A 72089-nucleotide genomic window follows, 5' to 3' on the forward strand; every position below is an offset into this window, starting at 1 on the left:
AACCAGACCAGTCTAGGACAATTCTTTGGACACTCTAGATCAATAATTATCAAAAAAAAGTTGAACTTTTGCATGTAGATGGCTGTAATAGGGTCATTTAGAAAAGGGGCGTGGCAAAAAAACACTAAAAAGCCTATAAATCCTAAATGAAAACTCAGAACTTCACAAAAATTGGTGAGCATATGTGACATAACATCATTAACAAGCATGCCAATTTTTATGGAGATCAGACGATAGGTGGCGCTATAACTGCTAAAAACCTTTAAAACCATATATTTCCTATGGTATTTCCTGTAAATGGTCTTTTCCATCTATTATGTCAGTAGTTACATGCTTGCTAAATAAAACTTAATCACTTTTGATGCTTTTGTGCTTAAAGGCCTTAACTGCTTGAACCCCGATAAATGCTGCTTGCAGCTTTAATTATTATTATTATTCTCCCCTAAAACGCATCGTGCAGCCCAAACCGTAAATGCTGGAACCTAGAAACTTGGCCAAATTGTAGTACTCAATTTGGGGAGAACCTATCAAAGTATGACCCCGATTGGCCCATAGGTGGCGCTATAGCAACCAAAAGCGCGAAACTGCTCATAACTCCTAGACGGTATGTCGTAGACTCAAGTGTCTTATATCATTGGGAAGCTGGACTCCTGAAGGTCAAAACGTTTATCTCCGATTTCATTTTTGATATGCAAATTTTTCCGCCATTTTGAATTTTGTCAAAAACCTACTTTTGCGAACTAGTCCCTGGTTTTTTGCCCGATCGGATCCAAACCAATGCAGAAATGTTCTCTGGAGTTTGAATATCAATAATTATCGAAAAAAAGTAGAAATTTCGATTCCTGGTCGCTAGGGGGTGATAAATTAATGTTGTGGGAGGAGCCTATTTTACTAAAATGGCTATAACTCGAAAAGGAAATGAGATATCTTCACCAAACCTGGTGCACATGTGTATGAGTTCAATCTGGGGTCACAGTAAAAAAATCCTGACGATTGATCACTAGGTGGCGCTATAACATGAAAAAAACATGAAAAGGGCTATGACCACCTGACCGTTAGTCCGATTGACTTGAAAATTGGTATGCAGTGTCTTGGTCCAAGGTGGCATGTATGTCTATGAGGACATTGGCTTATCTTGAAAAACATGGCCGCCATCGACCAATGAAATTTGAGCACCTATTAGACAAAGTTAATGGAGGCTGATCGGAACGAAACTCGATGGGCATGTTCGACTCATGGTCTTAGAGGTCTGTAAGAGTTTTGAAAGAAATCGGCCACTAGTTGGCGCTAACGAGTTTTATGGCTCTGTAATCACGTGGTGTTACACTTATCGTCACAAAATGCATATCATCTGATAGACCTGCTCAAGTTGAACAACTTTGCCTCAAGAACTATTGCTGTCAATTAAACTGTTTATTAAATATTTGTAATTATGTTAAAAACCTACTTTTGCGAACTAGTCCTAGGTTTTTCGCCCAATCGAAACCAGACCAGTCTAGGACAATTCTTTGGACACTCTAGATCAATAATTATCAAAAAAAAAGTTGAACTTTTGCATGTAGATGGCTGTAATAGGGTCATTTAGAAAAGGGGCGTGGCAAAAAAACACTAAAAAGCCTATAAATCCTAAATGAAAACTCAGAACTTCACAAAAATTGGTGAGCATATGTGACATACCATCATTAACAAGCATGCCAATTTTTATGGAGATCGGACGATAGGTGGCGCTATAACTGCTAAAAACCTTTAAAACCATATATTTCCTATGGTATTTCCTGTAAATGGTCTTTTCCATCTATTATGTCAGTGCTAAATAAAACTTAATCACTTTTGATGCTTTTGTGCTTAAAGGCCTTAACTGCTTGAACCCCGATAAATGCTGCTTGCAGCTTTAATTAGGGGTTCAAGCACGAAGTGCTGAAACCCTATTGTAATTGTACTGATTTTTAGGGGTTCAAGCACGAAGTGCTGAAACCCTATTGTTATTGTAAGGATTTTTATTAGGGGTTCAAGCACGAAGTGCTGAAACCCTATTGTAATTGTGCTGATTTTTATTATTATTTTTCTTCTGCCGTAAAACGCATCGTGCAGCCCAAACCGTAAGACCTGGAACCTTGAAACTTTGCCAAATGGTAGTACAAAAATCGAGGAGAGGGTATCAAATTATGACCTCGATTGGCCCATAGGTGGCGCTATAGCGTCCAAAAGCGAGAAACTGCTCATAACTCCTAGACCGTATGTCGTAGACTCAAGTGTCTTATATCATTGGAAAGCTGGAACCCTGAAGAACAAAACGTATATCTCCGATTTCATTTCCGGTATGCAAATTTTTCCGCCATTTTGAATCTTGTCAAAAACCTACTTTTGCGAACTAGTCCTAGGTTTTTCGTCCGATCGAAACCAAACCAGTGCAGAAATGTTCGCTGGAGTCTGAATATCAATAATTATTGGAAAAAAGTTGAAATTTCGATTCACGGTCGCTAGGGGGCGCAAAAATGTTGTGGGAGGAGCCTATTTTACTAAAAGGGCTATAACTCAAGATGTAAATGAGGTATCTTCACCAAACTCGGTCCACATGTGTAGGAGTTCAATCTTGGGTCACAGTAAAAAAATCGCGACGATTGAACACTAGGTGGCGCTATAACATGAAAAAAACATGAAAAGGGCTATGACGACCTGACCGTTAGTCCGATTGACTTGAAAATTGGTATGCAGTGTCTTGGTCCAAGGTGCCATGTATATCTATGAGGACATTGGTGTATCTCAAAAAACATGGCCGCCATTGGCCAATAAAGTTGAGCACCTATTAGACAAGGTTAACGGAGGCCGATCGGAACGAAACTCGATGGGCATGTTCGACTCATGGCCCTGGAGGTCTGTAAGAATTTTAAAAGAAATCGGCCACTAGTTGGCGCTAACGAGTTTTATGGCTCTGTAATCACGTGGTGTTACACATATCATCACAAAATGCATATCATTTGATAGATCTGCTCATGCTGAACAACTTTGCCTCTAGAACCACTAATGTCAATCAAACCATTCATTAAATATTTACGAATATGTTAAAAACCTACTTTTGCAAACTAGTCCTAGGTTTTTCGCCCGATCGGAACCAAACCAGTCTAGGACAATTCTCTGGACTCTCTAGATCAATAATTATATAAAAAAAGTTGAACTTTTGCATTTGGATGGCTGTAATAGGATCATTTATAAAATTGTTGTGGCAAAATACATTAAAAAGCCTATAAATCCTAAATAAAAACCCAGAACTTCACAAAAATTGGTGAACTTATGTGACATAACATCATTAACAAGCATGCAAAATTTCATGGAGATCGGACCATAGTTGGCGCTATAACTGTTAAAAGGCTTTAAAACTATATATTTCCTATGGTAAACTGCCTGTATTGGCTGTAAATGGTCTTTTCCATCTCTGATCATATAATTTTCATATCATAATGTTAAAAACTAGTGCAATACAATTCTCTGGACTCACTAGAACAATAATTGTCAGAAAAAGTTGAACTACTTCATTTGGATTGCTATAATAGGTTCACTTCAAAATGTGGCCTTTACCAATTGTCCCCGAAAGCCTATATCTCTTTAAAGAATGTTCAAACCTTCTTAAAAACAAGTCAGAACATGTGAAATATCACTCTGAACATGCATGAAAATTTTCAGATAGATCGGACAAAATTTGCCTTCATAACAGTTAAAAAGGTGAAAATGATATGAATATAATGGCATATTAAGCCAATAAGTGTTTTTTTACTGCCCCCTGCTGTTTAAAATAGTCATGTTGTCATATTGTTCTATAATTCATATTTAGACTTTATAAAATCACTATTTTAACATTTACAATTACATTTAGTCAAAATCCATCTGTTAAAGTATTAGTATTGACAGTTTGATCAAATCATATATTTCAAATGTCTGTATCTACAACATAATGTGTGTGTGTGTAGTCTTAAGTTTCTGAATAAATTCTGAATCATCTGATTAATAGCTTACAAAGACTTTGTGAAATGTTTATAGACCATTCAAATATATTTTCATAATGACATATCCCAATAGCACTGAAAAAACAACATTGTGTGTGTGTGTGTGTGTGTGTGTGTGTGTGTGTGTGTGTGTGTGTGTGTGTGTGTGTGTGTGTGTGTGTGTGTGTGTGTGTGTGTGTAAATATGCATTATGGAGTTAAAATGGAAAAACTGGTTTGCTTTAGTGCAGAACAATGGTGAAAATCAAAAAGTTTAAAATGAAAGTGAGCCAATAAGTGGTCTTCTACTGCCCTCTGCTGGCCATTTTATTTATTAATGAAGTCTACTCACATATGTTTTGGCATTCATTAGACACTAAAAATCACTTATATAACAATTACTATTGTAGCACAATCATGCTAGAATCATAGTAAATAATACTAGAATGTGCTAAATTGTTGTGGGAGGAGCCTATTTTACTAAAATGGCTATAAATCAAGAAGTAAATGAGATATCTTCACCAAACTCAGTACACATGTGTATGGGTTCAATTTGAGGTCACAGTAAACAATTTTATGGAGATCGGACCATAGGTGGCGCTATAACTGTTAAAAAGCTTTAAAACCATATATTTCCTATGGTACATTGCCTGTGTTGGCTGTAAATGGTCTTTTCCATCTCTGATCATATCATTTTCATATCATAATGTTCAAAACTAGTGCAATACAATTCTCTGGACTCAAAAAGTTCAAAGTTCAAAAAGTTGAACTACTTCATTTGGATAGCTATAATAGGTTCACTTCAAAATGTGGCCTTTACCAAGTGTTCCCGAAAGCCTATTTCTCTTTAATCAATGCTCAGACTTTCTTAAAAACAAGTCAGAACATGTGAAATATCACTCTGAACATGCATGAAAATTTTCAGACAGATCGGACAAAATTTGCCTCTATAACAGGTGAAAATTATATGAATATAGTGGCATATTAAGCCAATAAGTGGTATTTTACTGCCCCCTGCTGTTTAAAATAGTCATGTAGTCATATTGTTCTATAATTTATATTTAGACTTTATAAAATCACTATTTTAACATTTACAATTACATTTAGTCAAAAATCCATCTGCTTAAGTATTAGTATTGACAGTTTGATCACATCATATATTTCAAATTTCTGTATCTACAACATAATGTGTGTGTGTAGTCTTAGGTTTCTGAATAAATTCTGAATGATCTGATTAATAGCTTACAAAGACTTTGTGAAATGTTTATAGACCATTCAAATATATTTTCATAATGACATATCCCAATAGCATTGAAAAAACAACATTTGTCTTGTGTGTGTGTGTGTGTGTGTGTGTGTGTGTGTGTGTGTGTGTGTGTGTGTGTGTGTGCGTGTGTGTGTGTGTGTGTGTGTGTTAACATGCATTATGGAGTTAAAATGGAAAAACTGGTTTGCTTTAGTGCAGAAAAATGGTGAAAATCAAGAAGTTTAAATTGAAAGTGAGCCAATATGTGGTCTTCTACTTCCCTCTGCTGGCCATTCTACTTATTAATGAAGTCTACTCACATATGCTTTTGCATTCATTAGACACTAAAAATCACTTATATAACAATAAAACACTAAAAAATCACTTATATAACAATTACTATTGTAGCACAATCATATTTTGTCAGAGTTTATCACTTCATTTTTACTGATACTTCACATAATTGCTAGCAATGTGGTAAATCATGGTTAAATCACACTAAAAACATGATAAATCAATAAATGATACTAGAATGTGGTGTATCAAGGTAAATCATACTACAATCCTGGTACATCATTCTAGAACATGGCATATCATGGTACATCATGCTAGAACATGGTAAATCATGGTAAACTATGCTAGAACAGGGTAAATCATGGTAAGCCATGATAAATCATAATAAACTATGGTAAATCATGTTAGAATGTGGTATATCATGGTAAACTATGCTAGAACAGGGTAAATCATGGTAAACTATGATAAATCATGGTAAACTATGATAAATCATGATAAACTATGGTAATCCATGCTAGAATCACAGTAAACAATGGTAAATCATACTAGAATGTAGTATATCATGGTAAATTATGCTAGAGTATGGCAAATCATGCTAGAATCATAGTAAATAATACTAGAATGTGCTAAATTGTTGTGGGAGGAGCCTATTTTACTAAAATGGCTATAAGTCAAGAAGTAAATGAGATATCTTCACCAAACTCAGTACACATGTGTATGGGTTCAATTTGAGGTCACAGTAAACAATTCTATGGAGATCGGACCATAGGTGGCGCTATAACTGTTAAAAAGCTTTAAAACCATATATATCACATGGTAAATTGCCTGTATTGGCTGTAAATGGTCTTTTCCATCTATTATGTCAGTGGTTACATGCTTATTAAAGAAATCTTAATAACTTTTGATGCTTTTGTGCTTAAATGCCTTAAAGGCCTTAACTGCTTGAACCCCGATAAATGCTGCTTGCAGCTTTAATTATTATTATTATTCTGCCGTAAAACGCATCGTGCAGCCCAAACCGTAAGGGCTAGAGCTTTGAAACTTTGCCAGATGGTAGTACAAAAATCGAGGAGAAGTTATCAAATTATGACCCCGATTGGTCCATAGGTGGCGCTATAGCAACCAAAAGCGCAAAACTGCTCATAACTCCTAGACCGTAAGTCATAGACTCAAGTGTCTTATATCATTGGAAAGCTGGACGCCTGACGAACAAAACGTATATCTCCGATTTCCGCCATGATAGATTTTCCGCCATTTTGAATTTTGTCGAAAATCTACTTTTGCGAACTAGTCCCTGGTTTTTCGCCCGATCGGAACCAAACCAGTGCAGAATTGTTCTCTGGAGTCTGAAGATCAATAATTATCGAAAAAAAGTTGAAATTTCGATTCACGGTCGCTAGGAGGTGCAAAATTAACGTTGTGGGAGGAGCCTATTTTACTAAAATGGCTATAACTCAAGAAGTAATTCAGTAAACTTCACCAAACTTGGTACACATGTGTAGGAGGTCAATCTGAGGTCACAGTAAAAAAATCGCGGCGATCGGCCACATGGTGGCGCTATAACATGAAAAAAACATAAAACAGGCTATAACTACCTGACCGTTAGTCCGATTGACTTGAAAATTGGCATGCAGTGTCTTGGTCCAAGGTGCCATGTATGTCTATGAGGACATTGGTGTATCTCAAAAAACATGGCCGCCATTGGCCAATAAAGTTGAGCACCTATTAGACAAGGTTAACGGAGGCCGATCGGAACGAAACTCGATGGGCATGTTCGACTCATGGCCCTGGAGGTCTGTAAGAATTTTAAAAGAAATCGGCCACTAGTTGGCGCTAACGAGTTTTATGGCTCTGTAATCACGTGGTGTTACACATATCATCACAAAATGCATATCATTTGATAGATCTGCTCATGCTGAACAACTTTGCCTCTAGAACCACTAATGTCAATCAAACCATTCATTAAATATTTACGAATATGTTAAAAACCTACTTTTGCAAACTAGTCCTAGGTTTTTCGCCCGATCGGAACAAAACCAGTCTAGGACAATTCTCTGGACTCTCTAGATCAATAATTATCAAAAAAAGTTGAACTTTTGCATTTGGATGGCTGTAATAGGATCATTTATAAAATGGGCGTGGCAAAATACATTAAAAAGCCTATAAATCCTAAATAAAAACCCAGAACTTCACAAAAATTGGTGAACTTATGTGACATAACATCATTAACAAGCATGCAAAATTTCATGGAGATCGGACCATAGTTGGCGCTATAACTGTTAAAAGGCTTTAAAACTATATATTTCCTATGGTAAACTGCCTGTATTGGCTGTAAATGGTCTTTTCCACCTCTGATCATATAATTTTCATATCATAATGTTAAAAACTAGTGCAATACAATTCTCTGGACTCACTAGAACAATTATTGTCAGAAAAAGTTGAACTACTTCATTTGGATTGCTATAATAGGTTCACTTCAAAATGTGGCCTTTACCAAGTGTCCCCGAAAGCCTATATCTCTTTAATGAATGTTCAAACCTTCTTAAAAACAAGTCAGAACATGTGAAATATCACTCTGAACATGCATGAAAATTTTCAGACAGATAAGACAAAATTTGCCTCTATAACAGTTAGGGCTGCAACAAACGATTATTTTGATAATCGATTAATCTAACGATTATTAGAACGATTAATCGACTAATCGTCGATTATTTCGCCGACTAATCATTAAGTTTGGAACGATTATTCAGCTTTTTCAATTAGTTAAAACACTGAGTTATACATATTCTAACTATAATATAAAAAAAGAAAATCACTTCAGCTTTTGAAATGGTTGTTTTAATGAACTTTGAGCAACTAAACAGGTCATTCTCTTTAAGTTTTCAGATTTCTGTCCAACTCAAATCACACACAAATGCTCTCTAAGCATTGGTTAAATATTCTGTTCTCTTTCAATAGAAAAAACTAAACAAAAAAAATAATAAGCTGCATTACAGAAAAACTTAAACTGCAAACAATTATTATAAGAATAAAAAATGACATGACATTAGAGCTGAGCTGACAGAGACACTCATTCACCTTTTAATTTACAGAATAAAGTAACTGACATGATATTCTTCATAACATCTCCTTATGTAAGTCTTAATGAATATAGAACAAAACACAGGCAAGTGATAAGATTTTAATACCTAATAGTGTTACAATAATAAAAACAGCCCTGACTCCTAAGCTCGATCAAGCTTTATTCTATGCAAAAATAAATCATCACATTACTGTAATTATATTATTATTGTTAATATTATTTCTAGTATTAGTAGTTTTGCATTCTCTAAAAAGAGATTCACTGCTAGTTATTTAACTCCAGCTGGAGAACATTCACCTCTCACCGGCTCGTCTCGTGCCGGGGTGTTTCCTCTTTAAGTGCTTTAACATGCATGTTGCGCTCCCGTGAAAAGAAAGTTTTGCCTTGCATGTATTACACACGACAGTATTCTTGGTTTGAAGTTTTGTGAAACTTTCACACACCTTGCTAGTTCGGATCAGGTTCGGATTCGTTTGCGCTCCGTCATAAAATTCGCGCTGTGTTTTCTTCTACCGCATTTGTAACGGCTGCATTAACTCTAGCGCTACAGCGCCGTACCGGTCAAATCACGATATTGCAGGCCCTTACATTAGGTCACGTGGGATCAAACGACTACTCGACAACAAAGATATTTGTCGACAATTTTTTATTGTCGACGTTGTCGACAATGTCGACTAATCGTTTCAGCCCTAATAACAGTTAAAAAGGTGAAAATGATAAGATTATAATGGCATGTTAAGCCAATAAGTGGTATTTTACTGCCCCCTGCTGTTTAAAATAGTCATTTTGTCATATTGTTCTATAATTTATATTTAGACTTTATAAAATCACTATTTTAACATTTACAATTACATTTAGTCAAAATCCATCTGTTAAAGTATTAGTATTGACAGTTTGATCACATCATATATTTCAAATGTCTGTATCTACAACATAATGTGTGTGTGTAGTCTTAGGTTTCTGAATAAATTCTGAATCATCTGATTAATAGCTTACAAAGACTTTGTGAAATGTTTATAGACCATTGAAATATATTTTCATAATGACATATCCCAATAGCATTGAAAAAACAACAACATTTGTCTTTGTGTATGTGTGTGTGTGTGTAAACATGCATTATGGAGTTAAAATGGAAAAACAGGTTTGCTTTAGTACAGAAAAATTGTGAAAATCATGAAGTTTAAAGTGAAATTGAGCCAATAAGTGGTCTTCTACTGCCCTCTGCTGGCCATTCTACTTATTAATGAAGTCTACTCACATATGCTTTTGCATTCATTGTACACTAAAAATCACTTATATAACAATAAAACACTAAAAAATAACTTATGTAACAATTACTATTGTAGCACAATCATATTTTGTCAGAGTTTATCACTTCATTTGTACTGATACTTCACATAATTGCTAGCAATGTGGTAAATCATGGCAAATCATGCTAAAAACATGGTAAATCATAATAAATAATACTAGAATGTTGTGTATCAAGGTAAATCATACTAGAATCATGGTACATCATTCTAGAACATGGTATATCATGGTACATCATGCTAGAACATGGTAAATCATGGTAAACTATGCTAGAACAGGGTAAATCATGGTAAGCCATGGTAAATCATGATAAACTATGGTAAATCATGTTAGAATGTGCTATATCATGGTAAATCATGCTAGAACATGGTAAATCATGGTAAACTATGCTAGAACAGGGTAAATCATGTTAAACTATGATAAATCATGATAAACTATGGTAAACCATGCTACAATCACAGTAAACAATGGTAAATCCTACTAGAATGTAGTATATCATGGTAAATCATGCTAGAATATGGCAAATCAGGCTAGAATCATAGTAAATAATACTAGAATGTGGTAAATTGTTGTGGGAGGAGCCTATTTTACTAAAATGGCTATAACTCAAGAAGTAAATGAGATATCTTCACCAAACTCAGTACACATGTGTATGGGTTCAATTTGAGGTCACAGTAAACATTTTTATGGAGATCGAACCATAGGTGGCGCTATAACTGTTAAAAAGCTTTAAAACCATATATATCCCATGGTAAACTGCCTGTATTGGCTGTAAATGGTCTTCTCCATCTATTATGTCCGTGGTTACATGCTTGCTAAATAAATCTTAATAACTTTTGATGCTTTTGTGCTTAAATGCCTAAAAGGCTTTAACTGCTTGAACCCTGATAAATGCTGCTTGCAGCTTTAATTCATGCTTGTTATTTCTTGATTCACATTCCATGACCACGTTGTTTGCTATTCTGATCATTTTGCATTATTTTTTTCAGTTTGTGCAATATACTTTTACATGTGTTTTTAAATTTTTGATTCACGCTTATTATTTTTTGATCCTAGGCTGCAATACTTTAGACGGGATATTGATCCCATACAAGGGATACATTTACTTTTTGAGTTCATATGTCTTAATAGCTGTAAGATTTGTTTGTGCAAACATGCTAAGTTTAATATGTGCTGGAGAGGTCAGCTAAAATGAAAGATGAAGGTAGTGATGTTACTATTGTACACTAGAGGGAGCCACGGGATAAGCCTAATGTTTTTCCTTTCAGTGTCCATCCCTTTGAATGCTTATTTTCAGTGTCCATCCCCCATCACCTAGCCTGGTTAAAACCAGACCCTTCTCAGTTGAAACTGAGTGTAGGGGCTGGAGAAGCTATGTAGACAAATCATTTCCAAAGGGGCGTCACCAACCGACGTAGCTCAAATTCCGACCCTTCGCAGGGAGCTTGATTGACAGGTGATCTGACCAATCATACTTCGCCATCCGCCATTTTGTCCGACAAAGCAGTCAGGAGAGTAGATTAACATAGGAGGATTTGAACTTGAAACTGAACTTTGAACAGTGTACTGACGCCTTTCCGTGGTTAAAACAACATTCCTTCTTATGTTTGTTCATGTTTATTTGAGGCTATAAATTAACTAGAAGGAAGAGATGATCGGTTCTCAAGAACAGCTTTAACTGATGCTCTGCAGCGATCTGTCACGGCACATTAAAGAGCAACAAAACGGTATTTATTGTTTAAATTTCTTTTAAAAAATTACCAAATTTGAAAGCTGAGACTTTGTTTAATATGTTTAATATCAAACGTAACCGAAAAGTAGCCTGCTCTGTCCTGTCTGCCAGCGTGTTGTCAGTCTCCTCTCTGCTCCGCAATGTATTTTTCACTGCGTGAGAACTCCTTCAGCGTCGCTGCACTGTCGTCATCATGTAAATCCCTCCCCAAACGTTTCTGATTGGTGCCGCGATTTCGGCGGCACAGAAATGAGTTTGAATGGGCTCTTCTCCAGACTATCCTGGAGAGAGAATTAAAATTCGCCGGAAGTAGTCTGGGTTTTCCCAGGCTACCCACCACCACCACACACATAACAAATCCCAATTTAACCCCTGAGTAAAATTGCAATGCTTCTGGCCAAAATGGTAAAGAAAATTAAAATAATAATAATAATAATAATAATAATTGTCCTAAAACTAATAGTGAAACCTGTTAACCACAGACTAGTGAGTTGGACATAACTAGTTTAAAAAGGCTTATAAAACAAATCATTTTTCTATTTTAATCTAGTGTTTTGCGCAGGTTACTGTGAGGGGTAAGTTATAGAAAATATAATTAACCTGGCATAAAACCAGTGGAAGACCATGAGATGTCCTCATTAATATAGTGAAACAAATGTGTGTGTTTATGTGTGTGTCTCTGTGTTTGACCTTAAATAGGCCTTTTGTTCAGATGAGTAAGATAACATTTAGGAAAAACATGCAGCCAACTAACTGATATCTACAGTGCCTGAAGTCAAAAAGGCAAGAGGTCTGAGTGCTCTCAGGTGGGCAGAACGCTATCACTATCTGTAGAGATAAGATTGTCCAATAAGAAGATGACTGCCCCTAAGCACAGACACAGAGAAACTAATTTTAGCTGCATGTGAACAAAAGTACCAAAGAAACCTTTAACCTCATTTACACACATGTATAAATATGGTCCTGACTCCTGAGTGAAAACAGGATGGGGACAGTGATTCAAAGGAACTGGTATGGAGAAAGACAAAGAAAGACAGAAGAAGATGCTGGAAAAGTTAAAGACGGTGGCTTCTATGAGGGCATGTTACCAGGGTTTTGATCCTGTAGCTTATCTGCACTATAACTACACTCCACCCCGAGCAGACTTTGAAAGGAGAAGTAGCATTGTGCCATGGAAACTCAGCTGTCTGCACAGAGCCTTTACTGAAGGTGAGCATAAATGTTTGTAAGCAGGGCGGCAGGCACCATTGAGGTCCCTGAGGTGCGTATCTCTGTATTTTAAGGTAAGGTAGCCTACATATAATAAAGATAAAGATGAAATAATTGCCTAATATTAACTCTATTGGTGCTGCAAGGATATTGGCAAAATGCCAAGATAACCATCTCATCTGAGCTGCTTCAGTGGTTCGACTTGAATAGGCACTGAGCAGACTGATAGGTGTATGACATCAAAGTACAGCGAGAGCAATTCAAAAGAATCAAAGTAGGAGGGCTTTATGTTCACAGCAGCTGCTGAGATGGAGATGAGAGAAGAAGAGCAGGAATTTCCGACTATGCCAAGGAAGGGATTATATGTTCTTTGCTAATTACAGTGGAAAGTATAGGCTCAATATAACAACAATTTGATTGAGTTTTATCATGAGCATCTTGAAAAACCTTTTTATGATATGCCATTAGAAAAGAAAATAAGAACTATCCTATACTGAGACATTTTCATGTAACACACAACAGCAATCCAGATAGCCTCTCAGTGAAAACATTAGAAACAGTGGAAGCAAAATAAATATAAGAGGTGAAGACCATTTAAAGTTATTATTGCAACGAGAAACATGTTATATATATCTATCTAGTGGTGTCCTTGGAGACTAGCTTTAGATTTACTCCACCTAGTACAGTGGTTTTCAATCCTGGTCCTGGGGACTCGTCGTTCTGCACATTTTGTATGTCTCTCTTGTCTGACACACTCAGTTCAGTTCATGGAGCTCTCTGCTAACAAGCTGATGATCCGAATCATGTTTGTTAAATAAGGGAGACATACATAATGTGCAGATCGGTTGGTCCTTAGGACCAGGATTTAAAACCACTGCCCTAGTGGTTTTTCTGATATTAATTATCTTTGAGTGCTGCTTCATTTGAGTCCAATTTGGTGTGTCAAATTTGGCTGTTCTGGATGAGAGCCCTTTTCTCAGTCATTGATGTGTTTGTTGGTCGCACTCTAAAGAAGTTATGTGTTGCCGAACCGAGTGGGTTTGCAGCCCATGATATGTATTTTAAAATATGAATTAGCCAGTTGAATAAAAGCTTTTAATAATCGGAATCTGAAGTGTGCCTTGGACTATCCTTTTTTTATTATTATTATTAACTAGTGAGTCAACTGGTCATTTGATCTCAAAATGTTAGCTCCCATGTTGATTCATGAACTAATTCAAAAGCTATGCTCCCCATGGCAAGATTATCTGTTTCCATTATCTTTTTTCAGGTTTCATAGTTATTCGAAGTTCCCTTTATAAATCCCGGTTAGGGGAATATTTTGTTTTCAGTATAAAAAAAAATACAGTATTTTAAGCATAAAATATTTTTAGCTTTAGAAGCAGGGAGCAAACAAAAGCATCACGAGTGTCGTGTCTTTCCTTTTTATAAAGACAGAGGACACTAAAGAAGAGTCTGAAACATCAATTCAGGAACTAAAGAACTTGCATCTCTTTATTGCTCACATTCACTTGTATTCACTTGAGCATATGACTTCGTCATCATTCTATAACTCCACCCATTACTTATGTCTTAAAGTAACAACGCTTTATACATAACACTCCTTCCCCCCAAAACAGAATGTCCTCTTTTTTTTTTCTACAATAACAAATGTCAACACAAGAACATCTTCAGTCAATTACTGAACTAAATTGAAATAAAGAACTTAAACTATCAGATTTTGTAGTCTCTCATTTTCTTTCTTTTTTTTTCTTTTCTCACTATAAATCAAGTCTTTTAGGTGGGCGTCTTTCCCTAGTGGAACGGCGTTCTGTGCTTGAAACGGGCTCTGAAACAGATATGTTGGATCTTGACTCTGGTTGTTTTTCCAAGTTTTGCATCTGTGGAATGTTTTCAGCCTCGGGTGGCACAGATCCTTTTTCTGGTGTAAGTGGTGTGTCCACAGTCACTTCTGAAACCATCGGAAAGTCCGAACAAACAGTGGGTGTGGCAACAGTAGACTCCACCTCAGTAGCAGATCCCAGCAACAGCTGATCCAAGTGTCTTTTCCAGGTAAGCTTGTCAGAAGTTAGTACAGTGTATGACACTGGGCCGGTTTGAGCTATCACTGTCGCTGGTACCCACTTTGGTCCTGAAGTATAGTTGCGTGCCAGAACATTTTGTCCTGGATGGAACAGTCTGCTTTTAGCCTTCATGTCTCTCCTGTGAACTTGCTTCTGTTGCTGACAAGTTACCACCTCTTTAACAGTAGAAGGTCTCAGTAAGTCAAATCCAGAGCGCAGAGGATGCTTCAACATCAGAGAAGCTGGAGAAACCTTTGTTGTCCCATGGCTGGTGTTTCGGTATGACAACAGGAAATCATTCAGGCGCTGCTGAAGGCTCCCTTGTCCCTGTGATGTCTTTAAGGCATGTTTGATGGTTTGAACCATTCTCTCTGCAAGACCATTTGTGGCTGGGTGGTACGGAGCTGATTTAATATGTTGTACCCCACAACGCTGTAGAAACACAACAAATTCTTGTGATGTAAACTGTGGTCCATTGTCACTGATGAGCTGTTTAGGGTAGCCAAACCGGGTAAACATTTCTCCCAGTTTCAATACTGTTTTCTCAGCAGTTGTAGAGTGCATAACAGCAACTTCAGGCCACTTGCTGTGGGCATCCACCGTTATTAACAACATTTTTCCTTCGACTGGACCAGCAAAATCCAAGTGTACACGCTGCCAAGGGATTTCTGGCCAGTCCCACGGGTGTAATGGGGCCAATTGGGGTTCATTTCGCACTTGCTGGCAGGATGGACATGACTTTGCTTTACCTTCAATGTCCCCCTCAAGACCTGGCCACCAAAAATAACTCCGAGCCATTTCCTTCATTCGCACAATGCCACAATGGCCCACATGGAGCTGCTGGAGGACCAGTTTTCTCAACGATGGGGGAATGATGACTCTCTGTCCCCAGAGAAGACATCCTGAATGAAATGACAGTTCATTCTTTCTCGACAGGTACGGCTTCAAATTGGTGGTGTCCTTAGGCACATGTCCATCTTTTACCATCTCCATGACTGCAGACAGAATTGAATCGTTCTGGGTGCATCTTCTCACCTGTGTGGATGTCACTGGGGCCACTGTGACTTGCTCAAAGAAGAAAATATCTTTCTGCTTTCTACTCTCGGGACATGTCACAGGTCATGGTAGTCTTGATAAACCATCTGCGTTTCCGTGTTGCTCTGCCTTCCTATATCTTATTTCATATGTGTGTGCTGATAACAGCAGTGCCCATCTCTGCATTCGGCTTGCTGCCAGAGAGGGAATACCTGTGTGTGGCCCAAGAATGGTGGTTAAAGGCCGGTGATCAGTTAACAATATAAACTGCCTGCCATACAGGTACTGGTGAAATTTTCGAACACCAAAAATTATTCCCAAAGCTTCTCTCTCAATTTGCGCATATTTGCTCTCTGCTTTGTTCAGCGTGCGTGAGGCAAATGCTATTGGCCGTTCTTCTCCTGAAGGCATGATGTGGGATATCACAGCTCCTACACCATAAGGTAACGCATCGCAGGCTAACTGCAGGAGAAGCTTTGGATTAAAATGGGTTAACACACCGGACTTCACCAGAGCTTTCTTAGCTTCTTGAAATGTGGTCTCACATTGTTGTGTCCATTCCCATGACAACTACACAGAAGTTGGTGTAGTGGTTTCAACAGTGTGGCTAAGCCACTGATGAATCGTCTATAATAATTTAGAAGACCTATGAATGAGTGAAGCTGGCTGGTGTTCTGTGGTGCTGGAGCCTCAAGTATGGCTCTTACTTTTGAAGGTGCCTTGTGCAGTCCATCAGCATCGATCACATGACCAAGATATTCAACTGACTGCTTGAAAAACTCACATTTGTCTTTTCTCACTCTTAAACCATATTCCTTTAGGCGCTGGAGTGTACCGTCCAGATTACTCAGATGCTCCGCTTCAGTTTTTTCTGTTACCAGGATGTCATCCAAGTAGCACTGCACCCCCGACAGGCCACTTAACACCTGGTCCATGGCCCTCTGGAAAAGCGAAGGGGCCGATGTAATACCAAAAGGAAGACGCTGGTCTCTGAAAAGCCCCTTGTGTGTGACAATTGTCAGTAACTCCTTAGAGTTCTCATCGACTCTCATTTGTAAGTAGGCTTGACTCAAATCAAGTTTGCTGAACCGCTTTCCCCCTGCCAAGCCAGCAAACAGATCATCAATGAGGGGAAGTGGATACTGGTCAGGAGACAGTACAGGGTTTACTGTGACTTTGAAATCACCACAAATTCTAATGGAACCATCCTTTTTAGGGACGGGTACTATAGGTGTAGCCCACTCACTGTTACTCACTGGTACGATGACTCCACTGGTTACCAGATCATCCAGAGCGGACTCAACTTTCGATCTGATCGCATATGGCACAGAACGGGCTTTGCAACATTTGGCCTTACTATCAGGCTTAATGTCGAGCTTGGCTGTAATGACTTTCATTGTCCCCAGCTCATCCTTGAAAGCATCAGCATGTTTTTCTAGAACTTCCCTGAGCTCCGTGTTTCCCTTTGACACCATTCGCACCGTCGGCCAGTCCAGTTTAATTGTTTCCATCATTCTCATCCAAGTAAAGCTGGGTAGTTCCCTTTTACCACATACAGTGGCAGCGTTGCTGACTTGACCATTTAATTCCACTTCCACATCCATTACCCCTCTTAATGTCACAGGCTCCCCTGTATATGTTTTCAACACTATCTTGGAGGGCTTCAAGTAAACATGTTTTAGGGTTCTGTAGTACACAGCATCTGACACAATAGAAACAGCAGCACCAGTGTCTATTTCCATACACACCGGCTCTCCCTCAATGACAGGTGTCACCCAATAGCCTTTGGAGTCTCCTTCCACGGCTAGAATTTTCAAAGGAACTTCCTCTGAGGAGGAATCAGTGTCTTCTGTGTACTTGCATTTTGACTGCATTGTATACACATTCTTCTTTTTCTTTGTTGTGCCAGGCATTTTGCTGAATTTTTGTTTTGCAGCCTTTTGTTTTCCTCTGCAAGCACGTTCTATGTGGCCTTTTTTTCCACAACTACATACCAACTCTTTACTCCAACACTCAGATGCAAGATATCCGACTTTGCCACATCTAAAACATGTTGCATTATTAGATGCTTTGTCAGGGGAATTCTGGAAAGTGCTCATGTCAGCAGACAATTTATGAACTTTATCTGAGCTACTGAAGTGCTGTGCTTCTTTAGCAGCAAGTTCCATGCTTACACTTATTTCAGTGGCTTTCTGCAATGTGAGATTACTTTCACTTAACAGCCTTTTTTGAATGGCTTCGCTTCTTAATCCACAAACGAGCCTATCTCTGATGGTATCATTCAAAACATCGCCGAATTCACAGTGTTCTGAAAGTTTCTTCAGTCCAGCCACAAACATAGTAACAGTTTCTCCCTCTTCCTGATTTCTCTTGTGAAACCGAAATCTTGAGCATATGACTTCGTCATCATTCTATAACTCCACCCATTACTTATGTCTTAAAGTAACAACGCTTTATACATAACAACGAGAGACGGCGTTAAACTACCTCATGTCTCAAAGCACATAACAGTCCAACAATAATGAACATAAATCACTTTAAGAGCACTTACCTGTACCACCTGACTGCTGCAGATTAATTTCAGCGTTGATAGTGTTGCCATTGAAATGCATAAATTCGAGTCACTAACCACTCTGAGTATAACGTCATGGGTTTTCATCTCTTTCATCCAAATTACAGTAGTTATGGAGTGAACGCAGCATAAGCTCGTTGTTTTGGTTCAGGAGGAACTGTAAAAGGGTGGCTTCTGTTTTGGTTGCAGTCAGAGGCGAATTAGTGCACAGGATCAGGGGGCCTCTGTTCAGTGGTTTTTGGAAATATTTACTCCAATATATTGCATATGTTACTGGAAGGAGGTTTTAAAATAACATGCGCAGTGCACTCGTCAGTTGCATGATGGATTCATCACCCTCGATATAAAGAGGATTTGGCATTTCCAATTAATCATCCTGATCACTCCTTCATACAAAACAATTTAGTCATTTAACTTTTGTAAGACACTACTTGTCACAATGTGCGAGGAGGTGTGAAACATCATAAATAATGCTGTGATTCACACCTGAAGAGACAAAGACCCTCCCATGGGAATATCAATAAGGAATGTGACAGAGGGAACTATAATAAATGAATGTGAGGAGACTTAATGATTGAATTTATTGTTTTGGCTTATTCACAAAACCAAATTTAAGTTAAAAGAAGTAATCTGACTATACATTTTCTTTACACAAAGACTTTACTTAAAAACATAAAAGTTATTATTATTTTTTTTTAAGAAGTCTCTTCTGCTCACCACAGCTACATTTATTTGATCCAAAATAATTTAATAATTTAAATATTTTTTTACAGTTTAAAATAAATGTTTTCTATTTAAATATATTTTAAAATGTTATTTATTCCTGTGATCAAAATTTTCAGCATCATTACTCCAGTCTACAGTGTCACACGATCCTTCAGAAATCATTCTATGATTTACTGCTCAAGAAACATTTCTGATTATTATCAATGTTGAAAACAGTTGTGTAAAAAATATATTCAAGATTCTTTGATGAACTGAAAGTTCAAAAGAACATTCATCTGAAATAGAAAGATTTTTTTAACATTAAAAAAATGTCTTCTTTACTGTTACTTTTGATCAGTATAAGGCATCCTCGTTGAATAAAAGTATTTATTTCTTTAAAAAAAATTAACAAATACAACAAAAAACTAAACTCTTACTGAGCCCAAACTTTTGAACGGCAGTGAATACGGTTACACTAGATTTATATTTCAGATAATGGCTGTTCTTTTGAACTTTCTATTCATCAAAGAATCCTGAAAAAAATTGTACACAAGTGTTTTCTACATTCAACAAGCGATCTGTAGTGGGTCGTCGAGCGATGCTGGTAGTAGAGAGCAGATGTGATCTCTGATGAGCTTCTCAAAGCACTTACTGATGATGGTAGTTAAAGCAACATTGCGCCAGTCATTCAAGCAGGTAACTTTGGGTGTCTTTTGTATGGGTACAATGGTGGATGATTTAAAACATTTGGGGACAACAGACAAGGAGAGGGTAAAAATGTCAGTGAAAACTCCTGCTAGTTGGTTTACGCATGTTTTAAGGACGTGGCCAGGAATGGGGGCCAGTTTGGCCCTTCGGCTTTATGGATGTTCATGTGCCTGAGGGGTCGGTGGGTGACATCCGCTACAGACACCGAGAGTGAACTCATAGATATATACACTAGATGTCGCCTTGGGGTTCTAAGCATGCGTCAAAGCCGCTGCAATCTTGGAACTGGGGTCTTGTCATAGGAAGTAGCTAGGTAACGCTGCTATCTCCACCTGTACTTCGAATTCATGGATGATGCCAGACTTTTGTGCTGCGTATGGATGTTAAAGGTTATATCAGCGATTTCAGGACCAAACATAAATGATCACATTCATCTAATCTTTCCTAACGATCCGCTAGCTGCCCGCCCCATAAGCATGCCGTCAAAAAAACGCGTCTCTGTAGGCAGCCTAGGTTTTGAGATCTGGACACAAAAACAGTTGGTTTCACCACCACTCAAAACCAAAATAAATAGTGTTCCAACCAATCACCGACAGGGGTGGGTGTTGTGAGGTTTTGTGCCATGAAAACTTCACAACACCCACCCAATGTACTTATTTAATGTGGCAAAAGTATTGCGGGACAGGAATAAAGAAAAGATGAAACGGTCTTTGGCACCTCAACTATCTAACTTTCACATTATGTTCCTCTCAAATTTTTGATTTGCTTCCACCTGCAAATTGCTTTGTGTATCATATTTAATAAACCAATACAATTTAAATGTTTAAATTAACATATAGTCACACCATTGTAGCCATTTTGCATGCAATAGGCTAAGGTAAAGAGCGATAGTTCATTCTAAGTTTACTCAAGTGGAAGAATGTGACTAATAAACTTAGGCCTACTAGCACTATGCATTATATTTTGAAAAAGAAGTAGATTATGTTAATATCAAAACTTTAAATTTTCTCTGGACTCATGTCTGACCGTTGGAATGAACCAAACAAACTAGAAATTCGCATTCATGACGATTTATGGTGATTTTATTTCCGTTAGACCTTTGCCTACATTGACGCTGATGCATTAAAGAGGAGGGGCTCCCCTGTTCCAAGATGGCGGCTCTGTTGACGCATTCATTCCAATGAACTGCCGTAGCCAAGGCAACATTTTCAGAGCACTTCATGCTTCCTTCATTTTCCAGCAGGATTTGCACCTACCCACACTGCCAAAATAACCAAAACCTGGTTCAATGACCATGGTATCACTGTCTAATTACTGTGTGATTTCATGTAATATTCTAATTTTTGGAAATCCTGTTTTCGTGGGTTTTATGAGCTGGAAGCCCAAATTATGTACAAATAAACAACTAAATACTTGAAATCGTTTAAGTTGTGGGCCCTGAATCTATAATCTATGGAAGTTTAACTTTTGAATGGAATTATGGAAATAAATAAACTTTTCCATGATATTCAAATTTTTTGGAAAGGGTCTGTATGTGTGTGCCTCGGAAATCTGCTACCACTGTTCTGTGCGGACCTGGAACTGGGTGGACCTAGGGTGGAGGCCTGCTAGTGATAGCCTGTTAACTTAAATGTTTTGTTTGTTTGTTTTTGTTCGTTTGGCAATATTCATATCACCTTATTCGACCTATGGGCATTGTGCAATATATTCTGTGTGGACAGTGCATATTTTGCAGTGTTCACTAGTGTGAAGTGTGAAACGCTGTGTGTGTGAGGCCTATTTGGTGTGAAGTGTCTCTTGCAGTTTTTGTGTGTGTATGTGAACAGTATTTACTTATTTTTTGACTTTATTCACTGCAGCCTATGTATTATGAGACTGTATATAATGAAACTCATTTATTATGAGACTTTATTCACTCTGACTATTTTTTTAGTGTAGAATTTTGTTTGCGGTTTACCTATGGAGAATATTTGCTTGCTCTGATTGCCAATTAATATATTATTGTGTCTAGTGTTTAATAAAGTTACATGTTTGATTACATCAGTCCCATCAGTGCGCTTTAGAGCGCCCCCCTAGGGGTCACATTTATATTCCTCCACATTACAGGAATTAAAGGCGGAGGTTCGTGTGCTGAGGGCGGCGCGAACATCAGCATTCATCCACGGTTTTGGATTCAGGTATACTTGAATTGTTTTGGTCAGTACATCATCCTCTATACACTTCCTTATGAAACAAATGATAGTGTCTGTGTATAAATCGATGTCATCACAAGATGCAGCCTGGAACATGTCACAGTCAACATAATCAAAACAGTCCTGTAACATAGAATCTGATTGGTCCGACCAAAGCTGGATTGTCCTGAGGGCGGGTGTTTCCCGTTTCAGCTTCTGTCTGTAATCAGGCAGGAGCAGAACAGAAGAGTGATCTGATTTTCTGAAAGGTGGGCGGGGGAGGGATTTGTAAGCATGCTGGAAAGGAGAGTAACAATGGTCTAAAACTCAGTCTCCCCGAGTGTTACATGTTACATGCTGAAAGAATTTTGGTGCAATCTTTCTGAGGCCGGCTTTATTGAAGTCCCCAATTATAATAAACGCAGCCTTGGGATGTATGGTTTCCTGCTTGCACAAATGCCCATACAGTTTCCTAAGTGCTTCATCTGTGTCTGCCTGAGGGGGGATGTAAACAGCTGTAATAATGACCAATATGAATTCCCTCTGTAACCAAAAAGGTCAGCACAGAAGCGTGACATATTCCAGGTCAGGGAGCAATGAGACTGGATAGTATGTACATTCTTCCAGTCACACCATCAGTTGTTGATCATGAAGCATACATCCCCTCCTTTGCTTTTCCCTGAGCCTTTGTGAGCCTCTTTGGCTTCTGCAAATGTCGCTAGGCCTCCTCTCACTAGAGGGTGTTTTTATTGAGGCTTCCGTTCCCCCAGAGCTCCTCTAGCTCCTCTCCTCTCTGTGAGCCTCCTTACAAGATATCCTGAGTGTGGGGCGTTTTTAGGTCTCCTCTCGTTTTAGAGAATTGTTATCTGATGCAGAAAAGTTAGTTCATGCGTTCATGACCTCGAGACTAGATTATTGTAATGCTTTATTAGCTGGTTGTCCTGCATCCTCATTAAACAAGCTACAGTTAGACCAAAATGCCGCTGCTAGAGTTCTTACTAGATCAAGAAAATTTGACCATATAACACCAATTTTATCATCACTGCATTGGTTACCTATAAAGTTCCGTATCAATTACAAGGTATTGCTACTGACTTATAAAGCCCTAAACGGCTTAGCTCCAGTTTATTTAACGGATCTTCTATCGCCCTATAATCCATCGCGCTCTTTAAGATCACTAAATTCGAGGCTTTTGGTCATACCTAGGATATCCAGATCATCCAAAGGAGGGAGATCATTTTCACATTTAGCTCCAAAACTCTGGAATAGCCTTCCTGATACTGTTCGTTGCTCAGACTCGCTCTCCCAGTTTAAAACTAGATTAAAGACGCATCTCTTCAGCCAGGCATTTATTTAATATTTTTAATCTTACAGTTAAATCCGGTCTCTAGTTCATAAACGCCAGAGGAGAACTGGCCCCCGACTGAGCCTGGGTTCTCCCAAGGTTTTTTTTTTCTCCATTAGGTCACCTGATGGAGTTTTTCGGTTCCTTGCCACTGTTGCCTTTGGCTTGCTCAGTTGGGGATACTTAATTTAATTAACCAATCAACAATACTATTGATCAGCATTACCAAACTTGGACGTTTTACACTAGAAACAAACACTGATGTACTATTTTATTTAATACTGTGAAGCTGCTTTGATACAATCTGTATTGTGAAAAGCGCTATATAAATAAAGTTGACTTGACTTGACTTGACTTATGCTGGTAGTATGGTAGTATGCTAGGTCATTAGGCTCTCTGGGAGCCTCCTTGGCTACTGACCTCAGTGTGGAGTGTGCTAGGCCTCTCCTCATTATGAGAGTTGTTGTATTGAGGCCTCCACTCTGCAGAGCTTCGCTGGTCAGACTGAGTTTATAGCTCTTTTCTGAGCATTCTCGGTACTGCCCTTGGGTTAAGAGTGTTGCTTAGGCCTCTTGTTTAAGGCCTCCACCCTTCAGGGCTGCCTGAACAGAAGGTGTAACCTCGCTTTCCAGTTATAACTGGTTAGATTTTTTAGGGAAATAAAAAGGTTACTGCAGTGTGAATGACTGATCTTCAGATAAATTAACTGAGATGAACCGAGATTTTGGCTGAAAATCTGAAATGTTACTTTAACAGATATGATAACAGAAAAAAAAAATTCTCCAGATCTGAAATTATCCAGGACAGATCAATAAGAACTGCTCGATGGCCTGGGGCCAGCGTAATAGACGCTTGGGACAGTTGACGGAACTGTCAATGTCCAGGTCGGGCCAGTGCTGGATCATCATGAAAGTTTATAAATTGCACGTTTTTAAGCCTTGTCAATTTAAATATTCAAGCTCAAGAAGACGTGAAAGAGAACTCACTTTAGTATTTGTGCGCTGTGTCAGCAGTTTTCTATGTGCACACATCCAAAGCATGCTCTCAAAAAGCCATGTCTTAGACTCACTAAAGTGAGTTCTATTTCACGTCTTTTTGCACTTGAATGGACAAATTCACACAAAATTATTATTGAGCATTATAACCTCAAGTGATGAAGCAGGTTGTGAGAAGAAGGTGGAGATCAAAATGGCTTTGCTAAAATCACTTAGGTTAACTTTTTAGGTGCAAAACTGGTTACTGTTTGGGTAATGACAATGATAAACTCCATAATTTTTATACATTGGAGCTCTATTTTTCCATGGCAACTTTTAAACCAGGCGTTCTCAACCCTGGTCCTCGAGGGCCACTTTCCTGCAGAGTTTAGCTCCAACCTTGATCAAACTCACCTGGCTGTAGCTCTCTCGTAATCCTGAAGAGCTTAATTAGCTGGTTCAGGTGTGTTTGATTAGGGTTGGAGCTAAACTCTGCAGGAGAGTGGCCCTCGAGGACCAGGGTTGAGAACGCCTGTTTTAAACAATAACTAGCAACATTAACTTTATCAATGCAAGTTTACCTTTTATTTGATACTTGACCATACCTAATTACTAGGGGTGTAACGGTTCACAAAATTCAATACGATACACTTGTCACGGTTCAGTACGTTTTCGATACAGCAAAAAGAAAGAAATGCCAGAGAATTTTTTTTTTTTTTTAAATTAAAACTAACATAATAAAGTATGTTGTTTTTTTTTTTTCACTTTGAGCAATGATGGAGCTATAATTGACTCTTCTTAGGAGCATATAAAACAAAACAGCTCCTTGGAAAAAATGAAATGTAGCCTAATATTGTAGTAGTTATAAACAAAGGTTTATTTTAGTTCAGATTAACATTTGAGGGCAGCAATTTTACTCATAATGTCAAAATAAAATCGACGTAATGTTACTTGAGAGCATTATAGCCTACTATTCCTGCCAAACTTCCATGTTTACAGTTAGTGTTACTACAGTAAATCCATGGTGAATGTTGCAGATCTGTGGACACTGGATAGTTCATTCATGGCACAATGTTTCTTCCTGGTTTCCACGCGCTGTTTGATCCGTTAATAACGGAGAAATGTGAATGTTTGTCACTAGATCTCACAGCAATGTGCGCTGTGTATAGCGGCTCGCGCTGCTTTGGTCCAAACTAAACAGTAAACAGTCCGTCAACCACACAATAACGAGTAGCTCAGTTTCGTTCCGCTTACCTTACGTTTGCCATTTGATGTTGGACAATGTTGTGGTCCAACATCAATGTTGTGGTCCAACTGCCTACATTTTGGTCGGCAGGAAAAATGGTCCAACGAACCGTTCGGTTTGAAAATGCGTACCGAACACCGAACCGAAAGCCTCGTACCGAACGGTTCAATACGAATACGTGTATCGTTACACCCCTACTAATTACATTAAAACTAACTATCCCTATAAATGAACCAGTCAACCATTTAAATTTGCACTTAGTACAAATAGCCTCTGCCAATTACTATTGCAGAAAAATGCAATAATAAACAGAAGAGGATAGTTGGATACTGCAACTAACCTTGAATATCCGCTCTCTTTTACAGATGATATAAGAGGGGACGTTTTAGTTGATGTGGGATCTGGCCCCACTCTTTACCAGGTCATGAGTGGCTGTGAGAGATTTGATCGTGTCATCCTGTCTGACTTTTTGGAGGTGAATCGAAGAGAGCTGCAAAGCTGGCTACAGGAGGGCAAGAGTAGTATTGACTGGACTGCTTACTTCAAGTATGTGTGTGATCTGGAGGGCCGCAGGTGAGATTCCCTTTTCTTGTCCAAAAGAGAGAATTAAAGTTGTATATAGTTATAATGCTTACTTACTTGAAAATAATGCATGTGCAAATATGCACAAATCTATTTGCAAACAATATATTTATTTTAATATGACACTTTCCTAACCACATACTTTAGTGAAAGCCAGGGCTTCTTTTTATTCCCAGTCTGCCCCTAACTTAGGCTGCATAGACTATTTATGATTTAATCATTGCTTTAGACCAATAATTTAATGATAGTTGAGATGCAATAAAAGTTAAGGTAATAAGGTTAATTATGACCGCCGCTAGCATAGCTAGCGAAAGCGGTCATATAGGGATTGTCAAAGTTTTTTTTTTTTTTTTTTTTTGTCATCTACTGAATTTTTCGTCAACGATACCAGGGACACCGAAACACCGGGGAACATGAAATTTGGTGGGCATGTAGCCCCACTAGACTTTTACGGAAAAATTTTGTTTGGTCCCCGGGGGCCACTCCCCCCCCCCGCGCTGGGCCCCCCCAAACCCAAAAAATGCAGTTTTTCCTAAATAACTACCTGAACCGTGGCACCGAGGATGAAGAAATTTTTATGGTATGTTGCTCTTAAGGGCCCACATCAACCTAGCCCATAATCACTCATTTGTGATTTGCGCCCCTCCCATAAAAAATGAAAATTCAATATTATTCTGCTTTAATCGCCCCTATCTTCAGTTGAGATGTTCAGAACTGCACCATATTTCATGTGTATGATTAACTTGACATCCTCTGGGGGTATGCTAAGTTTCATAGAATTTCATCCATGGGGGGGTATAAAATAAATTCATTTATGTGCACATTTAGTGACTGTACACTCATCGGCCTGTAGATGGTGGTGTTGAGCGAAGGGTTGCTGGTTTAGGATGATACTGTCACTAAGGTTGCCAACTGTCCCGAATTAGGCGGGACGTCCCGCATTTTGGGCCTAATTTATTTGTCCCTTGCGTGACCTCCCGTGTCCCGTTTTTTGACAAGCTGATAAACCACTGACTGATACAACAGCAACAGCAGCAGTGCTGACCACGACACTTGAGAATGATCACCGACACCTGTCATCATCCAATCACAGCTTTTTTTAATCACTGTTTTGAGACAAATCATTGTTTGATTTGCGAACATCCTCTGCCGTCTGGTCGCTTCCGCTTCAAGCCGGACTCGTTTCGCACTAACGGTAATTTCCTTTCACTGTCCACGTTTTGATTTCGGCTAATCAATTTTGGCGAATGCAAACAATGTGATTATTGTTCATGAGTCTAACATCCAGCCACGCAAGAAAACATGTAATCTACCTGAGGGAATAATATGCTCAAAAAACATTTCTGATTATTATTAATGTTTTAAAGCTTTTAGAAAGTACATAGAAAGCTTTTGTAACATTATCTTAACTGTCACTTTTGATTAATGTAATGCATCCTTGCTGAATAAAAGTAGGCAATTACTTTCTTTATTTTTTTTCCCAAAAAATAATCTTACTAACCCCAAACTTTTGAACTGTTAGCCTAGTGTATAATGTTAAAAAAGCTTTCTATTTTAGATAAATGCTGTTATTTTGAACTATGGTTTGTTTGTAATGTGACTTTTTTCATGTATGACATTAAAATTATTTTTAGAATTAAATACATAAATAGGTTAAGCAATACAAATGTGTTTATGTCTGATAACCTTTTAAACACAAACTTAACTGCAGACACTGAAATGACATACACTGTGTGATACAGTACAAATATTTTGAGTGTCCCTCATTTTCCTATAAATAACCACGATTGTCCCGCATTTTCCTTTTCTGAAGTTGGCAACCCTAACTGTCACACACACACATGCAGGAATACAAACAAACGCAAGCATGCACACACACTGACATCCACACGCACAGACACACACCCATACACACACATACAAATCCACATGCACAGACACACACACACAAACACACAAACACACACGCGCACACACATGTACGCACGCAGACATACACGCACAGACACACACACACACAGACACACACATACACAAACACACACACATACACACACACACAGACAGACATGCACATACTACTACTTTTTTTAGGTATACATAAACACGCAATACAGCCAAATTGCTCCACGTCATTTCTTTTTGTGGAAAGCCAGTGCAGGCCGGAGCGGCGGTCATATTTTGTACCGCCATGCGCAGGGGCGTAGTTTGTGGGGGGGATGGGGGGAGATAACCCCCCCAATATTTAAATCTATGCATTACAACCCCCCCCCAATATTAATAACATGATCACAATATCAGGAGACATACCCAAACTTCAACCCCCCCAATGTTCAAACCAAATCTACGCCCTTGGCCATGCGGTACATCTAGTTAACAGTGAATTTGAAAAATAACCATTGCCATTCTGATATGCTCTAATGCTCTCACTGGTGCACATGAAATCCAATCACCTTTATTTCTATAGGCTTGTTTTAAAGCAGCTTCACAATATAAACAGGAAAATAAGAATCAATGATTCAAACTTCATCAAATATAAGACAGATTCAAATTCTATGGTATTTGAGCTCTACAGAAGACAATAGTGTCATTATTCAGCTCAAGGTCAGTTTTGTGTGCCTTTATTGGATAAGACAGTTACAGATTAGACAGGAAAGCATGGGGCAGAGAGAAGGGAACAGGATTTGCAAAGGACCTTGGGCTATGAATCGAACTCGGATCACCAGAGGTGCAGTTACACTATGGGCCCTATCTTGCACCCAGCGCAATTGACTTTGTACACCGATGCATGTATCATTCCTATTTTGCACCCGACGCACAGCGGACTTTTCCCTCCACAGACGCACGTCTGTAAATTAGAGAATGAATTTGCGCTCCTGGGGGCGGTTCAGCGAAAAGAGGAGGCGTGTTCCGGCGCAAACGTTCCCTGGTGCTATTTTGCAGTTCCAGAAAAAAATTCCGCCACAGACTAGGAAAAACCTAGTCTAAAGTCAGTGGTGAGTTTTCAGTGGTGCATTCAGATGCTATTTTAAGGGCGCATGCTTGGCCATAATGTAACGTGTGCACAACGCTCATACACTTTGCTTCTTTCATCTACACACAGACGCAGCAGTTGCCATTTTTGCAAACCATACATAATAAGGAAAAATATTCCACATGAGGGAAATCATTGTGGTGTCCATGAAGATGTGAAAAAATAGGCATAAATCTAGCTTACACATTTACCCAAATTATTATACGCCTGTTTAACCAAAGCTAATTTGGGTGGGTTTCTCCCATCCCCATACAATGTCACTTCTCTGTCTTTTACGGCCCTGACGAGAACGTCTGTCTCCTCGGCTGTGAAACGCTCCTGGTGTGCGCCTGGCAAATCCACCCTTAAAATAGCAATCTGCCATGGAACAAACGCAACCATACTCTTAAAGGGGTCATATAATGCCATTTTTGTACAAGTTATTATGATTCTTTAGGGTCTAAATTAAAAGTTTGTAATACACTTTAATTAAAAATTCTCATCAGTATTGTAAGAAAACACTCATTTTACCTGGTCAAAAACAGCTCTGTTTTCAGCACGCCATTTAAGTGCATGTGTCTTTAAATGATAATGAGCTTTGCTCACCCCACCCCTCTGTTCTGTGTGTACACAGTTTGTAATAACACACTAACCATAACGCGTTGTTCATTATTAACTTGGGATTATGAATTATATTGAGAACGTTGTACATAGAAAACATGCCGCAATGTACCCTGAGTGTAAACATTAGCCGCATTCATCGTGAAGCGTGCAAGCGATTTGCAAAGATTAATATAAAGGTCAATAAAACGTTACACTGACTTCTTCTGGAGGTGCAGCAGGAACACAAATAGTTGGTACCGATCCTTTTTTCAGGAGCAGCTTCTTAGCAAAACCAGCTTTATACTGACCCTCGTTTATAAAGCAGTCTGGTGAGAAATGATTCGCGCAAACATTGACGTTCCATTGACGTTGATCGTGGGGAATATTCCCTTCGAAAACAAAACTCAGCCACTGCATCTTCAGCGGTTCAGATTTAGGAACATAAAAATGACTGCTGTGTTCGATATTACACCCAAGAACAGAACAGAACACCAAAATCGCTTAGACGCCATTCTGCTCCAGCGTATCAAAAATGTCCGCGCGGACTATGATGACAGCTCACTCAGGGCGAGTTGGGTCTGTGTTGAAACGCTGCTGTCAGTTAACAATTGTGGGAGGGGCGTCCGACCGTGTGACGTCACACAGTCAGGCGGCTCGATTTGAGACAGGGGAAAACATATAAGGAGATTAAAAATAGACCACTGGATGGATTTTTATCATTATATGATGGTTGTGTACAGGCACTGCCAACACACATTTCAGTACAATCAACTTGTAAAAGTGCATGTACCATTATATGACCCCTTTAAAGGGAATGTGAGATGATGCTCTGATTGGTTTATTTCACGTTACACCCAAACCACACCTATGAGTAATGTAGCTACTTCAGACCAACCCATTTTAGATTTGCGTCAGGCGCAAGAGTAATTTATCCTGCCAGTATAATAGCTCGAGATCCGCCCACAAAGTTACTTGCGTTTCGCGTTTGATACTTGCGTTTCAGATCGTTAAAATAGGACCCTATTTGTCAGAGCGCTGCTCATAAGGCTATCGGCTCCGACAAGTCAGTGTATTGTTGATTAAGTTTAGCTCAATAACTAAATAAATAAATAAAGTTCATCCTGAAACAAGTTCTGTTAAGCTGTAAGCATCTCTACATAAGGCAATAGTGTTGTTATTCAGCTTAATTCAGTTCAATGTTGTTGATTCAGTTCAAGTCAAGTCAAGTCACATTTATTTATACAGCACTTTTTACAAAACAGATTGTTTCAAAGCAGCTTTACAGAGATAACAGGAACATAATGCAAAAATTTTTGTTTTAAAAAAGTTTTTAATTTAGTTAATTTATATATAAATATAGCCAATCTGGAGTAAAACGTGATGTCATCGTCCAGCTCAGTTCAGTTCTTGTATAGTGTCAATGTAGGCAGATAAATATTATTGTTGAATATTAAATTTAATGTCCCCATTCAGTTCAATTACAGCAACAAAATTCGTCAATTATGAGTATGAGTTTAGGTTGATGCAAAGTCTATTTAGCTGCTCTGCAGAAAACTGTGATATCATCATTGTTCAAGTTTTTATATAATAAAAATAAAATATGACAATATTACTAAATATCAAGTGTCTTTTAAACCTCAACTAAGCAAGCCAAAGGTGACAGTGGCAAATAACCCAAACTCCATTAGATGACAGGTATGGAGAATTTTTTTTGGGGAGAAACCCAGTTCAGACAGAGGGCTGGTTCTCTTCTGGTGTGATTTATGATTGTGGATTGATATAATTAAAAATTTTCTTCCAGATCATTCTGCTTGAAGATCGGGATAGCAAGTCACATTAGCATTTGGTGGAAGGAGGAGTTGTAGTCTGTCCAGCAGAACCATAGATCACAACTGTTCAGTGTTTTTAACCATATAATGTTCATATTATGTTTCTGATATTTAAATATATGTACAGTGGTTTCCTATCAAAAGCTACACTCGATGTTGTGTGAGGGTAATTAGAATTGTTAGGCAGTATTCATGCTGTTCTTGCCCTCAAGGGTGCCGTGTACGAGCACTGCAAGTCATTTCCTAACAGAGTGCTCCGCTCTAAGCTTGCTTTCTTTTAAGAAAGAAAGGGGCGAGCCTCTGCACCCTCGTTAAGATCGAGGGGCTCGTTTGCTGAGGGGCAAGAGACAGGTCCTCCCTTTTCTCTTGTGCCCTCGAGCCCTCTGCTGAAGCCTGCTCCGGTGTTCTTCAGACTGGGCTTAGGACGTGGGTTCTCCTGCCTCCAGTGATATGGAGGTTGTAAGCACCACCTCCAAGCGCTCCTCAGGTGATGATAAAGTGTATGAGGAGTTACACAAGGAGTTACATGAGGTGGTGACTCGTGTGGTGGCCAGGCTTCAATTGCCACAGGAGCAAGAGAACCCCAGACACTCCAAGCTAGATGACAGATTTCTGTCGGGTGTCCAAGAGGAGGTACACCAATGTCGATCTCTAGCCTTTTTCGCTGATCTCCATGCAGAACAACATCCATGCTGGTGGACAGATTGTTCCAGGGCAACGTGTCAGGATGCAGGTGTACCAGGCTGACCTGCTGAAGGATTTGAGCATGAGCAGGGGCATTAGTGAGGAGGCATTTTCAGAAGTACACCGGCCCACCGACCTGACTCTCCACTCGAACAAGCAAATCTTCCATGGCTGCTATGTAGGGGTGTGTAGTGGTGATAATATCTGTATCTGTAACAATTGCAAAATTATTCTTATCTGTATTGTACAATTACTTGAGAAGACTGTTTTGTCAATGGTTTGCAGCCTATCTGTTTTCTTCTTAGTCACCACTGAACAAATATACCTTGTATAATTAATAAAATGCACAATATTGCCAAAAGTTTTAGGACGTCTGCCTTTACATGCACATGAACTTTAATGACATCCCATTCTTAATTCGTAGGGTTTAATATGGAGTTGACCCACCCTTTGCAGCTATAACAGCTTCAATTCTTTTGGGAAGGCTTTCCACAAGGTTTAGGAGTGTTTATGGGAATTTTTTACCCTTCTTCTAGAAGCGTATTTGTGAGGTCAGGCACTAATGTAGGACGAGAAGGCCTGGCTTGCAGTCTCAGGTCTAATTAATCCTAAAGGTGTTCTATAGTGTTGAGGACTCTATGCAGGCCAGTCAAGTTTCTCCACACCAAACTTGCTCATCCATGTCTTTATGGACCTTGCTTTGTGCACAGGTGCACAGTCATGTTGGAACAGGAAGGGGCCACCCCCAAACTGTTCCCACAAAGATGGGAGCATGAAATTGTCCAAAATCTCTTGGTATGTTGAAGCATTAAGAGAGTTCCTTTCACAGGAACTAAGGGGCCAATCCCAACCCCTGAAAAACAACCGCACACCATAATCCCCAAACTCCACCAAACTTTACACTTGCACAATGCAGTTAGGCAAGTACCATTCTCCTGGCCTCCGTCAAACCCAGACCATTGGATTGCCAGACAGAGAAGCGTGATTCGTCACTCCAGAAAACACGTCCAGTGGCAGCGTGCTTTACACCACTGCATCCGACGCTTTGCATTGCACTTGGTGATGTAAGGCATGGATGCAGCTGCTCGTCCATGGAAACCCCCATTCTCTCTACACACTGTTCTTGAGTTAATCTGAAGGCCATGCAAAGTTTGGAGGTCTGTATTGACTCTGCAGAATGTTGCTGACTTCTGCGCGCTGTGCGTCTCAGCATGCACTGACTTAAAATCCACTTCGTTATAATACCACTAACAGTTGACTTATTACACAGGTGGCAACCTATCATGGTACTACGCTTGAATTCACAGCTCCTGAGAGTGACCCATTCTTTCACAAATGTTTGTAGAAGCAGTCTGCATGCCTAGCTGCTTGGTTTTATACAACTGTGGCCATTGACGTGCTTGGAATTCCTGAATTCAGTGATTTGGAGGGGTGTCCCAATACTTTTGGCAATATAGTGTATATTTTTATTACGATTATAACATTTATTTAAAAGGCACCTATTAATGCAAAATCCACTTTTACATGATGTTTGGACATAAATGTGTGTTTGCAGTGTGTGAACACAATCCCCCTACAATGATAAAAATCCTCCTTTTTTTTAAATCCTCATTAAACCAAAGCAGTCTCATTAAACATGCCGTTTTGATTCTCTGAGCAGTGTGACATCATACTGCTCGGGCCCCGCCCACGGCCGCTGACTGACAGTCCTGCATTACCATAGTTTCCACCCTCAGCGAGTTGTACACTATCTGCCATTTTCTCCATGCTGTAGCAGCTGTAGCAACAACAATGTCTCGTAAGCAATCCCAGTGATCTGTTGTTGGATGTAAGAGTGAACGTAAGAGTCTTAATTTTCTGAGCCACTGAGGACGCAGTGGATTACATTTACATTTAGTCATTTAGCAGACGCCTTTGTCCAAAGCGACTTACAAAAGAAGGACTAAAGCAAGTGAGTCATCGTGAAGAGGCAAAAACAACGCAAGAAGTGCTCAAACTACAAAGTTCAGGCATTGCTCAGAGTAGCATAAGTCAGACAATGGAGGATTAAAGGAAAAGGAAAGATTTTTTTTGAGTCTGGATTAGTTTTAATTTTGAAGGTAATGCACCCCAAAATATACCTAAATTTGTGTATGTCTGCACAAATCATTTTACTCCAGACTGCTTTGTAAACGAGGGGCAATACAAGGCAGGCTTTCCTAAAATGTTGTTACTCTAGGATGGATCAGTACCAACTGTTCGTGATCCAGCTTACAGTCTCCAGATCGATACTGGTCAGGGTAGTAATGAAAGGGAGAGCGCACACTTTATTAAAGTTCATAGGAGTTGTTTTACGGATATAAAGTTTTACAGTTTATTAAGCACCCCCTCTAAAGGCATAACGTCTGTATATATCTATTTACTGTTAGTTGTAACGAGTGGTTTTGTGTAATTCGCTGTGTATGTTGATGATAATTAAAGTTTGAGAGAGAGTTTATGGATAAAACTTCAATGCACACTTTGTACTGTTTTGTTCAGTTCACACTGATTTTCTGGAGTGAAAACGGACGCTTCATTTTTTGTGCAATAAACTTCATAAAACTCATTAGTAAAGTTTTGGCCATCATTCGGACGGAGTCCGCAACAACAGGCTTGTAGTGGATAGCAAAGTGATAACATATAACTGTAATTAAACTAAACTATACCTGTTCTATCTCCATGCAGCATATATTCTCTGGCTCTGTAGGCATCATTGTCCAACTGAACATCATTTTTCGAACTGAACACTGCAGTACAGTTTCTGAATTTTATTCCGTGAGATTGTCCTGTTTTGTTGCCGGTATGCCGCAGAATGAGCTCTTGAAGTTCTGCCCTCTTTTTTTCTTCTCATTAACTATGAGAGCAGCAGCTCATTTGCATTTAAAGAGACACACACAAAAACTGCGCATTTTTGCTCACCCCCAAAAAGTGTCAACTTTAACATGCTATAAAATTATCTGTGGGGTATATTGAGCTAAAACTTCACATACACACTCTGGGGACATCAGAGACTTATTTTACATCTTGTAAAAAGTAGCATAATAGGTGCCCTTTAAATATCTTCTGTCAGAGCCTATAGCCTTGTATAGGCAGTGCAATGCGTTGTAATTAAGGAGTAATGCAGTTGTTGCATAATGCATAATCCAATGCATTGTCAGTGCGTGGCAGTGGGTATGAGTCCTTGTGGGTGACCGCATTTAGTCGCCGAAAGTCCACGCATGGACCCACGCATGGACCCGCAGCACCCCCACAGTAGGACAGTCATTGTGGATGGGTGCTGAAGAACGGGTTGAGGATCCCCTCAATGCCTCACTCCGAGGTCGTTTCCCAGGGGTGACGTTGCCCGGGGCCGGGGCCGGGGACTCGGGGCAGGGCAGTCCCTGGCAAAATCCCCCGGTTCTCCACAGCGGTCTAGCTTCAACCTCCATCGGGGGGTCGCCGCTGGTTAAACCTGGCTGACCTCCTCCTCAGTCCACCTCCCGTTCGGCGGCTCTCGTCAGATGACGCTGGGTTGGAGATCGACCTGTCGGCGGCCCAGCCTGTAGCACCTCCTTCAGCTCGCTCAGCCTCTCTCAGCGCCTCACTCAGATATTGGGGTGACAACAGGCGGACATGTTGGCTGAGCGGCTCAGGTGTAAGACCCCGCAGGAAAGCGTGGAGACTCAGCTCTTCCCTCGCTGGGACCTGGAAGGTAGAGTAGGCCTTCAGGGCGTAAACCCGGATGTCAGCGGTGAAAGCGTCCACACTCTCTCCTTCACGTCAACGTCGGTTAGTCAGCTCCTCCCTGCTCTGTTCCGCGGAGGTTCTCTGCCCGAAGTGGCGGTTGAGAGCAGCGGTGAAGGCCTGGAGATCACGCCGCTCCTCAGGAGACAGATCGATGAGGACTTGGAGCGCGGAACCCTCCAAGGCGAGGGCCAAATGAATCGTTGTCTCCTCGCAAGCTCCATCCATCGTGGAGAGCGGCCAGGTTGACTTGTGACAGGTAGGGCTTCAGGGGCATCAACCCGCCATATCGTGGCAGCTTAGCGGGCGATCGTGTGAGGGAGAACTTAATTATCCATTTATCCATTGGATCTATTTGGATGTTCAATCCGTTGATTTGGAGTGTTGGTGTGACGGCCGGAAGTTCATTCTGTCTGCGACTAGGAGAGCGGTACACTGTACAGTGAACGATGGTGCCGTCAGTCTGGTGCGGAGCCCTCCTTTTTGGCACCCTCAGGGGATTGCTGTCCAGTCTCCAGGGAAATGTAACATGTTCAGTCGTTTCCTGTCATGTTTCAGGACACCGAACATTTAACATCCCCCCCAGAAAAACGAAGTGTCAAAACTATGCAGGCGCATATGTGGACACAAGAGTTGCAAACTCTGTGGGACAAAGGGGCTGTAGAACATGTTCCCCTCCCAGACAGAGAGTCTGGCTACTACAGCCAGTACTTTTTGTTTCCCAAGAAAGATGGGGGGTTGCGTCCAATTTTAGATCTTTGTGGTTTGAAACATTTTCTCCAAACATACAAGTTCAAGATGCTAACAGTCAAAATGATTGTGTTTCAGATACAATCCACGGGTTGGTTTATTACGATCGATCTTGAGGACACAAGAATCGGAAATTCTGCCACAACACAGGAAGTTCCTGAGGTTTACTTTTGGTGACGAAGCTTACCAGTATCGGGTCCTTCCATTCAACCTTGTCTTGTCACCCTGCACATACACAGAATGTATGGATGCAGAACTGGCTCCTTTGCAACTCCAGGGCATTCACATTTTGAATTACATAGATGACTGGCTGATTTTGGCTCAGTCTCAAGAGCTTGCACTTCGACATCAGGATGTCATCCTTGCTCATCTCAAATCTCTGACTCCAAGAAAAGCATTCTCTCTCCTGCCCAGAGGATAAGGTATTTAGGGGTCGTATGGGACTTGTTCACGATGTGGACACGACTGTCTCCTGTTGCATACATAAATCGCCAAGGCAGACTGCATTCGCGCCGCCTGAAAAGGCTGGCGCAGCAGGTTCTGCTTTGGGCTCAGAATAAGTTCCTGTCCCTCAGGGTGATTTACAGTCCAGGGCATATAAATATGGGAACAGACTTACTGTCCAGACAGCCTGTGATATACAGGGAATGGAAACTCCACCCCGAAGTAGTCAAACAAATTTGCTGAGAGAGAGAGAGCGAGGAAGAGAGAGAGAGACAGAGAAGACTTCGGCTGGATTGCGGGTGCAAGCCTTAGCTGCACTGTGAGTCTGTTGAATTGCAGTTTTATTGTGGAAAGGAGCACGAGTGAAATCTTACTGTGTGTGGTGGATATGTGAGTGTGGGAATTGTTTCTGCTGTTCACTCGCAGTCACAGCTGTTCATTAATCTCTCCTTTATCTGAGCCTTGTGAAGTTACAGCTGCATTGGGGAAATACCATTATCCTCCACTCTCTGTCTGAGGCTAGTGAAGAGCCTGCTAATGCGGGAAGAGCCTGCTAATGCTGGAAGAGCCTGCTAATGCTGGAAGAGCCTGCTAATGCTGGAAGAGCCAGCTAATGCTGTGAGTTACACGTATCTATTCTTCTCTCTGTCTGAGTCCAGTGAAGAGCCGGCTAATGCTGTGAGTTATACGTATTCTCCACTCTCTGTCTGAGGCTAGTGAAGAGCCTGTTAATGCTGTGAGTTACACGTATCTATTCCTCTCTCTGCCCGAGTCCAGTGAAGAGCCGGCTAATGCTGTGCCGAGATACGTGAAGAGAACGCTGAAGAAGAGAACGCGGAAGCTGTGAATTATGTTCATTCCTCTCTCTGTCTGAAGGTGCTGAGAAACGCGAAGAGCTCGCTGAAGAAGAGAACGCGGAAGCTGTGAATTATGTTCATTCCTCTCTCTGTCTGAAGGGGGGATGCGTTAGGCTGATCCTCTCCGCACACATTTATCAAGTTCTATAGTTTGGATGTTCATGCTCTCATGTCCTTGAGTCAACTTCCCAAGCTCACGTCTGAGACCTCTCTAACATTTGTGTGCACACACTACACAATCTTGTGGGGTCCAGACAGTTCCAGTGCAGCGGAGTTGGTATTCTCATTCCCATTAGTGTTATGAAGTGTGCCATTCAGAAATATGTCATATTACAAAAGTAAAAATGGCTGTGAATGCAATGTAAAAGCAAGTATAAACAGTACAGATATAACATTTGCATTGAGGAGATTTTAAGCATGAAATCTTCAAATCAGTAAAAAAAAAAGAAATTTTATTTTAATCAATTGGATGCAAACACCACATAAAAAGTATCTGTAAGAAGGCAAATATCTAATTGTGTCTTGGACCTTTTGATTTTCTCTAGTTCATCGGCTTGGGCAGAGAAAGCTACACGTCTTCGCTCAGTTGTGTCTAATGTGCTGCCCCTTGATGTACACCAATCCTGCCCATTATCACCAGGGTTCTTGCCCCCTTCTGGAGCTGACTGTCTGGTGTCATCTTTCTGCCTTGAGAGTGTAAGCCATGACTTACTTTCCTTCACCAATGCCTTAGGCCACATCTCCAGCCTGCTTAAAAAAGGTGGATACCTCCTACTTATTGGTGCCCTGGGAGAGAGCTTCTACATGGGTGCTCCAGGGCTGTACATTCCTGTGGTCCCTCTGAATGAGTCTCAGGTCTGTGCTAGCCTGAAGGCCAGTGGATATGAGCTGCTGCAGCTTTGTATTTACCACCTGCCATCAGATATGAAGGTGGGGGTAGATGATGTCACTGGTGTGTTCTTTGCAAAAGCCAAGAAAGCATAAACATTTTAGTTGAAGAATACATGAATTGGAAAGGTAGGGAATTAATGCATGTTCTTTATATTGCTTCACTTTTGCTGTGATTAAAAGATATTGAAAACAATCATACAAAGCTGAATTGACCTCATTCACTGCAGATAAACTCTGAAAAAGTTAAAAAGTTAAATTAGCAATGATTGCTAATGTTTGGTTTCATTCGTTAAAATTCACCTCACAGCTAAATTTACCTCATTCATTGCCGCTAAGCTAACCTCATTCATTGCCGCTAAGTCCCTTTTTTAGAATTCTGTATTTTAAAGATAATTTTGTAAAACCCAAATAAGCTTTACATATCTTTATTGAAAAGTGTTTAACCAATATTTTTCATGCTTGTTCAGTGAACCATAAACAATTATTACACATGCACCTGTGGAACACTCCTTAATACACTAACAGTTTTTACAGAGGTAGACACTAAAGATGAAGCTTAGGATAGTGTTACAGGGAGTCCGAAAGGACAGCTAATCATATCATGTGTAACCATATGTCTCCCCAGATGTGTTTGAGAACTTGTAAATGTCTTGGTAGAAGAGTGGGATTACATCTTACAGCAAGAACTGGCAAATCTGGTGCAGTCCATGAGGACATGTATGTACTGTAGTACTTAAAGCAGTTAGTGGCTACACCAGATACTGACTTTTATTTTTGACCCCCCCTTTGTTTAGGGACTCATTTAATTTCTGTTTGTCAAATGTCTGTGAAACTTGTTCAATTTATGTCTCAGTTGTTGAATATAATTTCATACAAATACTTACATGTTAAGTATTTGATGGAAATAAAAGCAGTTGAAAGTATTGTTTAGTGTTGTGTCTTTGAATATCCAGTTCATTAACCCTCTATGAATGAATTATGACAAGCTGAGTCAGGATTTGTTTTTACAGTTTTTATTCTCCTCAAGGCATGAAAAAAAGCATAGGCTACTTGTTTATTTACTCTAATTTATTTTATAATTTACTTTATTTTATCACTGGAAATGACGCATGCAAAATCTAAATCTCTGTCCATTATTTTGCAAGCAACTGATGATAAAAGAAATCTTTGCACAATATTGGAAATATTTACATTTTAAACCATGAAGGCGAGCCAGTAGATATCACATAAGCAATGTGCCATCTTTGCTCTAGAGTTATGCCAGTGAAGAAGTCTCAAACCCCAGTCAATTATTCACTACAGAAAGTGAAAGTAAAAACATCTAATGCTTCATTAATGGTGCATATTCTCTCAGAGACGATGAGAGCTAAATCTATTTCATTGTGCTTATAACGGTATATAACTGTCTTCATTTATTTTCTTAATTATCTTGGGGCCCATAAGTACTGAAAAAATGAGAAGGGAAGTATTTTGTGTTAAATAAGTTGTTTTTTTAAATGAGGAGTAAGCTAATCTAACTAATCTTTTATTTTCCTCACAGCTCTCGGTTATGGGCTGATGTGCTATAAAATTATTGTGGGGCGAACTAATTGTAGCCTAATATTAATTTAATAATAAAAGTAGTAGTAATTATAATAATAATTAAATACATTAATTGGAAATGTCAAATCCTCTTGATGAGTTTGATAGCTTGAAGCTGATCATTTTCTGATCATCGTCTATCAGCTAATCATCATCTATCGATTGGCACAACCTGGCACGGGGGTTATTGCGGGACCCTCCAATAAGCGATTGGATATGCAAATTAAAGATATTTATTTTATATAAGGGTAAGTTTTCTCTTTTTGTGAAAGGAAATAAGTAGCTCAGATCCAGTGGGTTTAGTTGGCCAAAACAAAAAACAGAAGAGGTTTTCTAGCAAATTTTTAGTAGTCTTCCCAAGAACAAAAGTATAAACTAAAAGATACAATTCTTTCCTCCCTGCTGACCAATAAACATGAGAAAAATGTAAAATTAAACGAAAAGGCCTCCCACTTCTTACACAATTAGTCTGTTTAAAAGGATAATTGCAACTAATACATTTACCGGCCTATACCGCTAACAATTCAGTCTCCTTGCAAGGAGCTTTAGTCACATTTATATAGCCTAGCGCTTTTTACAATTCGCTCCGTGCGCTGACGTTTGAACTTGAGTGTGTTGGGGCCAGTACTTCCGGTGATCTGACAGCGAGAGCGGGAGACAGCGAGAGACAACAGCGACCGAGTTCCATTACCACAGAGATATTTTTTTCACAATGAGTGTTTTTAGGATTCAAGAGAGGTGACTTGCCTTTCAGAGGGTGACAGCCTCAGCACTTCATTTTTGTGTGCCGTTATGTACCATTTTGTCACGTTACAACAGAGAAGTCAGCTTTCATGCATTCCCCGTTGACGCTGCGGAACGGGCATGAGTAGGATACAGAAGATCTGGAGGGATGACTTCAACCCGACCAAATTTTTAAATGCATATAATTTTCAGTGTATTTCACCTGTGAGTTTCTATGCTTTCTATTACTGCATTTATTTTGTGCAAGTGAGATGAGTAAAGATCTGTTCCATAAATCATTACCCAGCTAACACAGTACGTTGTGACGACGTCGTCAGTTAGTCGTCATTTGGTCAGAGTGACATTACTTTATGACAACATTGTGAGGACGTCGTGGTAAAGTTCCATTTTTTAGAATCTTGGCTAACGTTCCAGAAACGTTGTGGGTACGTCCTCAAAAGACGTCGCTAGTTTATCCCATGGAGAACGTTGTAGAGACGTGGTCCACTGGTCACCAGATAACTAAATAAAATCTTTGATGAATTAAGTAAATGTTCCATATAATATCTGTAATGATATTAGCTCAAAGGGGAAATATTAATAATAATCCATAAATATAGCTGCGAGCAGCGATTACGGGCCCAAGTTACCTAAAGGCACCGGGGTGGCAAAATATTCCACAACATTGATTAATGTTGATTAACCCGTTGATTAACCAGTGGTAAAATATTCTCACCGTCACATACCTAGTATATTTTTGTATAGATACAATAGGCTTACCTGATTTTGAACACAAGAGGGCAGTATAGCACTATGAATGACATAATTTTTTATTTTTTTTGGACTAAAAAAACATTCTGGATGTTTTTAAACTTAATTATTAAATTGAAAAAAAAAAAAGAATGAAATGGGTTTACTTCTGATATTTGTATAATTTTATATAGAAATAAATGGTGTATAATTACATTTTTAGAAGATATGAGACGTTTTCTGATTCCTTTTTTGACATTACTTTAATCCCTCACTATAGCAAAACCGTTTGAGATATTCAATATCTGTTCACAATTTAGCATCTTTAATGTATTTTCATCATGTTGAAAAAGTTTGGTGGGAATAAAATAAACCACTTAGCAGGAGTGGGTAAAAATGCAGAGGCTGATTTTGCTAAGAAATCCACATTCAAACCAAAATATCTGACTTCCTGTTGGTCGGAGCTAATGACTGTAATTTAGAAAGTTGTCCGGCTCGATGAGACTATTATACGTACTGATTTTTCTAATTGTGGTTAAAACTAAGCCCCCCACTTTTGTCAAAAACATTTTGAAAAATCGACATTTAGACCAAAATATCTGACTTCCTGATGGCCGGAGCTAATGAATGTAAATTAGAAAGTTGTCCGGCTTGATGAGAACAATATACAAACAAATTTTGTTTTACTGTATTTTAAACTAACCCCCCCACTTTTGTCAAAAGCATGTTGAAAGTGACACACTTCCTGCTGCCAGTTGGTGGCGCTATAACTTTGACTCACAATAGTTACATCCATCTGATCGGCCTCTTACCACGAACACACAGCTGAAGTTTCATCAAGATCAGTTAATGTATGCAAAAGTTATACCACTTCGTGTTTCTCTTTTCTCGCCATAAATTAATTTCCTTGCCACGGCCAAACCGTTCGAGATATCAAAAATCCATCCGCAATTTAGCATCCTCATTGTCTTGACTTCATGCACACCGAGTTTGGTGGGGATTGGAGGAATTCTCTAGGAGGAGTACTTCACATTCCACAGCAAGCGTTTCCAAACAACGCATAATAGCCGACTTCCTGTTGGGCTGGCGTGAAACTTGACCGAGGGAAAGTTGTTCGGCCCGATGAGATCTATATGTGTTCCGAGTTTCATATTAATTCATGCAAGCGTGTTTGATATATGGACGAAGTTTTCAGACCCCGTTCAAGGGGGCGCTGTTGAGCCCCCCTGCCACGCCCGTTTCTGAAACTTTTCACATGTCTATTGGCTAATAAGTGTTATGTGTCTGTCGAGTTTCATCCAATTTCAAGCATGCTAAGAGTCTCAAACGTATCCGAAAAGAATATTAAAGTTTGATGCATTGCCACGGCAACAGTATCTAAGATATCAATAATCCTTTCACAGGTCTACATCTGCCGTGTGTCTACATTATACACATAAAGTTTGAAGCAAATCGGGTAAACATAAGAGGGTGACTTCAAAGAATTTTGAAAGTGACACACTTCCTGCTGCCAGTTGGTGGCGCTATAACTTTGACTCACAATAGTCACATCAATGTGATCGGCCTCTTACCACGAACACACTGCTGAAGTTTTATCAAGATCAGTCAATGTATGCAGAAGTTATAACACACTTCCTGTTTCTCTTTTCTCGCCATAAATTCGTTTCCTCGCCACGGCCAAACCGTTCGAGATATCAAAAATCTGTCCACAATTTAGCATCCTCAATGTCTTGACTTCACGCTGACCGAGTTTGGTGGGGATCGGATGAATTCTGTAGGAGGAGTACAATAAATTCCACAGCATGCGTTTTTCAAACAACCCTAAATAGCCAACTTCCTGTTGGCCTGGCATAAAACTTAGAGCACGAAAGTTGTTCGGCCCGATGAGATCTATATGTGTACCGAGGTTCATATTAATTCATGCAAGAGTGTTTGATTTATGGACCAAGTTTTCAGACCCCGTTCAAGGGGGCGCTGTTGAGCCCCCCTGCCACGCCCGGGTACCAGCTTAAGCCCAGCCCTGATGGCCGCGGGTTCTGAATTGTGCGCAAAGTTTCAAGAGTTTTTGAGTATGTTAAGGGCCCCAAAAGTGCCCGAAAGTTTGACAAAAAAAAATAAATAATAATAATCCTTACGAAAACAATAGGGCCTTCGCCCTTTCAGGGCTTGGGCCCTAAATATAGCTGCGAGCAGCGATTACGGGCCCAAGCCGGTGGCACCGCAACCCCGATGCCTTTAGTTACCTAAAGGCACCGGAGTGGTGGTGCCGCCGGCTTTGGCCCTTCATCGCTGCTCGCAGCTATATTTATATATATATATATATATATATAAATATAAAAGACAGAAAATATTACTTGTCTTACCTTATTCTGGTTTTATTATACTCTCAAAATATTCCACAACAATGATTAACGTTGATTAACCCGTTGATTAACCGGTGGTAAAATATTCTCACCGTCACATACCTGGTATATTTTTATATAGATACAATAGCCCTACCTGATTTTGAACACAAGAGGGCAGTATAGCACTATGAATGACATGATTTATTTATTTTTTGGACTAAAAAACATTCTGGATGTTTTTAAACTTAAACAATTATTACATTGAAAAAAAAAAAAAAAAAGAATAAAATGAGTTTATCTCTGATATTTGTATAATTTTATATATAAAAAAATGGTGTATAATTAAATTTTGATATGAGATATGAGATGTTTTCTGATTCCTTTTTTTACATTACTGTAATCCCTCGCCATATCAAAACCGTCTGAGATATTCAATATCCGTTCACAATTTAGCATCTTTAATGTATTTTCATCATGTTGAAAAAGTTTGGTGGGAATAAAATAAACCATTTAAAAGGAGTGGGTAAAAATTCAGAGGCTGATTTTGCAAAGAAATCCACATTCAAACCAAAATATCTGACTTCCTGTTGGTCGGAGCTAATGACTGTAAATTAGAAAATTGTCCGGCTCGATGAGACCAATATGCGTACTGATTTTTGTGACTGTACATAAAATTAACCCCCCCCACTTTTGTCAAAAGCATTTAGAAAGTGACACACGTCCTGCTGCCAGTTGGTGGCGCTATAACTTTGACTCACAATAGTTACATCCATGTGATCGGCCTCTTACCACGAACACACTGCTGAAGTTTCATCAAGATCAGTTAATGTATGCAGAAGTTATAACACTTCGTTTTTCTCTTTCCTCGCCATAAATTCGTTTCCTCGCCACGGCCAAACCGTTCGAGATATCAAAAATCCGTCCGCAATTTAGCATCCTCAATGTCTTTACTTCATGTTGACCGAGTTTGGTGGCAATTGAAAGAATTTCCTAGTAGGGTTATTTCAAATTCCAGAGCAAGCGTTCTCCAAACAACCCATAATAGCCGACTTCCTGTTGGGCTGGCATATAACTTAAGAGTGTGAAAGTTGTTAGACCCGATGAGATCTATATGTGTGCTGAGTTTCATATTAATTCATGCAAGCTAGTTTGATCTATGGACCAAGTTTTCGGACCCCATTCAAGGGGGCGCTGTTGAGCCCCCCTGCCACGCCCGGGTACCAGCTTCAGCCCGGCCCTGATGGCCGCATGTTCTGACCTGTGTGCAAAGTTTCAAGAGTTTTCGAGCACGTTAAGGGCCTCAAAAGCCCCTGAAACCTTGAAAAACAATTATAAAAGTAAATCTCTCCTAACAGACAAATCCCCCCACCCCACACACACACAGAGAGACACAGATGCAGAGAGAGAGAGAGAATTCTCCAAAAAATCACATTCAAACCAAAATATCTCACTTCCTGTTGGTCACAGCTTATGACTATAAATTAGAAAGTTGTCCGGCTTGATAAGAACAATATACATAACGATTTTTGTGACTCTACTTAAAACTAAGCCCCCATTTTTGACTAAAGGTGGCGCTACTGAGCCCCTCACCACGCCCGTTTCTGAAACTTTGCACATGTCTACTGGCTAATAAATGTGATGTGTCTGTCAAGTTTCATCCAATTTCAAGCATTTTAAGAGTCTCAAAAGCATCCAAAAAGAAAATTAAAGTTTGATGCGTTGCCACGGCAACAGTATCTAAGATATCAATAATCCTTTCACAGGTCTACATCTGCCGTGTGTTTACATTATACAGATAAAGTTTGAAGCAAATCGGGTAAAAATAAGAGGGTGATTTCAAAGCATTTTGAAAGTGACACACTTCTTGCTGTCAGTAGGTGGCGCTATAACTTTGACTCACAATAGTCACATCAATGTGATCAGCCTCTGACCACGAACACACTGCTGAAGTTTTATCAAGATCAGTCAATGTATGCAGAAGTTATAATACACTTCCTGTGTCCCATTATTCGCCATAAATTCATTTCCTCGCCACAGCCAAACCGTTCGAGATATCAAAAATCCCCTGGCAATTTTTCATCCTCAATGTCTTGACTTCATGCACACCGAGTTTGGTGCTGACCGGGTGAATTCCCTAGGAAAAGTGTTTCAAATTTCTAAGCATGCGTTTCCAAACAACCCTAAATAGTCGACTTCCTGTTGGGCTGGCGTAAAACTTAGAGCATGAAAGTTGTTCGGCCCGATGAGATCTATATGTGTACCGAGTTTCATATTATTACATGCAAGCGTGTTTGATTTATGGACCAAGTTTTCGGACCCCGTTCCAGGGGGCGCTGTCGAGCCCTCCTGCCACGCCCGGGTACCAGCTTCAGCCCGGCCCTGATGGCCGCGGGTTCTGACTCGTGTGCAAAGTTTCAAGAGTTTTTGAGCATGTTAAGGGCCCCAAAAATGCCTGAATAGTCGTAAGAAAAATAATAATAAATATAGCTGCGAGCAGCGATTACGGGCCCAAGCCGGTGGCACCGCAACCCTGGTGCCTTTAGTTACCTAAAGGCACCGGGGTGGCGGTACCGCCGGCTTTGGCCCTTCATCGCTGCTCGCAGCTATATTTATATATATATATATATGTATATATATATATATATATATATATATATATATATATATATATATATATATATATATATGTATATATATATATATATATGTATATATATATATATATATGTATATAAAAGACCAAAAATATTACTTGACTTACCTTATTCTGATTTTATGATACACTCAAAATATTCCACAACAAATCCTTTAAATTTAATGTAAAAATAAAAATGAAAGAAAGCAGTGTTGGGCTCACGTAACCCTCTCATTAGAATCAAAATGTTTCAACATTTGCGATGTATTTGGATGCTAAACTATTCTTTATTATAGGCTTTGTTCTTCACTCGTGTTCCAATATCGACGGAAAAAATCATCCTCTTCACACGCGCAAAAATGTGCTTGAAACATCACAGTGGAGCGGTGCTTACTGTGAATGTACGAATTGTACTACTGACTATTTAGAGCAGTGTAATTTTTATATGTTAGGTTAACTATTTTATTATTATATTTTATTAAGGCTATAATGAACAGGCTGCGATGTCAAGATTGCAATGCTGGAATGTGTGTTTGTGTGTGTGTGTGTGTGTGTGTGTGTGTGTGTATGTGTGTTCATGTTTTTCTATCCCGGTGGGGACTTCAACCTGAATGCACACAGACTCATGGGGACTCGTGTCACAGTGGGGACCTAAATAGAGGTCCCCATGGGTAAACAAGCTTATAAATCATACAAAATGAGTTTTTTTGGAAATGTAAAAATGCAGAAAGTTTTCTGGGATAGGTAGGTTTAGGGGTAGGGTTAGTGTGAGGAGATAGAATATACAGTTTGTACAGTATAAAAACCATTAAGTCTATGGAGAGTCCCCACAAAGATAGTAAACCGTGTGTGTGTGTGTGTGTGTGTGTGTGTGTATGTGGCGTGGGCGCGATTTGAAGAGTGGACACATAAAAACATACTCCGTCATTATACAGGACGACATTCAAACTGCAAAGTGTTAACTTATATGTGTGTACAGTCGCAATAAAACACAACATTGTGCTTTTGTAAAATAATTTCAAGCAATCCACCCCCCGAAAGGCGCTAATTGTAAAATTAAACTAAAATGCTCATGGCTGCACGGGCATTCATAACGGTGCGCATCCACGGCGAGGAACGAGCAGAACAGAGTGAACGTTTTTCAGTTAATTCCTACTTCCATAGGAATTCATTTGAAACGCTCGCTCAACCACTATCAATGTCAGTGCGGACGAACATATTTTACTTTCGTTTTTAAGTTGGCGATTCAAAAGCCCCCAGCGGTGTCACACATAGATTAACCAGTGGTAAAATATTCTCACCGTCACAAACCTAGTATATTTTTATGTAGATACAATAGGCCTACCTGATTTTGAACACAAGAGGGCAGTATACCCCTATGTATGACTTGACTTTTATGGGACTAAATAGTACAATTACTATTTTTAAACTTATAAATTATTATTAAATTGAAAAAAAAAAGAATAAAATGGGTTTAGTTGTGATATTTGTATACTTTTATATAGAAATAAATGGTTTTTAATTACATTTTTAGAAGATGAGGCTTTTAGTTTCCTTTTTGTACATGTAACGGAAAGCAGATGATCAGGTCTGCCTTTTTGTTGATTAATCAAATCTAATCAACAAACAAAAGGTACTGATTAACCCCTCAAAACAAAACAACAGTGTTAGCAGATGCTCGGTCAGGTCCCCTGAGTTAATCTCATCAACTCAAGAAGATATTCACACTGAAAAGGAAGGACAAAGTTCGCCACGCGGTTCCACGTGTGCACGACTCTGCATACACACACACAAAACACAGACTCCTTATCATGCCCGACCACTTGTGGTCAAAATTACCTTTTTAAAATGTTTAAAATGTATTTCTTGCTGTGCTTATGATCCTTATACCCGAAATACGATATCTATAAGCTTTATTGATATGTAATCAGTTTAATATGCATGTAATCACGAGAAATCCTGTTTCTTTGTGTTGTTGACTAACAGAATTGTCATTCGCGGTATTGTTTTGTTCAGAAGAACACAACGGTGTTGAATATTTAGCACAGAATATTAGAGGATGCATTATTTGATTAATACCAGTTTTATAAATGTTTATGAACGAAGTTTATTCCGCCAGCATTAGTTAGAAGAGGCGTGTACCTTTCCAAATGAAAGGACATGACCACAATACGTCCTCCCAGGCGATTGGGTCACGCACGCAAGGGGGCGTGACTTGAGCTCCTTCAAAACACAGCGGGCTCTCTCACCTCTCTCTCTCACCTCGCTCTCATCCTTCCTCCTCTTCTACCGGCGCGACGCTTCCCCGAGGAACATCCCGGAAGGCCTCGGACAAACACATGTTCGAGTCGTAGCAGCCGTTCCTTTGCAACTAAGTTATATTTGCCTCTTCCTTCACGGAAGATGAAGACGAACTTTCTCGGTAACGTTACATTTCAGTGAGCCTTTTCAAGCTTCCCGCGACACCGGAAGACGCAGTCGAAACAGGACCTCGTCCGCGCTTTCATCATCAACCAAACAGAGAACAGACGTGCAAGTATATTTATCTGATAAAAGCTGCTTTTCTGGGGTCCGTCGTTTAGGTTTCTGTATGTAACAATTACTAGCTTTTCCCTTCTCTCTATTTCTTTCTTTCTTTCTTTCATTTCATTTTATTCTTATCACGTATGTTAATATTGTTTAAATGTTTGTTTGTGTTTATTGTTTGCATTTTTACGTACGTTTCTAGTCGTAGCTCATATAATCTTTAGTCACATTTATTAAAATCCATTTATACTTTTCACTGTCTCTGTGTTTGAAAACCCACCATTCTAAAGTCAATGAAACAAAAGATCTTAAGCTACAAGCTCGATATTAGACTACATTCAGTAGTTTTAATTAATAAACTCAGAAGGTTTGATGTCCGTGGCCAGGAGATCAAACTTTCTTGGAGTTTGTAAAGAGATAACCCTTCTTAACTGTGATAATCTCACCGTTATTCGCTGGACGAATAACGATTAGATCAGTTACAGAACCAGTTAATCTCTATAATTGATAAAATAAATGTATATGCGACTTATGAATTATGACCATGAGTCATAATTATTAATATTTCCAAAATTCCCTATATTATTGAGCTAATTCAAATTTACCCAAAGTCGTATTCGCTACATACATTACTTTAGTCCCTCACTATAGCAAAACCGTTTGAGATATTTATTATCCATTCACAATTTAGCATATTTAATGTATTTTCATCATGTTGAAAAAGTTTGGTACGAATAAAATAAATAGTTTAAGAGGAGTGGCTAAAAATTCAGAGGCTGATTTTGCAAAAAAATTCACATTCAGACCAAAATATCTGACTTCCTGATGGCCAGAGCTATTGAATGTAAATTAGAAAGTTGTCCGACTTGATGAGAACAATATACAAACTGTTTTTTCTTTACTGTAGTTAAAACTAACCCCCCCACTTTTGTCAAAAGCATGTTGAAAGTGACACACTTCCTGCTGCCAGTTGGTGGCGCTATAACTTTGACTCACAATAGCTACATCCATCTGATCGGCCTCTTACCACGAACACACTGCTGAAGTTTCATCAAGATCAGTTAATGTATGCAGAAGTTATTCCACTTCCGTGTTTCTCTTTTCTCGCCATAAATTCGATTCCTCGCCACAGCCAAACCGTTCGAGATATCAAAAATCCGTCCGCAATTTAGCATCCTCAAAGTCTTGACTACATGCACACCGAGTTTGAAGGGGACACAGTGAATTTTCTAGGAGGAGTATTTCACATTCCACAGCAAGCGTTTTCCAAACAACCCATAATAGCCGACTTCCTGTTGGGCTGGCGTAAAACTTGACCGGGGTAAAGTTGTTCGGCCCGATGAGATCTATATGTGTACCGAGTTTCATATTAATTCATGCGAGCGTGTTTGATATATGGATCAAGTTTTAGAACCCCGTTCAAGGGGGCGCTGTTGAGCCCCCCAGCCACGCCCGGGTACCAGCTTCAGCCCGGCCCTGATGGCCATGGGTTCTGACCTGTGTGCAAAGTTTCAAGAGTTTTTGAGCACGTTAAGGACCCCAAAAGCCCCTGAAACCTTGATTAACAATATAAAAGCAATAGTCAAATCCCCCCCTCCCCTCACACACACACAGACACAGAGAGAGGGAGAGAAAATTCTTCAGAAAATCCACATTCAAACCAAAATATCTCTCTTCCTGTTGGTCGGAGATGGTTCATGTAAATTAGAAAGTTGTCCGTCTTGATGAGAACAATACACATACCAAGTTTTGTGATTCTAGGAAAAACTAAGCCCCCATTTTTGACTAAAGGTGGCGCTACTGAGCCATTCCACCACGCCCGTTTCTGAAACTTTGCACATGTCTACTGGCTAATAAATGTGATGTGTCTGTTGAGTTTCATGCAATTTCAAGTATGTTAAGACTCTCAAAAGCATCAAAAAATAATATTAAAGTTTGATGCGTTGCCACGGCAACAGTATCTAAGATATCAATAATCCTTTCACAGGTTTACATCTGCCGTGTGTCTACATTGTACACATAAAGTTTGAAGCAAATCGGGTAAAAATAAGACACTGATTTCAAAGCATTTTGAAAGTGATGTACTTCCTGCTGCCTGTTGGTGGCGCTATAACTTTGACTCACAATAGTCACATCCATGTGATCGGCCTCTTACAACGAACACACTGCTGAAGTTGAATCAAGATCAGTTAATGTATGCAGAAGTTATAACACAGTTATACACAGTTTGGTGCTGACCGGGTGAATTCCCTAGGAAAAGTGTTTCAAATTTCTAAGCATGCGTTTCCAAACAACCCTAAATAGTCGACTTCCTGTTGGGCTGGCGTAAAACTTAGAGCATGAAAGTTGTTCGGCCCGATGAGATCTATATGTGTACCGAGTTTCATATTATTACATGCAAGCGTGTTTGATTTATGGACACGTGTTTGGATCCCGTTCCAGGGGGCGCTGTCGAGCCCCCCTGCCACGCCCGGGTACCAGCTTCAGTCCGGCCCTGATGGCCGCGGGTTCTGACGCGTGTGCAAAATTTCAAGAGTTTTCGAGCATGTTAAGGGCCCCAAAAGTGCCCGAAAGGTTGACAAAATAATAATAATAATAATAAATATAGCTGCGAGCAGCGATTACGGGCCCAAGCCGGTGGCGGTACCGCCGGCTTGGGCCCTCCATCGCTGCTCGCAGCTATATATATATATATATATATATATATATATATATATATATATATATACATATATATATATATACATACATATATATGTATATATATATATATATATATATATATATATATATATATATATATATATATATATATATATATATATTATTGTTCAAAAGTTTGGGGTCAGTAAGATTTTTAATGTTTTTAGGAGAAGTCTCTTCTGCTCACCAAGGCTGCATTTATTTGATTAAAAATACAAACAAAAACAGTAATATTGTGAAATATTATTCCAATTTAAAACAGCTGTTTTCTATTTTAAAATATTTTACACTGTAATTCATTTATGTGATCAAAGCTGAGTTTTCAGCATCATTACTCCCATCTTCAGTGTCACATGATCCTTCAGAAATCATTCTAATATGATGATTGATGGTCAATAAATATTAATTATTATTTTCAATGTTGAAAACAGTTGTGTACAGATTTTTTTTCAAAATGCGTTGATAAATGTAATGTTCAAAAGAACAGCATTTATTTCAAATATAATTTTTTTTAACATTTTAAATGTCTGTACTGTAACTTTTGATCAGTTTAACTCATTCTCGATTAATAAAAGTATTGATTTATTTTATTTCTTTCCCCCAAAAATAAAATGAAAATTATTACTGACCCTAAACTTCTGAACGGTAGTGTTTAATGTTACAAAAGCTTTAGATTTCAGATAAATGCTGTTCTTTTGAACTTTCTATTCATCAAAGACTGTACACAACTGTTTTCGACATTTAAAATAATAATGAATGTTTCTTGAGCATCAATCATCATATTAGAATAATTTCTGAAGGATCATGTGACAGTGACGACTGGAGTAATGATGCTGAAAACTCAGCTTTGATCACAGGAATAAATAACAGTTTAAAATATATTAAAATAGAAAGCAGCTGTTTTAAATTGGAATACTATTTTACAATATTACTGTTTTTGTTTGTATTTTTAATCAAATAAATGCAGCCTTGGTGAGCAGAAGAAACCTCGCTTAAAAATCTTACTGACCCCAAATTTTTGAACAGTAGTGTATATATATTATATAAAAATGTAATGGATAAGACACAGATAGTTTTACTTGCCTGACCTGATTAGAACAATGAAAAAACTTAAATGAAAAAATAACTTGGGAATCTCTAAAACGAGGGCGCGATTAAACAGTGGACACATAAAAACATACTCTGTCATTTTGTTCAGAACATCATTCAAACTGCAAAGTGTTAACTTATATTTTTGTACAGTAGCAATAAAACACAACATTGTGCTTTTTTTAAATACATTCAAGCAATCCTCCCAGAAAATGAAACTAAAATGCTCACGGCTGCACAGGCATTCATAATGGTGCGCGTCCTCAGCGAGGAACGAGCAGAACAGAGTCAACGTTTTTTAGGTCATTCCTCCTTCCATAGGAAGTTATTGAAAATGCTCGCTCTGCTCCGCACCATTATCAATGTCCGTGCGGACGAACATATTTTACTTTCGTTTTTAAGTTAGCGATTAAAAAGCCCCCAGCGGTGTCACACGTCAGCTAACCGGTGGTAAAATATTCTTACCGTCACATACCTAGTATATTTTTATATAGATATAATAGGCCTACCTGATTTTGAACACAAGAGGGCAGTATAGCACTATGTTTGACTTTATTTATTTATTGTTTAGACTAAACAACCATGCTGGCAGTTTTTAAACTTAAACTTCATTCTTAAATTGAAAAAAAATTATAAAATGAGTTAAGTTCTGATATTTGTATACTTTTATATAGTAATAAATGGTTTATAATTAAATTTTTAGAATATATGAACCTTTTAGTGTTTCCTTTTTAGACAATACTTTAATCCCTCGCCATAGCAAAACCGTTTGAGATATTTATTATCCGTTCACAATTTAGCATCATTAATATATTTTTATCATGTTGAAAAAGTTTGGTGGGAATAAAATAAACCACTTAGATAAAGGTGGCTAAAAATTCAGAGGCTGATTTTGCAAAAAAATCCACATTCAGACCAAAATATCTGACTTCCTGATGGTCAGAGCTAATGACTTTAAATTAGAAAGTTGTCCGGGTTGATGAGATCAATATATGAACTGAGTTTTTTTTACTGTAGTTAAAACTAATCCCCCCACTTTTGTCAAAAGCATGTTGAAAGTGACACACTTCCTGCTGCCAGTTAGTGGCGCTATAACTTTGAATCACAATAGCTACATACATCTGATCGGCCTCTTACCACGAACACACTGCTGAAGTTTCATCAAGATCAGTTAATGTATGCAGAAGTTATTCCACTTCGTGTTTCTCTTTTCTCGCCATAAATTCGATTCCTCGCCACAGCCAAACCGTTCGAGATATCAAAAATCCGTCCGCAATTTAGCATCCTCAAAGTCTTGACTACATGCACACCGAGTTTGGAGGGGACACGGTGAATTTTCTAGGAGGAGTATTTCACATTCCACAGCAAGTGTTTTCCAAACAACCCATAATAGCCGACTTCCTGTTGGGCTGGCGTAAAACTTGACCAGGGGAAAGTTGTTCGGCACGATGAGATCTATATGTGTACCGAGTTTCATATTAATTCATGCAAGCGTGTTTGATATATGGACCAAGTTTTAGAACCCCGTTCAAGGGGGCGCTGTTGAGCCCCCCAGCCACGCCCGGGTACCAGCTTCAGCCCGGCCCTGATGGCCGTGGGTTCTGACATGTGTGTAAAGTTTCAAGAGTTTTTGAGCACGTTAAGGACCCCAAAAGCCCCTGAAACCTTGATTAACAATATAAAAGCAATAGTCAAATCCCTCCCCCCCTCCCCTCACACACACATAGACACAGAGAGAGGGAGAGAAAATTCTTCAGAAAATCCACATTCAAACCAAAATATCTCTCTTCCTGTTGGTCGGAGATGGTTAATGTAAATTAGAAAGTTGTCCGTCTTGATGAGAACAATACACATACCAAGTTTTGTTGCTGTTGATAAAACTAACCCCCCCACTTATGACTAAAGGTGGCGCTACTGAGCCCCTCACCACGCCCGTTTCTGAAACTTTGCACATGTCTACGGGCTTATAAATGTGATGTGTCTGTCGAGTTTCATGCAATTTCAAGTATGTTAAGAGTCTCAAAAGCATCAAAAAAAAAAATTAAAGTTTGAAGTGTTGCCATGGCAACATTATTAAAGATATCAAAAATCCTTTCACAGGTCTACATCTGCCGTGTGTTTACATTAAACACAAAAAGTTTGAAGCAAATTGGGTAAAAATAAGAGGGTGATTTTAAAGCATTTTGAAAGGGACACACTTCCTGCTGCCAGTTGATGGCGCTATAACTTTGACTCACAATAGTCACATCCATGTGATCGGCCTCTTACAACGAACACACTGCTGAAGTTGAATCAAGATCAGTTAATGTATGCAGAAGTTATAACACACTTCCTGTTTCCATTATTCGCCATAAATTCGTTTCCTCGCCACGGCAAACCGTTCGAGATATTAAAAATCCGTCCGCAATTTAGCATCCTCAATGCCTTGACTTCACGCTGACCGAGTTTGGAGGCGAATGGATGAATTCTCTAGGAGGAGTACATTAAATTCCACAGCATGCGTTTCCAAACAACCCTAAATAGCCGACTTCCTGTTTGGCTGGCGTAAAACTTGGAGTACGAAAGTTGTTCGGCCCGATGAGATCTATATGTGTACCGAGTTTCATTTTATTACATGCAAGCGTGTTTGATTTATGGACACGTGTTCGGATCCCGTTCCAGGGGGCGCTGTCGAGCCCCCCTGCCACGCCCGGTTACCAGCTTCAGCCCGGCCCTGATGGCCGCGGGTTCTGACCCGTGTGCAAAGTTTCAAGAGTTTTCGAGCACGTTAAGGGCCCCAAAAGTGCCCGAAAGGTTGACAAAATAATAATAAATATAGCTGCGAGCAGCGATTACGGGCCCAAGCCGGTGGCACCGCAACCCCAGGCACCGGGGTGGCGGTACCGCCGGAACATATATATATATATATATATATATATATGTATGTATTTATATATGTGTATATATATGAAGAGTTCAGATGCAAAAGCCTCTAAGTGCCATCTGAAATTTGCTTCCAGAATGATCATTTTTATCAAGCTTGTATATTTATGTTCAATAATTTCACTTAAATGGCAATGCAAATTACCTATTAATTGTCATTTAAGTGAAATTACTTAACTTAAATATACAAGCTTGATAACATTCTAGAAGAAAATTTCAGATGGCACTTAGAGGCTTTTGCATCTGAACTCTTCATATATATATATATATATATATATATATATATATATATATATATATATATATATATATATATATATATGTGTGTGTGTGTGTGTGTGTGTGTGTGTGTGTGTGTGTGTGTGTGTGTGTTTTTAGGAGAAGTCTCTTCTACTCACCAAGGCTGCATTTATTTGATTAAAAATACAAACAAAAACAGTAATATTGTGAAATATTATTCCAATTTAAAACAGCTGTTTTCTATTTTAAAATATTTTACACTGTAATTAATTTATGTGATCAAAGTTGAGTTTTCAGCATCATTACTCCCGTCTTCAGTGTCACATGATCCTTCAGAAATCATTCTAATATGATGATTGATGGTCAATAAATATTATTATTTTCAATGTTGAAAACATTTGTGTACAGATTTTTTTTCAAAATGCGTTGATGAATGTAAAGTGCAAAAGAACAGCATTTATTTCAAATATAAATTGTTTTAACATTATAAATGTCTGTACTGTAACTTTTGATCAGTTTAACTCCTTCTCGATGAATAAAAGTATTGATTTATTTTATTTCTTTCACCCAAAAATAAAATTAAAATTATTACTGACCCCAAACTTTTGAACGGTAGTGTTTAATGTTACAAAAGCTTTAGATTTCAGATAAATGCTGTTCTTTTGAACTTTCTATTCATCAAAGACTGTACACAACTGTTTTTGACATTTAAAATAATCATGAATGTTTCTTGAGCGTCAATCATCATATTAGAATAATTTCTGAAGGATAATGTGACAGTGACGACTGGAGTAATGATGCTGAAAACTCAGCTTTGATCACAGGAATAAATAACAGTTTAAAATATATTAAAATAGAAGGCAGCTGTTTTAAATTGGAATACTATTTTACAATATTACTGTTTTTGTTTGTATTTTTAATCAAATAAATGCAGCCTTGGTGAGCAGAAGAAACTTTGCTTAAAAACATTAAAAATCTTACTGACCCCAAACTTTTGAACAGTAGTATATTTATATTATATAAAAATGTAAGGGACAAGACACAGATAATTTTTCTTGCCTGACCTGATTAAAACAATGAAAAAAATTAAATGAAAAAAATAACTTGGGAATCACTAAAACGAGTGAATTAATCTGATTTTATGATACAGTCACATAAAAACATACTTTGTCATTTTGTTCAGAACATCATTCAAACTGCAAAGTGTTAACTTATATTTTTGTACAGTAGCAATAAAACACAACATTGTGCTTTTTTAAAATACATTCAAGCAGTCCGCCCCCGAAAATGAAACTAAAATGCTCATGACTGCACGGGCATTCATAATGGTGCTCGTCCTCAGCGAGGAACGAGCAGAACAGAGTCAACGTTTTTTAGGTCATTCCTCCTTCCATAGGAATTTATTGAAAACGCTCGCTCTGCTCCGCACCATTATCAATGTCTGTGCGGACGAACATATTTTACTTTCGTTTTTAAGTTAGCGATTAAAAAGCCCCCAGCGGTGTCACACGTCAGTTAACCGGTGGTAAAATATTCTCACCATCACATACCTAGTATATTTTTATATAGATATAATAGGCCTACCTGATTTTGAACACAAGAGGGCAGTATAGCACTATGTTTGACTTTATTTATTTATTGTTTAGACTAAACAACCATTCTGGCAGTTTTTAAACTTAAACTTCATTCTTAAATTGAAAAAAAAGAATAAAATGAGTTAAGTTCAGATATTTGTATACTTTTATATAGTAATAAATGGTGTATAATTAAAGTTTTAGAATATATGACGTTTTTAGTGTTTCCTTTTTTGACATTACTTTAATCCCTCGCCATAGCAAAACCATTTCAGATATTTATTATCCGTTCACAATTAAGCATAATTAATATATTTTTATCATGTTGAAAAAAGTTTGGTGGGAATAAAATAAACCACTTAGATAAAGGTGGCTAAAAATTCAGAGGCTGATTTTGCAAAAAAATCCACATTCAGACCAAAATATCTGACTTCCTGATGGTCAGAGCTAATGACTTTAAATTAGAAAGTTGTCCGGGTCGATGAGATCAATATATGAACTGAGTTTTTTTTACTGTAGTTAAAACTAACCCCCCCACTTTTGTCAAAAGCATGTTGAAAGTGACAGACTTCCTGCTGCCAGTTGGTGGCGCTATAAACTTTGACTCACAATAGTTACATCCATCTAATCGGCCTCTTACCACGAACACTCTGCTGAAGTTTCATCAAGATCAGTTAATGTATGCAGAAGTTATTCCACTTCGTGTTTCTCTTTTCTCGCCATAAATTCGATTCCTCGCCACGGCCAAACCGTTCGAGATATCAAAAATCCGTCCGCAATTTAGCGTCCTCAATGACTTGACTTCATGCACACCGAGTTTGGTGGGGATTGGATGAATTCTCTAGGAGGAGTACTTCGCATTCCACAGCAAGCGTTTTCCAAACAACCCATAATAGCCGACTTCCTGTTGGGCTGGCGTAAAACTTGTCGGGGGAAAAGTTGTTTGGCACGATGAGATCTATATGTGTACCGAGTTTCATAGTAATTCATGCAAGCGTGTTTCATCTATGGACCGAGTTTTCAGACCCAGTTCAAGGGGGCGCTGTTGAGCCCCCCTGCCACGCCCGGGTACCAGCTTCAGCCCGGCCCTGATGCCAGGGGGTTCTGACTTGTGTGCAAAGTTTCAAGAGTTTTTGAGCACGTTAAGGACCCCAAAAGCCCCTGAAACCTTGATTAACAATATAAAAGCAATAGTCAGATCCCCCCTCCCCTCACACACACAGAGACACAGAGAGAGGGAGAGAAAATTCTCCAGAAAATCCACATTCAAACCAAAATATCTCTCTTCCTCTTGGTCCGAGCTAGTTACTGTAAATTAGAAAGTTGTCCGTCTTGATGAGAACAATACACATATCAAGTTTTGTTGCTGTTGATAAAACTAACCCCCCCACTTTTGACTAAAGGTGGCGCTACTGAGCCATTTCACCACGCCCGTTTCTGAAACTTTGCACATGTCTACTGGATAATAAATGTGATGTGTCTGTTGAGTTTCATGCATTTTCAAGCATGTGAAGAGTCTCAAAACCATCCGAAAAGAATATTAAAGTTTGATGCGTTGCCACGGCAACAGTATCTAAGATATCAATAATCCTTTCACAGGTCTACATCTGCCGTGTGTCTACATTATACACAAATAGTTTGAAGCAAATCGGGTAAAAATAAGAGGGTGATTTCAAAGCATTTTGAAAGTGACACACTTCCTGTTGCCAGTTGGTGGCGCTATAACTTTGACTCACAAATGTCACATCCATGTGATCGGCCTCTTACAACTAACACACAGCTGAAGTTTCATCAAGATCAGTTAATGTATGCAGAAGTTATAACACACTTCCTGTTTGAATTATTCGCCATAAATTCGTTTCCTTGCCACGGCCAAACCGTTCGAGATATCAAAAATCCGTCCGCAATTTAGCATCCTCAATGTCTTGACTTCATGCCGACCGAGTTTGGAGGCGAATGGATGAATTTCCTAGGAGGAGTACTTCAAATTCCACAGCATGCGTTTCCAAACAACCTATAATAGCCGACTTCCTGTTGGTCTGGCGTAAGACTTAGAGCACGAAAGTTGTTCGGCCCTATGAGGTCTATATGTGTACCGAGTTTCATATTATTACATGCAAGCGTGTCTGATTTATGGACAAGTGTTCGGATCCCGTTCCAGGGGGCGCTGTCGAGGCCCCCTGCCACGCCCGGGTACCAGCTTCAGCCCGGCCCTGATGGCCGCGGGTTCTGACCTGTGTGCAAAATTTCAAGAGTTTTCGAGCATGTTAAGGGCCCCAAAAGTGCCCGAAAGGTTGACAAAATAATAATAATAATAATAAATATAGCTGCGAGCAGCGATTACGGGCCCAAGCCGGTGGCACCGCAATCCTGGTCCCAGGGTGGCGGTACCGCCGGCTTTGGCCCTCCATCGCTGCTCGCAGCTATATTTATATTTATATATATATATATACACACACACACACACACACACATATATATATATATATATATATATATATATATATATATACACACACACACACACACACACACACACACATATATATATATATATATATATATATATATATATATATACACACACACACACACATACATATATATACATATATATATATATATATATATATAAATAAATTTAAGGGACAAGACACAGATAATTTTACTTGCCTGACCTGATTAGAACAAAGAAAAAAATTAAATAAAATAATAAGTAGGGGATCACTAAATCGAGAGAATATTCTGATTTTATGATACACTCAAAATATTCCACAACTAATCCTTTAAATGTAATGATATTCAGAACAGAACAAGAATAAAAAATAAACTATAAACAAAGCCAAAACGAAAAAATAAATATAATAAAAAAAATTAATTTCAAGCAATCCATGGCGTGATTTATTTATTTTTTGGACTAAAACATTCTGGCTTTTTTTAAACTCAAACATAATTCTTAAATTGAATAATAATAATAATAAAAGAATAAAATGGGTTTAGTTCTGATTTCGTTGAAATCGCTCGCTCTCCGTACCTAACTTTTCCTTAATACAATCACAATTGAAACTGTGACATTGATTTCATACAACAGGATATTAACAGTTAAAATGAAGTCATTTAGATTTTAGATACAATATTGACTGTTTTTGTTCTGTTTCAGCAGCGAAAATAGTTAAACAAAGATCACAGAAGAACGCATCTCACAGGAACGTGTTTTCTCATAACTGAATGATTCAGCATTTTGAACGAATTGGTTGACTCAAAGATTGAATGATCAATCCATAAACATCTGTTTATGTTTATGGATTGGATGTTTATGGATCCATGTTTATGGATCTGTATATGTTTATGGATTTCGAATCGTTTGAACGAATTAATCAATGACTCGCTCATTAAGACGGTCACTTGGCGACATCTAATGGCGGTTTAGTGTTGTTTAAAAGCATAATTCTTTCCAACGTGTGTGTGATTTGTGTGTGCACCATTATAAATGTCCGTGCGGGCGTCTGTATTTTTCTTTCACTTTTATATTAGCGTTTTAAAAGCACCCGCTCGTGTCACACACGTCGATTAACCGGTGGGAAAATATCCTCAGACACATACCTAATAAATGTATATTTAAATACATTATTGGCCTAGCTGGTAAAAAGTTTTATATATTATTTTGATGTCCTTTTGGACACAAGAGGGCAGTATAGCCCTATGTATGACTTGAATTTTTTTTTTACTTTACTGTTTTAAAATTTAGAATAAAATTAGAATAAAATTCTTTTTAAAAACAGAATAAAATGGGTTTAGTTGTGATATTTGTATACTTTTATATAGAAATAAATGGTATAAAATTACATTTTTAGAAGATTTGAGGCTTTTAGTGCCTTTTGGAGGCTGATTTTGCAAAAAATCCACATTCAAACCAAAATATCTGACTTCCTGATGGTCGGAGCTAATGACTTTAAATTAGAAAGTTGTCCGGGTCGATGAGATCAACATACGTACTGAGTTGTGCTACTGTAGGTAAAACGACCCCCCCCCCCCCCACTTTTGTCAAAAGCATTTTGAAAGTGACACATTTCCTGCTGCCAGTTGGTGGCGCTTTAACTTTGACACACAATAGTTACATCCATCTGATCGGCCTCTTACCATGAACAAACTGCTGAAGTTTCATAAAGATCAGTTAATGTATGCATTAGTTATAACACTTCGTGTTTCTCTTTTCTCGCCATTAATTCGTTTCCTCGCCACGGCCAAACCGTTCGAGATATCAAAAATCCGTCCGCAATTTAGCATCCTCAATGTCTTGACTTCACGCTGACTGAGTTTGGAGGCGAATCGATGTATTTCCTAGGAGGAGTACATTAAATTCCACAGCAAGCGTTTCCAAACAACCCTAAATAGCCGACTTCCTGTTGGGCTGGCGTAAAACTTAGAGCACGAAAGTAGTTCGGCCCGATGAGATCTATATGTGTACCGAGTTTCAAATGAATTCATGCAAGCGTGTTTGATATATGGACCAAGTTTTAGAACCCCGTTCAAGGGGGCGCTGTTGAGCCCCCCTGCCACGCCCGGCTACCAGATTCAGCCCCGCCCTGATGGCCACGGGTTCTGACCTGTGTGCAAAGTTTCAAGAGTTTTCGAGCACGTTTAGGGACCCAAAAGCCCCAGAAACCTTGAAAAACAAATGAAAAAGTAAATCTCACTCAACTGACAAATCACCCCCACCCCTCACACACTCAGAGACAGAGAGAGAGAGAAAATTCTCCAAAAAATCACATTCAAACCAAAATATCTGACTTTCTGTTGCTTTGAGCTAATAAGTGTAAATTAGAAAGTTGTCCGGCTCGATAAGAACAATATACATACCAAGTTTTGTGATTCTAGGTAAAACTAAGCCCCCATTTTTGACTAAAGGTGGCGCTACTGAGCCCCTCACCACGCCCGTTTCTGAAATTTTGCCCATGTCTACTGGATAATAAGTGTGATGTGTCTGTCGAGTTTCATGCAATTTCAAGTATGTTAAGAGTCTCAAAAGCATCAAAAAAGAATATTAAAGTTTGATACGTTGCCATGGCAACATTATCTAAGATATCAATAATCCTTTCACAGGTCTACATCTGCCGTGTGTCTACATTATACACATAAAGTTTGAAGCAAATCGGGTAAAAATAAGAGAGTGATTTCAAAGCATTTTGAAAGTGACACACTTCCTGCTGCCAGTTGGTGGCGCTATAACTTTGACTCACAATAGTCACATCCTTGTGTTCGGCCTCTCACAACGAACACACTGCTGAAGTTTCATCAAGATCAGATAATGTATGCTGAAGTTATAACACACTTCCTGTGTCCCTTATTCGCCATAAATTCGTTTCCTTGCCACGGCCAAACCGTTCGAGATATCAAAAATCTGTCCGCAATTTAGCATCCTCAATGTCTTGACTTCATGCTGACCGAGTTTGGAGGCGATTGAATGAATTCTCTAGGAGGAGTACATTAAATTCCACAGCATGCGTTTCAAAACAACCCATAATAGCCGACTTCCTGTTGGGCTGGCGTAAAAAGTAAAAGTACGAAAGTTGTTCGGCCCGATGAGATCTATATGTGTTCCGAGTTTCATATTATTACATGCAAGCGTGTCTGATTTATGGACCAAGTTTTCGGACCCCGTTCAAGGGGGCGCTGTTGAGCCCCCCTGCCACGCCCGGGTACCAGCTTCAGCCCGGCCCTGATGGCCGCGGGTTCTGACCCGTGTGCAAAGTTTCAAGAGTTTTCGAGCACGTTAAGGGTCTCAAAAGTGCCCGAAAGTTTGACAGAAAAATAATAATAATAATAATAATAATAATAATAATAATAAATAATCCTACCGAAAACAATAGGGCCTTCGCCCTTTCAGGGCTTGGGCCCTAATAATAATAATAATAATAATAATAATAATAATAATAATCCTACCGAAAACAATAGGGCCTTCGCCCTTTCAGGGCTTGGGCCCTAATAATAATTATAAAATATAGCTGCGAGCAGCGATTACGGGCCCAAGCCGGTGGCACCGCAACCCTGGTGCCTTTAGTTACCTAAAGGCACCGGGGTGGCGGTGCCACCGGCTTTGGCCCTTCATCGCTGCTCGCAGCTATATTTATTTATATATATATATATATATATATATATATATATATATATATATATATATTAGGGCTGTCAATCGATTAAAAAATTGAATCGCGATTAATCGCATGATTGTCATGAGTTAACTCGCGATTAATCGCAATTTTTTTATTTGTTCTAAATGTACCTTAAATTAATACTTTTTCAAGTTTGTTATACTCTAATCAACATGGGCATGGATAAATATGGATGCTTTATGCAAATGTATGTTTATTATTGAAACCAGTCAACATAGAGCATGAAGACGAGACATGTTTCAAAGGTCATAGATGTTTTTCAAAGAACTTGTTCATGTCTATTAGACACATATAGAAAGAACAAAGAAATACCAGGTTCCCATTACTTCTCTTTCTTTGCACTGAGCAATTCACTAACACAAACATGTTTAGATTTTTGCATGACAGGGCAGCTCTTCTGAAAATGCTAAATGTACATTTACTATTTATTATTACATTAGTGTGTCTCTCTATGCCCATTTTGATGAAGCTAAATTCTCAATAAAACTGTTTTCTTTGGTATATTTTACTGTTTCTGTTGTCAAACAACGGAATGAATATGAAATAGTGACTGAAACGCGACCCATTAAGACATAACCAGAGAGAGAGAGAGAGAGAGAGAGAGAGAGAGAGAGAGAGAGAGAGAGATAGAGAGAGAGAGAGAGAGAGAGAGAGGGGTGCGCGCGTGCTGGGAGAGCAGTACCGACCGGCGGTACCGGTAGATTCTCAGAAACAAAATATGGTTTGGGCGCTTTTTTGAAGGGAAAAAATCGCTAAAGGGGTCTGCAGTGTCGCTAAGTTGGCAACACTGTGTATCTCCATTTCTCCAACTAGGGGTTGGGCCACGGGTCAAACAGAAAATACGCGCTGCGTTAATCGCGCGTTAAAATAATTAGTGCCGTTAATATGATTTTGCGTTAACGCGTTATTAACGCGCTAACTTTGACAGCCCTAATATATATATATATATATATATATATATATATATATATATATATATATATATATATATATATATATATAAAAGACAGAAACCTTATTACCTTATTCTGATTTTATGATACACTCAAAATATCCCACAACAAATCTTTTAAATTTAATGTAAAAATTAAAACGAAAGTAAGCACTGTTGGGCTCACGTAACCCTCTCATTATAATCAAAATGTTTCAGCATTTGCGATGTATTTGGTTGCTAAACTATTCTTTATTATAGGCTTTGTTCTTCACTCGTGTTCCAATATCGACAGAAAAAATAATCCTCTTCACACGCGCAAAAATGTGCATGAAACATCACAGTGGAGCGGTGCTTACTGTGAATGTACGAATTGTACTACTGACTATTTAGAGCAGTGTAATTTTTATATGTTAGGTTAACTATTTTATTATTATATTTTATTAAGGCTATAATGAACAGGCTGCGATGTCAAGATTGCAATGCTGGAATGTGTGTGTGTGTGTGTGTGTGTGTGTGTGTGTGTGTGTGTATGTGTGTTCATGTTTTTCTATCCCGGTGGGGACTTCAACCTGAATGCACACAGACTCATGGGGACTCGTGTCACAGTGGGGACCTAAATAGAGGTCCCCATGGGTAAACAAGCTTATAAATCATACAGAATGAGTTTTTTTTGGAAATGTAAAAATGCAGAAAGTTTTCAGTGATGTGTAGGTTTAGGGGTAGGGTTAGTGTAAGGAGATAAAATATACAGTTTGTACAGTATAAAAATCATTAAATCTATGGAGAGTCCCCACAAAGATAGTAAACCGTGTGTGTGTGGGTGGGTGTGTGTGTGTGTGGTGTGGGCGCGATTGAACAGTGGACACATAAAAACATACTCCGTCATTATACAGGACGACATTCAAACTGCAAAGTGTTAACTTATATTTGTGTACAGTTGCAATAAAACACAACATTGTGCTTTTGTAAAATAATTTCAAGCAATCCACCCCCCGAAAGGCGCTAATTTTAAAATTAAACTAAAATGCTCATGGCTGCACGGGCATTCATAACGGTGTGCATCCACGGCGAGGAACGAGCAGAACAGAGTGAACGTTTTTCAGTTAATTCCTACTTCCATAGGAATTCATTTGAAACGCTCGCTCAACCACTATCAATGTCAGTGTGGACGAACATATTTTACTTTCGTTTTTAAGTTGGCGATTCAAAAGCCTCCAGCGGTGTCACACGTCGATTAACCGGTGGTAAAATATTCTCACCGTCACAAACCTAGTATATTTTTATGTAGATACAATAGGCCTACCTGATTTTGAACACAAGAGGGCAGTATAGCCCTATGTATGACTTGACTTTTATGGGACTAAATAGTACAATTACTATTTTTAAACTTATAAATATTTATTAAATTGAAAAAAAAAAGAATAAAATGGGTTTAGTTGTGATATTTTTATACTTTTATATAGAAATAAATGGTGTTTAATTACATTTTTAGAAGATGAGGCTTTAAGTGTTACTTTACTTTAGTCCCTCACTATAGCAAAACCGTTTGAGATGTTTAATATCCGTTCACAATTTAGCATCTTTAATGTATCTTTATCATTTTGAAAAAGTTTGGTGTGAATAAAATAAACCAGTTAGGAAGAGTAGCTAAAAACTCAGAGTCTGAAATATCCAAAAAATCCACATTCAAACCAAAATATCTGACTTCCTTTTGCTCTGAGCTAATAACTGTAAATTAGAAAGTTGTCCGGCTCGGTGAGACCAATATATATACTGATTTTTGTAACTGTTGGTAAAACTAACCCACCCACTTTTGTCAAACGCATGTTGAAAGTGACACACTTCCTGCTGCCAGTTGGTGGCGCTATAACTTTGACTCACAATAGTTACATCCATCTTATCGGCCTCTTACCACGAACATACTGCTAAAGTTTCATCAAGATCAGTTAATGTATGCAGAAGTTATAACACTTCGTCTCCTCTCTTTTCTCGCCATAAATTTGTTTCCTCGCCACGGCCAAACCGTTCGAGATATCAAAAATCCGTCCGCAATTTAGCATTCTCAATGTCTTGACTTCATGCTGACTGAGTTTGGAGGTGATTGAATGAATTCTCTAGGAGGAGTACATCACATTCCACAGCAAGCGTTTTCCAAACAACCCATAATAGCCGACTTCCTGTTGGGCTTGCGTGAAACTTGACAGAGGGAAAGTTGTTTGGCCCGATGAAATCTATATGTGTACCGAGTTTCATATTAATTCATGCAAGCGTGTTTGATATATGGACCAAGTTTTCAGACCCTGTTCAAGAGGGCGCTGTTGAGCCCCCCTGCCACGCCCGTTTCTGAAACTTTTCACATGTCTACTGGCTAATAAGTGTTATGTGTCTGTCGAGTTTCATCCAATTTCAAGCATGCTAAGAGTCTCAAACGCATCCGAAAAGAATATTAAAATTTGATGCGTTGCCGTGGCAACAGTATCTAAGATATCAATAATCCTTTCACAGGTCTACATCTGCCGTGTGTTTACATTATACACATAAAGTTTGAAGCAAATCGGGTAAAAGTAAGAGGGTGACTTAAAAGCATTTTGAAAGTGACACACTTCCTGCTGCCAGTTGGTGGCGCTATAACTTTGACTCACAATAGTCACATCCTTGTGAGCGGCCTCTTACAACGAATACACTGCTGAAGTTTCATCAAGATCAGTCAATGTATGCAGAAGTTATAACACACTTCCTGTGTCCCATTATTCGCCATAAATTCGTTTCCTCGCCACGGCCAAACCGTTCGAGATATCAAAAATCTGTTCGCAAGAATTGATCCTCAATGTCTTGACTTTATTCTCACCGAGTTTGGCGGCGATCGGATGAAATCCCTAGGAGGAGTATTTCACATTCCATTGTATGCGTTTTCCAAACAACGTATAATAACCGACTTCCTGTTGGGCTTTTGTAAAACTTACAGCACAAAAGTTGTTCGGCCCGATGAAATCTATATGTGTACTGAGTTTCATATTATTACATGCAAGCGTGTTTGATTTATGGACCAAGTTTTCGGACCCCATTCCAGGGGGCGCTGTCGAGCCCCCCTGCCACGCCCCGGTACCAGCTTCAGCCCGGCCCTGATGGCCGCAGGTTCTGACGTGTGTGCAAAATTTCAAGAGTTTTTGAGCATGTTAAGGGCCCCAAAAGTGGCAAAAAGGCAAAAAGGCAAAAAAAAAAAAAAAAAAATCCTTACGAAAACAATAGGGCCTTCGCCCTTTCAGGGCTTGGGCCCTAATAATAAATATATATTGTATATATATATATATATATATATATATATATATATATATAGCTGCGAGCAGCGATTACGGGCCCAAGCCGGTGGCACCGCAACCCCAGTGCCTTTACCTAAAGGCACCGGGGTGGCGGTACCGCCGGCTTTGGCCCTTCATCGCTGCTCGCAGCTATATTTATATATATATATATATTAGGGGTGGCACGGTACATGAAATAACATCCGAACCGTTCGGTTCGCTTGTCTCGGTTCGGAGCGTGTGCATCGCACGGTTCGACGCATGCGCAATGTAGCCTCGTGCCCGCGCTAATACAATGCTAAATCATAAATCAGACATATGTAGAATAACATTACGATGTCCAGCAATCGATTTAAATAGTACACTGGGTTTACTTAGACATTTAATGAGATCTACTCCACTATTTGTTGTTTTTTTCACGTGAATAAATACATAGATCGACTGTTTCACGTATGTACTTTAATGGTCCAGTGGCAGAACTTTTGCCAAGCGTGTCATAGGTTCTGAGATCTAATCCGCACTCATATATTTTTTTCTTATATTTCTCATATTTCTTTTTTTCATCATCAAAACCGATTATGTTTATCAGTGGTTGTATATCAAGCAGGGACAGATTTGTGTGAATTTTGTGTTGTGATTTCACCGGAACGAATAGAGTAGAGTCTCCTCAACGGATTGAAGCGCGCGTCCGAGTGAAGAACGTGCGGCCGCTGCGGCGTGTTCCACAAGAGAACACTGTATCAGCGCCAACGAGCACTTTGATCACTTGATAAAAAAAATAAAATAAAAAAAACACATTTCAGCGCTAGATTGCTTCTTATTTAACAAACGAACGAAACGAATACTTTGCTAGTTAACTGGAGATGTTTTGTTTATTTGTATATTGGTACATCCGTGCTGCGAGATAGTATCGACCCGGCAAAAAGTGGTGGGAACATGTCCCACCCGCAAATTACGCCTATGATGACGAGACACGAGGAGAAATTGACAAAGAACTGTCCAACACAGCCCACGTAGCTCTCACTACAGATGGATGGACCTCAGGGCCACTGAAAGTTTTCTCACAGTAACCGCTCACTCACTCACTATATTACTTCGGAATGGGAAATGAGAAGCTGCGTTTTGCAAACACGCCACATTTATGAAATACATTAATTAATAATCAGATAATTAAGCCATATCATATGCTTAAGTAAATCTTTGGAGTGTTAAAGATTAAAAGAAAAAATAACAACAAAAACCGTACAGAACCGAAAACCGTGACCCTAAAACCGTGATACGAACCGAATCGTGGGTTTTGTGAACCGTGCCACCCCTAATATATATATATTGTATATATATATATACAGTATATATATATATATATATATATATATATATATATACACAGTATATATATATATATATATATATACACACACATATATAAATATATAAAAGACAGAAAATATTAACTTACCTTATTCTGATTTTACGATACACTCAAAATATTCCACAACAAATCCTTTAAATTTAATGTAAAAATAAAAATGAAAGTAAGCAGTGTTGGGTTCACGTAACCCTCTCATTAGAATCAAAATGTTTCAACATTTGCCATGTATTTGGATGCTAAACTATTCTTTATTATAGGCTTTTTTCTTCACTCGTGTTCCAATATTGATGGAAAAAATCATCCTCTTCACATGCGCAAAAATGTGCTTGGAAACATCACAGTGGAGCGGTCCTTACTGTGAATGTACGAATTGTACTACTGACTATTTAGAGCAGTGTAATTTTTATATGTTAGGTTGACTATTTTATTATTATATTTTATTAAGGCTATAATGATCAGGCAGCGATGTCAAGATTGCAATGCTGGAATGTGTGTGTGTGTGTGTGTGTGTGTGTGTGTGTGTGTATGTGTGTTCATGTTTTTCTATCCCGGTGGGGACTTCAACCTGAATGCACACAGACTGATGGGGACTCGTGTCACAGTGGGGACCTAAACAGAGGTCCCCATGGGTAAACAAGCTTATAAATCATACAGAATGAGTTTTTTTGGAAATGTAAAAATGCAGAAAGTTTTCTGTAATGGGTAGGGTTAGTGTGAGGAGATAGAATATACAGTTTGTAAAGTATAAAAACCATTAAGTCTATGGAGAGTCCCCACAAAGATAGTAAACCGTGTGTGTGTGTGTGTGTGTGCGCGTGCGTGCGTGTGTGTGTGTGTGTGTGTGTGTGTGTGTGTGTGTGTGTGTGTGTGTGTGTGGCGTGGGCGCGATGGAACAGTGGACACATAAAAACATACTCCGTCATTATACAGGACGACATTCAAACTGCAAAGTGTTAACTTATATTTGTGTACAGTCGCAATAAAACACAACATTGTGCTTTTGTAAAATCATTTCAAGCAATCCACTCCCCGAAAGGCGCTAATTTTAAAATTAAACTAAAATGCTCATGGCTGCACGGGAATTCATAATGGTGCGCATCCACGACGAGGAACGAGCAGAACAGAGCGAACGTTTTTCAGTTAATTCCTACTTCACTAGGAATTCATTTGAAACGCCCGCTCAACCACTATCAATGTCAGTGCGGACGAACATATTTTACTTTGGTTTTTAAGCTGGCGATTCAAAAGCCCACAGCGGTGTCACACGTCGATTAACCGGTGGTAAAATATTCTCACCGTCACATACCTAGTATATTTTTATGTAGATACAATAGGCCTACCTGGTTTTGAACACAAGAGGGCAGTATACCCCTATGTATGACGACTTTTATGGGACTAAATAGTACAATTACTATTTTTAAACTTATAAATAATTATTAAATTGAAAAAAAAAAGAATAAAATGGGTTTGGTTGTGATATTTGTATACTTTTATATAGAAATAAATGGTGTATAATTACATTTTTAGAAGATGAGGCTTTTAGTGTTTCATTTTTGTACTTTACTTTAGTCCCTCACTATAGCAAAACCGTTCGAGATGTTTAATATCCGTTCACAATTTAGCATCTTTAATGTATTTTCATCATTTTGAAAAAGTTTGGTGTGAATAAAATGAGCCAGTTTGGAAGAGTAGCTAAAAACTCAAGAGTCTGAAATATCCAAAAAATCCACATTCAAACCAAAATATCTGACTTCCTTTTGCTCTGAGCTAATGACTGTAAATTAGAAAGTTGTCCGGCTTGGTGAGACCAATATATATACTGATGTTTGTAACTGTTGGTAAAACTAACCCCCCACTTTTGTCAAAAGCATGTTGAAAGTGACACACTTCCTGCTGCCAGTTGGTGGCGCTATAACTTTGACTCACAATAGTTACATCCATCTGATCGGCCTCTTACCACGAACACACTGCTGCAGTTTCATCAAGATCAGTTAATGTATGCAGAAGTTATTCCACTTCGTGTTTCTCTTTTCTCGCCATAAATTTGTTTCCTCGCCACGGCCAAACCGTTCGAGATATCAAAAATCCGTCCGCAATTTAGCATCCTCAATGTCTTGACTTCATGCACACCGAGTTTGGTGGGGATGGGATGAATTCTCT

The 72089-nt window shown here is 38.9% G+C and overlaps 1 protein-coding gene across 2 annotated transcripts; it reads left to right on the forward strand.

Annotated features, from left to right (window-relative positions):
* The first annotated feature begins 12579 nt into the window (after positions 1 to 12579).
* pnmt (phenylethanolamine N-methyltransferase) lies at positions 12580 to 39985 on the forward strand. Of its 2 annotated transcripts, XM_081392595.1 has the most exons (4): positions 12620 to 12850; positions 26035 to 26242; positions 38718 to 39189; positions 39689 to 39985. In XM_081392595.1, the coding sequence occupies exons 1-3, from the start codon at positions 12655 to 12657 to the stop codon at positions 39154 to 39156; spliced, it is 843 nt and encodes a 280-aa protein (XP_081248721.1). In that variant the 5' UTR covers positions 12620 to 12654; the 3' UTR covers positions 39157 to 39189; positions 39689 to 39985. The 2 variants fall into 2 exon arrangements, with proteins under 2 accessions (XP_081248720.1, XP_081248721.1); XM_081392594.1 differs by having other exon boundaries at positions 12580 to 12850; positions 38718 to 39985.
* Positions 39986 to 72089: the final 32104 nt, after the last annotated feature.

The sequence above is a fragment of the Scardinius erythrophthalmus genome (assembly GCF_964197995.2).
Source record: "Scardinius erythrophthalmus genome assembly, chromosome: 18".
Classification (NCBI taxonomy): domain Eukaryota; kingdom Metazoa; phylum Chordata; class Actinopteri; order Cypriniformes; family Leuciscidae; genus Scardinius; species Scardinius erythrophthalmus.

Coding starts and splice junctions, on each gene's coding strand:
- pnmt (XM_081392594.1), top strand. CDS start 12,655: ATGGAGAAAGACAAAGAAAGACAGAAGAAGATGCTGGAAAAGTTAAAG. Junction 12,851..26,034: donor GCACAGAGCCTTTACTGAAG/GTGAGCATAAAT, acceptor TCTCTTTTACAG/ATGATATAAGAGGGGACGTT. Junction 26,243..38,717: donor TGTGATCTGGAGGGCCGCAG/GTGAGATTCCCT, acceptor GATTTTCTCTAG/TTCATCGGCTTGGGCAGAGA.